We start from the raw sequence: 72,089 nt of genomic DNA on the forward strand, positions 1-72,089 counted from the left end.
TGCCAGCAGACAATGGGCCCCCTTGTGCAGGTGCTTTTTAAGTTATAATTCCTCATTTAACTCTGCTGAGATCACTGGAAAGTCAATGTCTGGAAATTCTAGATGTATTGAGACAATGGCGACCATTAAAGCCCATAAGATAAAAGTAATCCTATTTTAATATACAGATCGTTGGCATGTCTGTCCGTACGTGTGATATGAACTTAATCATGGTTTTTGTGAAAGAAAAATGGCAAGATGGATGAATATTATGTGACTGTGCCACAGTAGAGTAATTCACATGTATGTCGGCGACGCTTGTTGAACAATTTAATCAAGTCAGGAATGCGTGAATAGATGAATTGAGTGGTAACAAGGTTGTTTGTCTTTGAAGGCTAATTTTCTACAGTAGTGATTACCTCCGTGCCCCTAATCATGATTAAGTAGCAGAAATCTGATTGACATGCAAAATAGAACCACCAGACAGAATGATGTACAGTATGCACTCTGAGACACAGGTGAATTATGCAGCCATGTTTTCCCTGACTGCCACAGGCTTCTCTCATAGGGTCAAAAGCACAGACCCAATTGATGCCAAAACGTAAGGCAAGTCATTCCACACAGAGTAGCAGTGCTCTGTGGAGTGAGAGAATATTCTGCACTGTGGGCAATGGTATTTCTCTCGCTGGGGGAAGAGAGATATGCTACTGAAACTGTCAACCAGGCCTCAAGGACAAGGCATCCCCACTTGACCTCCCTGAGTAGGATCTGAGACAGGAGCTGAAGGAGTGTTTGGTCCTGTCTCAAACATGTGTTGTTGATGAAGAGGGTGAAAAGGCAAGGTTGGTGACGGTGGTTGGAGAGGAAAATGGAGCTTAGTGGTCTTGACAACAGGTCTGGGTTTCCTCACATGTGTCTAGGGTATTCCGATGTTCTACATAGAGACTAGCAACAAAAACATATCATATGTTTTAATTTAGGCTGTAAATCATAGAATTCCACCTAAAAACAAGATACATGATGATGGATTTATTTTTGCATGTTCAAATACATTTTCAGACTTTACCGTATCACACAACTCAACTGGCTTGTTTTGCCAAGCTGATATCCTCCACATCCACTCTGCTGACAGCTCACCTCCCAGGAAGCATGGCTTTGTAAAGAATGCTGGAGGTTTGCCTCTTATGACCTGGGGTCAACCCATTGATAGCTCAGTGTGGGCCTGTAGGAGGACACAAGCTTCTACTGTACTTATCCTTATTTGAGTTTGACTAAACCCTCATTGTAGAAGGCTTAGTTTTCCCTCCTAACCAGCCTACTCTGCTCTCAGTCTCTCTGAGAAAGGAGGCTTACTGCCGTTGGCGCCCTGTGCCAGTGGGACAGTGTGAGTGCCAGCTGCCTTTAGTGCAACAGGATAGAATAATGTTTTCACTCTTCACCGTTTGGACTTGCCGAAGCTAAGGCATAGACCTCCACCATAGGGCCTACAGGGCTGGCAACTCAGCAAGCTGATCTCATCTTTGGAACAGCCTCACTTGTGTGAGAGAGGGAAAAGTGGGTTTGGTGCTCGCCACCGTGCATGGCACGCTGTTTCCTGGTTCACAGACATTTTCTTCCCTTCAAAGCGGCATTGGTTTGGCCACGAGAAGTGTTAGCATTGCAAATTGTCAAGGTTTATTTGGCCATTTTGGTTTAGCCTAGTCTTTTAATGTTAAGTTAAAGAATTAATGTGATATGATATGCACTTTTTTGTCAAATGGAAAAAGTACTTTGCCTCCATCTTTGTGAAAGAAATAATAACAATGAACTAAAATCTATATTCAGATTTTTTTTAGGGTCTGAACAATATTCAGTACAGACTGAAGGAAAATCTTCCTGAACTCATGATAATAAATTCAAGCTTTTTGTTACAGTTTGACATCCTTTGAAGCTCCATGTGCTATCCAGGTTTTTTAAATTTACACATTATTTCCAAATTCTAATGTTTCCATTGCCAATCCTGTCAGTTACCTCAGATCTATGGTATTATGTTGGTAGAGAAATGGATGTGTGATGTGTATTTACTGCCTGTTAATTGATATTACAGTCTAGGCCGTCATGATTCAAGGACTGTGAGTACTACACTATAGCTATTTTTATTCAGAACACTCCATTTATCTACACACATTGGCATGTAGTAAGGTCTTGAATAAAAAACTAATGGTAATACTGTGTAGATAGTACAATTAACTGGACATCTGGGACATGGATGTTGAACACACAATAAACAGTCGTCTATATATCATTCTGGGGTCCGACCCAAACTCTTACTTCCAGTAGCTTAATCAGGATGACATCACCTCGGTCCCTGATGTATCCAGCAATGATGTTTAGATGTGGGAGCAGCTGGGAAGCGTGCGTCCTGACAGACCCTTGGCTTTGAGACATAACTGTCCCAGGAGGACTAACTGCATCTCTCTCTGAAACAAAAGCCATGGCCTTTCCACACATCCTCAGTGAGCTAGCCCACTGCTGACGATGACAGGCCATTGGCAGAGGCTGGGAGATGTAATCTAAATTGGGTCGGTTTAGGTGACCTGTTGGGATTAGCATGATGGAGTCACACAGGGCATGAGGAGTACTGACCATTGGCCACGACGGCTTTGTAGGTCTCATCCTCAATGAGGTCATTTTCTAAGAGGGATACTTGACTGCTCATCATGACACTGACAAACCAAATCTCTTCAATGAAAACCACTGGGTTCTCATTCCTTGACTCATCCTGTTGATTGATATAGTCAAATATAATGTATTTTTTGGGATTCTATTACTTCAGAAATCTAAGATAGTGAAACTTTATTTGAACTGGCATTGTGTAAATTCCTTGTAATGCAGTAGAATGGTAATACTTTACATTGAAGTGGTACAGTACCTCTACAAATGGTTTACATAGGGTTTATAAGCAACCAACTAACTATTGATGTTTTTCCATTGATGACAATTTGTAAAGACAATTTACTTTTCACCCAAGGTTTACTTAATGGAGTTTCAATGTATTATTACTTCACTTTGATATTCATACAATACTGTGCATCAGTGCAACAGTAGAGGAGGTATGAGTGCACCTCATGGAAGTGTGGTCATGTTTTCCGTTGGGCTCATCGGTGCATATCTCATACGCTGCTGTTTACTAACTGTCTGTTAACTTAGATTGTGATGTTTGTCTCTAAGAACACATTGCAGATGGCTTTACCCTACACTGGTAAATATTTGGATGCAACCAGTTTACTCCGGTAATTTCTTCCTTACCACACAGCGACATGCAAATGAAATCATGGGCAAAGTATGCACAAATATCTCTTATTCTGTAAACATGATAATTGTCTGGTAGTTTACCAACACATAGACACCAAACAGGGCTACAGGGTTTAGGTGTTGGAGGGTACGAAATAAAGAAGCTGACCTCATCTTTGGAACAGCGTCACTCGTGGGTTTGGTGCTCACCATCGCGCATGGCACGCTGTTTCCTGGTTCACAGACATTTTCTGTGCGGCATGGTTTGGCCACGAGAAGTGTTAGCATTGCAAATTGTCAAGGTTTATTTGGCCATTTTGGTCTTTTTGGTTTAGCCTAGTCTTTTAATGTTAAGTTAAAGAATGAATGTGATATGATATGCACTTTTGTCAAATGGAAAAAAGTACTTTTCCTCTGTCTTTGTAAAAAACAAAAAGAAGAAGAAGAATGAACTAAAATCTATGTTCAGATTTTTTTGAGGGTCTGATATATATTCAGTACAGACTGAAGGAAAATGATAATTGTCTGGTAGTTTACCAACACACAGCCACCAAACAGGGTTACAAGGTTTAGGTGTTGGAGGGTACAAAATAAAGAAGTCTGTGAAGAACTTTTAAGCATTTAAGATATTGACAAAGAACAAATTTCACAGGTCAAGCATAGTTACAGGAGGATGGAATTTTAAGCAGGATACATTTAGACAATAACGATTAAAACAGGGAATAGTATGCACCATTGCAAGTTAAATGGTGGTGTGATAATGACAATCTGTGCTGATTAAGACTTCGCCAGAGGCTTCCTGCAAGCAGAGTGCAGGGGCAGAGCCACTTATCTGGGACTGGAGAATAGGAAACTGTCTCAGTGTCATGTGTGGTAAATTGATATAATTGGATTGTCTACTGCAGTGACATAGTGTTGCATCAGCATGATAATGTGATTGAGAGTTTTAGCAATGGGGAAAGAAGCTTACTGCAGTCATGAATATGGCACATCCAGTTTGTCTACGATCGTTAACAAGAGAAAAATTGCCTGGCCTTAGAATGTATTGTCTTGAGGAAGGATGCAATGCAATTGCGGGTGTTGGATCTCTTGTGCAGGTGACAGATTATGTGTTGAGTGATGCCTTCTGCCTACTGCATCTGGACAGACCGCAGAGCCTTTCCTCCCCCCTACCGGCACGCAAGCTGTGCTGTTTCCTACCATTTAATGCTTACCACATTTGGACACAATCTTTCCTCCTCAAGTGTGATTATCACACATTCTGGTGAAACTTTACATAATTTACAGAATCTCTCCTCCTTCCTGTGTCAACCTTGAAAGGAACCAGAGAGAATAATGATCATGTGCAGACACCTAAGTCCACCCTGCAGTTTACGGAAACAATGTCCTCCCAACATTTCCACTGACAGCTAGAAATGTATGTACACCCTGTGTTGATCTTAGCTTGATATATGTCCTGTGACTAGGATTTATTCCGGTCCAAAGGACTGTGCCTTCTAAAAATCAGCCGGCACCAAAATGTTTTTGAATAAATGATCTGCCAAAGGCCATTCCCATCTGACCCTGTACAAATATGTCTGCCCTGTCATACATACTACCATTATGCATGTCACCACGGAGGGTCAGATAATTCACTCTAATCAATCACTCATGCAAAATAAATACCTTCTTTAACATTAAAAGCTGTTTCATCCGCTCTAGTTATTTTACAAATCTCAATGTGTTAGCATATGCCATTGGATGTTTATAGGAGAGTACTCATGTAAAGCCCCCTCTTCCTTCAATGACTGATTTTATATAAGCTATGTAAGTAGAGAGACTAACCTATAAAGACCTCCCACAGTGTTTCAATGCTGTCAGTACACCATTCTCTTAGCCGCTGCGGTACAGTAGACTACACTACAACCTATGTGCTTCGTAGTGAAAGACCTCTCGGCAGACCTCTCTGTCCCCTCTCTCCCACTCATTTTCCATATATCCAGACCCCGGAGAAGACCACACCGTTTCTGCAGCTGCGAGCATAAAGCGCTGAGTAGCTGCTAACCAAGGCCAGGCTGTGGAGCCTCTCTGAAGGCCAGCCATCTCTCTCTGTGGGAAAATGTCAGATGAGTGGTTTGAGGCAGCCTGGAGCGACCTGGAACACCATAGCTACAACACCAACAGAGCCATAGTAGACCTGTGGTTCCCAAACTGTTTTGTACTGTGATCTTTCAACCAACAAAGTAAACAAATCAAATTACCTGTAGCTAAGACCCGGTCTTAAGCCGCAACCCAAATGCAATCAAGTAGTGGGTCTGGACCCAGCATTTGGGAAACACTATCAACACATAATTCACACTTTCATCCATGTAGAGTATGTAAGATATTGTCACATCCTTCTCTGATAATCATGGAAATTGTGTCTGTGTGTGTGTGTGTGTGTGTGTGTGTGTGTGTGTGTGTGTGTGTGTACTCATTATGACCCCTGCAGACAGATTATTTTACTACTGTACTTCTGCACTTCAATATCTGAATAGAGTTTTCATATGTTTCTATTCATATGTTCATACAGTATGTTTTCAATCAGGGCACAATGCACATTTAAAAAGCTGACGAGTGCATGCTCTGGCACCCCACTGAGTAATACAGTATGTTTTGTTGTATGGTCATTTGAATTTGATTCCATGCCCCACTGTTAACAATGTATCCAATCTGTGGCTTTCTAAATGCCAGATGTGCCTGCTTACTAGCTGCAGATGTGGTTACAGGAAGGTCACATATGAAGGGCACACACAAAGAGACTGCTGAATGTTTGAAATGTCGGAATGTTCATTGTGGCAAAGCATACCACACAGATAAAAGTAGGACGTAAATGTCACCAACACCCAGGAGAGGATTATGGTCCCATGCAGCGATTTAAAGACGATAGCTTGGGGGAACCTTGGCACCAGTGCACTGTACCACATGACAGCCATGTTGACACATTCCTGTTTTTAACATGAGGGTGATTTCGTGTTGCAGGGGACTTAGTAAGACAGCCGTGTGGATGAGGAGGCTCCAAAGGACAATACCCATCCTCTGTCTTGTATAGAGCCCAGAAACCAGGATAAGTCCTCTAGCCAAATCCTCCTGTCTTCTTGGTACGACAAGGGATAAATGCAATGTTATTTTGACCGAAACATTGTCTTAATGCTTGGGGTAAGCTTGGATTCTGGTTGTCAGCCATAAGGCATCTAAGGGTACCCATAACAATGTTCAATAGTCAAGAGACTGGATATTTCAATGGATAGAACACTTGACTGTGATTATGTTGTGTCAATGTTATTCATTCTTTCCTTTTAGGCAATTCATATTTGGCAGAGAAGGATTTGGGATCACTGTAACCTACACTGGAATTACATGGAACAACCAAGTCTTAAAATACCCTTATATGCTGTGAATAGATCAAATAAAATCAATGATGTTTCCAGGGCCATATTGTACAGTATATCAATGGGAAAATGTGTTACATTCTGTCAACTTAAACCCTTTTGACTGAGACTGAGCAACTGTTGTTTAAAATACCCCAAAATTACAATTTACTTGGTAATGGAAAAAGAAACCGCTACAAAATCAATGGCCAAATCAAATGTTGTCATCCCCACTAACCCTCAGTGTCTGTCTGGCCATTTTTTTTTAACTTAATTGACTGGTGTCTGAGAGACCATGAATGAAGGGTAATTTATCTCTGCTCTCTTTTGGTTCGTAATTAAATGTTGCCTCTGGGAAGGCATGAAATAGTCTGCTTTTAATTAGCAGCACATTTGTTTTGCTATTCATTAGGCACAGATTTACAATCAGTTTGCCACGCCGAAATCCTAGCCTTAACCATTTGGAAGGAGAAATGTAAACTGACCTTAGAACAGTGTCTAGAAGCAACTCTATCCTATTTGAATGTGCTAACCTCCCACATAGAGAGCAGGCTTATTGTCTTGTATGTGGTCTCACCTCACTGTCAGAGTGGATCATAACATCATTTATAGCGACATATTCCATCATACCTGTTTGTATGTCTGTCTTTCTGTCTTGGTTTCTGTCTTCTGTCCCTTTGTTTGCTCTGAGGGTAGGGTCAAAAAAGTAAGGTCATAATTATAGTTTCAAAAGCGCCTTTGAGTAACAGTTTTGTCACTGCTAGTTTGTTACCTCACTACTTTATTCATGACAAACACTGATAGATGATGATACTGTACACTGTACATCATTCAAATATTAGGGGGACTGTGGGACCATATTGAATTCAAGCAGAAATTATTACGGAAAATAAAAGCTTTCTCATAGAATAAAGGCTATCCAAAGTACAGAGGAGCAGATGTGTGGGTGGGTTTCAAACATAAAATTACCACAATTCAAAGCGATTTTGCCAGGCATTCAGTGTGTGTGATGTAGTGCTATGGGAACCCTTGGCAGTTAGTAAGCTTGGGAATAGACTTGGTGCTACAGTAATTGAGGACCTTTTTGAAAGAAACTATGATCAAGCAGAGCACAACTCAGAGCACAATGACCTCAGTTAACTATCCATTTAATAAACTCAGAACTGAAACCTTATGTCATGTGTTATCAACAGTATATTCTAACATATCGTTTTATTAAGAGTACAATATTTAATCTAGAGTACAATCATTTCATTAAGAGGACAATCTGTTGTTTGGAATCCTGAGTTGTCATGGTCATTCCTCTTGGTCAGCTCAAATTCCTTCTCCTGCAGCAATGTGATTTCACTGAAACGCCAGCACAAGTGCATAGCTAGCGGATCTAAATGACCACATCAAGGCTCTTCTGAGAATCCGCCAGAAGGTTCTACCAGCCAGTGCAGTAGATTAGGGTGGAAATAATCACTCAAATGAACCTCTGAAGGGTTGCTTTAGAGACGCCTGCCAGTGTTATATGAAATAATATCATATGTGACACAGTGTCTCCGAATCCATTCATTTTCACAGTCTATTTCTGAAGGCCTCATGTTTTTGGTCAGAAAAAAGTAGTTAGTCTCATGCTGGTTTGATTAAGTTACTGTAAGAAACCACAGACCTTGTCTTGTATGAACTTGAACAGTGGTAACTATTTTGAGAGAGGATGGTCAGTTGTCTGGCTGACACTGGAATTCCTGCTGCCGGGAGCGTCTTGTCCTGTGAGAACCATGTGTTGTGCTTGTGATAAAACCACTGCGGCTGCCTTTGGCAAACATGGTTCATGGAAGCCAGACTGCAATAGTTGGGTCTTGTCAGCCATCTCTAATTAACGAGTGGTGACCAAGTCTGGACCTACAGTACTCCAGTATCTTTCACCTTTACACACGCAAGTGAAATGCACCAAATGTCATCTTAAAAGCACTTTCAGGTTATAAAGCTCTCTTGCACACTATTGAGTGATCCTTGAAATGGGAGCGCGCCATGTTGGATCACTGTTTTAATGTAAGCTGTGGGCTGGTGTCATAGTGACATCTGGAGACAACCACGGAAAAGCAATTACCTAGAGGCAACAACAAAATAAGCACAACAGCATTTTTCTTAGTAATAATCACAGGAATCTTCAATTTGGTTGTCTCACTGATTGCAGCAGATGTTTGTAATATAGGCCATTCAAAGAGCCAACTACCAACCGTTGCTGTGATCATTCTCTTGAGGAAATCAACAAACTCAATAAGGGATGAATCTCCTCATATCAGACTACATGTGAGACTGAGACAACAGAACCATAGGACCACTATAGCAGTGTAGTGGTCTCCTCCAAACTTCTTCTGATATTGTTGTTTTGGGATGTTGTTAAGTGTGACTGACTGCTGCTCTCTCTCTCGTCTCTGGCACCAGGGGCTCAGTGGAAAAGGGCAGTGTGTTGGCAGGTTCTGGGTATAACCCTGGAGGGGGGCTGATGACTTCAGACCCATATTAGTTCATGTTTATGCGGGCTTTGACAGCCCTGCTCTGCTAAGTGTCTGCGCACTACCTTCGGCTGAGTCAGACAGATGGACTGTTGAAATTGGAACGTCACATGCAAGGATGCTTCTCTCACTTTACCTCTCTTTCTCTATCTTTCACACTCTGTCTTGATCTCTCTCTCTCTCTCTCTCTCTCTCTCTCACCCTCTCTCTCTCTCCCTCTCTCTGTGTATACACCATTCCTCCACATTCCCCCACATGAATTTAAGGGACCTAATGTTACCCTGTCCAGAAAGCCCCTGATGTTTGTGTGTTCGCACGATGAAGCTCCCCTTAGGTATCCTTTCCGTCCCCTGTTTCCTGCTACATCTTTATGACCCACAGTAAACTTAGATAATGAGATTTACGTGGCGTGCTCATCGTGTATGATGTCATAACATGTTCTGGGAATGTGTGTCTGGGAATATTTCTATTCTCATGTGTGTGAGGATGACACACAGAACATATTTTGGACACAGATTGGAATTCCAAAATGCATTCCTGTTCAATTAAGTAATTTTGATTTCAGAATACCAACCCAAATTTACATTACACATTTTTAGATAAGTATGAAATATTCAGGTTGCTTTCAGACTTTGGTGACTTGCTGGTTGTTGTGATTTCTCATCCTGTAAATATGAGTATTTGTTTGTTTAAGAATAACCAGAAATGTGTTGGCTATTTACTGTCATTCCCCTCCTTGACAATAACTCAGTGGGTCTGGCAACACACTGTGTCTGCATACTTTTCCTGGCTCCCCATGTAAATCAGATTCAATAGGCTCTCGGTCACCGACCTGATAGTTTGGTCAACACTATGTTTGGTCATGTCACCCTTAACTTTGACACTATAAGTCTTATTGTTTAAAAAGGAAAATAACATGGTGTGGAATGTTAAAGTCATAGAGCTCCAGGAATTGTTCTAAAACTCGTAATTTATGGCTGATAAGCGACTTTGTCTTTAGATGCTTGAACATGCAGATTCTAATTAACCTGCAATTCTAAACCTCTTTCAACCTTTATCACTAATGGTCTTAAGTTCTGTACTGTAAATGAACCATGATGAACCACTTAAAACTGCATTAACCCTGATTTGACTTTTGACAGTCCTCTAGTTGTAGATATAGGCTACTGTATCTCCCTTACCAATGACAGGAGACGAAAATGAAAATACCTTGTATGACCCAAGCTACTTTGTAATTACAGCTCTGCTCCAGGGTCGAGGCCGAGACCTTTTGTTTTCATTCTGTTTTGATTAGAGAGCTGCACATGAGTTCCTTAGAAGTACGGGACTTCGCACTCTTTACTTAAAGCATCTGGATTTGCTTGATTGCCATTGGGTTAGCCTTTTGACCAAAACCTAGGGGTCAACAATAAACTTTCGAAAAGAATGCTACTGTCTAAACGGCCATCAAGTGTTTATGCTGAACAGAAGTGTATTAGAGCTGTGCCAGCTACATAGAAGACAACACTTAAAGTGATTGAATGGGATAATTTGTATAATTTCAGCCACGTTCTCCCTACGTGTCAGTTTCACGCAATAAGTCTATGCGCTACATGCACGCCGGGTGCACATAGAACGTTTAAACTAGTTACTAATAGATAAAAAAACCTCAACCAGGAAATTGCATCAGGAAAATTTATGCTTACAGCTGAAGATTTTGCGTATCGCTTATCACATATCGCTGGGTAGGTGAGAGATCAATATGATGTATTTTCCATGTACAGGCTATAGCTCAATTCCAGCCCAAAACGGGAGGTTTAAAAAATACAGACGATGGAGGATGTATATTCGTAAGGCCTACTTGAAACTCAGACACAAGAACACCTGTGTTGTTTTAGGTGACTCTAAGATTATGCATTTTTATGACTGTCATGGACTAGCTGAAGTCTACTTTAACAGCTGTTTGGCAGATTCTTTTCATGGATGTGGCAAGGTATTACACTAGTTTTGTGCTACATTATGCAGTTCTCCTTCATACTCTGTATACATTAGGAATCTGAGAGGAACAGTATTATTTGCTTGGAGGGATTGATATGAGGTATTGACCCCACCATGTTGAATTAATTTGCCTTGCATATAAATCAATGTTTGATGCTGTCAGGCTACTGTGATATTGGTATAAGGGTTTGTTTATGGCAACATAACACCTTATTCTGCTCTGGTTGTGTGATGGTCATACAGACAGTCATACAGACAGTCATACAGACTGTCATACAGACAGTCATACAGACAGTCATACAGACAGTCATACAGACAGTCATACAGACTGTCCCTCACCCTCTTGTGTACATTTGCATTTACACTTACAATAGCGATGACTTAAAAACTATGCACTGCTTGAACAAGACACGCTACCCTACAAAGGGGTCATGGCGTCCGTAACCTCCATTCAGTAAAAAGGGGCCACAGTATAACCTCCTCACCTCACCCTCCAAATAAACTCCCCATTTCCATAGGGACTGTCTCCATGTCCTGGGCTCTCCACAAAGACTGTGTCCCCATTGTATTCCTCCAGCTGAGTGAAAGATCATTTATGCGACAAGTCATTCAACAGTGTTTCTTTATCATATGTTTATGACAAGTAAATGTTTATCGCTCAATGTTAAATGGCCGACCCCTTCTTCTGTAATACTACAGTAATTCTAAATACCCAATGGACACAGAGAAAACACATGCACCCAGTGTCCAATATGCTTTACTGATACTGTATGACGTGCAGCATGCTCTGTGGTCCTGGGTAAAGCTTCTGCTTTGTTGTGTTTGTGTTTTGACTCATGCATCCAATGCTTTAACTTTGAGTAAGGAGTTCGTTGGAAATAAGCATTGTGTTTGATTTAGCTGTGTTTGTGTTTATGTAGTGACTGTGTTTATAGAACATCCATTAAAAGCCTGTGGATGAAGTCATTTACAAAGAGATGAAAAGCTTGTATATTTGTAAGAGAAAGGACATTTAAATGTGCTGATAGATTTTATGGTACATTTCCACAATGGGTCGACTGAAGGTCTATTTTGGTCATGAAAGTGTCCTCCTTTTTGGCAGTATTTGATAAGCAGTTTGCTCATGACGAATTAAAGTGTGTGCATTAATGCTGAATGTGTATAGGGAAAACTCCAATGTCGCAATACAATTCATTTGAACTCTCAAAACCTATTGGGCACAATCAAAAAAATACCAAACCTACCCAACTTGAGTAGATGGCCTCAGTTACAGTGCACGGTGATACTCCATTTACCCAGTAAAGAGTTGTTTGGCAATTTGGATCAAACTGTTTGTAATCAGACAGTGGCGCGTCGGAAGTCTAGATTGCTACAACGTGACACACATTACTGCTTAGCTGTTCCTTATGTGGATGATTGGATATGTTCTGAAGATGACTGATGACCTCTCTAGTACAGTACCCCCTACTGGGTGAAGGACAGCGTACCCTGGCAGCACTAGGGTGTTTGTATTTATCTTTTGAATACGAGCCCTCGTTGATCTGGCTTCCATTGTATTGCCTACATACTCTATATTATTTTACTGAGACCTAGTGCCCTGAATTAACACCTGACATTAGCATCTAGATCCCTGTTGCCTCTCTCTTACCTCTCAACCAGTCATGCTGATGGGGGAACAGGTTCATGTTGCAGGCATCCAGGTGTGAATGACTCAGTTGTGTTTGATGAGGAATCAGACAGGGGTGTACAGCTGTTGTTTGGAGCTTCTGACTGTGTCCATAGAAACGACCTGAACCTGTCCTTATTGCCATGTGATGTTGGTTATTTCTCCATGATGTGTGTATGCTACAGTATGACAGCGTGTGTCTCCCTCAAAGCACTGTACAGTACCATGGGCATTATTGATTGAATAACTGAATCGTTTGAAAGGTAGTTGGATTATACAGCATGCTTACTAGATGACCCACAGTAAAGTGAAAACATTCATTATTCCAAAAGTTAAATGAGAACACGAAAGAAAGAAATCCCACAGAAGTGTGCCTTTGCCGCTTCCCTCCCGGCCACGTTAGTAAGAGAAAGGAGGTGTACAGTGAGAGTGGAATTGGGATCCTCTTAGCCGAGCTTCCTTTAGCTTGGACTCCTCACACAGTGTGTCTGTTTAGGCAGTGTGCGTTCAGTTGTGCTGAAATTGCATAATTGAAACCAGTTGATGTGAGCGATTACAAACAGGTGGCAGCAACCAGTGTTTCCAGCTATCAGGGGTAGCAGGATTAGTTTAGAGCTCTCTTTCATCAAGCCTGTCAATTTAAGACATGTGTTTTCTTTGGGAGAAAAAAAATGAGTATTCCTGAGCATTCCGAATGAGATACAAGAGCAGTACATGACATAAGTTATGCAGATTACTGTAAGATTAAACAAGGAGCACACTTGAGATAAGATGAACGTCAGCAACTAGACCCCAACCTCCCTTTGTTCTCACAATTCCTCCTGATGCTTTTTTTTTTTTACTGAATTCACGAACAGCCTCCCCTTTCCCTGCTAAGCCTACAGTGACAGTCCTGCCCAGATAGTGTTGTGTAGCATGTGACTAGTACTGACGTATAATGTACATCTCTGACCAATTTGTCCACTAGAGGTTATTCAGAGTAAGGGGCTGTTGGGGTTACATTTTCATTGCTAATCTCTGACACCAACACCACATTTTCCAGTAAAACCGGCATTTGCCTGAGTCCCTGATGCCTCGACACAACTGCTAAAAATGTGTCTGTTTCCTGCTCTTCGGCCTCACCGCATCTGTTTTTTACGTATGAGTCTGTAACTCTGTCTGACTGAGAAAACTCCTCCATCACAATCAGAGAAGAGGCACAAACGTTCACAATAATTTCCAAAATGTATTTGAGTTAGCACCTTGTGCTAATGTCATTAGTCTTAGTGTGCAAAAATCCTCTGAATCATGCCCATCGGAAATGCCACTCAGTACTCCCCAATTTATCCAAAAATGTGTAAAATCAGCCAACAAGTTTATTCAACATACAGTTATTCAGATGGCTTCATTCAACCTTGAAGAAAAAACAAGGTTGTAACTGGGTCCCTTCAGCTCATTGGGGGCACCCTGCGATGTAAGAGTAGAGAGTTGACAAAGGAGGGAGGGAGTGAGGGATGAGCTCTGGCTATAATATCAGCTGGAGGATCAGCCCCGCCTGCCGTCTGGCGTGTGCCTGCCTGTGTGAGGATTTGCCTGAGTGTCAGTAGATAAGGGTAGTGATGGATGGCAGGGAGGCTGCCTCAACCCAGTCTGTTTCCTCATGAAACTGGTGAACAGATCATCAGGATCATTCAACTCTATAATATGGTCAGGGGAAAATTGTGGTCAGTGACCGACATCCCAGTTTGTGATTTTATGATTTTATTATTATGCCAGCTACCCATACCTTTACCCCAGCCATTTCTTTGGTAAGAACCCCGCCTTGTAAGAAGGCAATGGGTCATATGTAAAAGGTTGTCTTTTGACTGACCTCATTTTCACTGACCATCCACACAACCTACTTTCCTCATCCCTCCCTCCATCTCATTTTTGTGCGCAGCCACACACTCTTACCCTCTCTTTCAGTCTTTGTCATGAGTGCCAGTAGGAACAACGGCATCCCATTTCAAGGCAGCAGCCCAACTCTGCATCCAACAGTGAGAAGGAGGGAGGGAGGGCAAGAAGGAGGGAGAGAGACGGCTATGTAAGGGCTGTAGTTAAGGAATGGGGGTCTGACTAAAAGGCTCCTCTCAGTTTAAAAGACATTTTCTCCTCCTTTCTCTTTCTTTCACACTCACTCACTCTCTCTCTCTCTCTCTCAGCTCTGATCCTCTGCAGGCTGTAGGTGAGAGGAGCACAGCCTGAGCTGTCAGGGCGGTGGGAAAAGAGAGAACTGAGGGAAGGCAAATAGAACTATCACGCCTGAACACAGGGAGAGACACAGAGAACAGTCTTCAAGGTGGACATTGTTTCATCCGCTTTATTTAATGTGTTTGGCTCAACAGAAGCAATTATTTTGACCTGCAGTAGCAGCGGGCTTCTGTGAAAAAGCTCTACAATAGATTGTCTGCGTAACAGGTAAGAATAAGAGACACATTTTCTTTGATGTTTGAACTGATCTTGGATCTGTGAATGACTTACAGTATTACCTGTGGGATCAGAGTTAAATCATGATCCGTGTTTTCTAATAGGACATTTTTTAATTGCCATTCAAACAGGATTTTGAAATATGACACTCAATAGAATTGCAAATGTGGTTAATCATTAGTTCATATCAGTGTAGATATGTCATTTTACCATTGCCTTTTACCATACCCTTGACTTAGCCAGTTTAATTGTCTAATTCACTTTGATGTCATTAGGTGATGAATCAAAGTTCACGTACGGACAGTAAGATGTACTTTATCAATGAATGGACAGTGAATGGAAGCATTTAAATAGCCAAAAAACAGCAGTAAGATTCCTCTTCCTCTGCCAGTCTTTATTAAGCGACAGTCTCTTTGCTCAGCTTACAGAGTCGCCGAACGGCACCAATTATGGTTTGTAGGGAACAATATTAACATACTTTGTGCATGCTGCAACTTCTGGGTACCAGTTCTACTGTGGTCTGTGCTCGTATGATAGAGATGGAGGGTTGGGAGACTGAGTTGACAGGGGATTTTATGTGTTGACTGACTGCAAAGTGGTCAAACATGTGAGGGAGTTATCCACAGCTTTGATCACCTGGGGGAAAAGGCCTTAAGCCAAGATTTTCCAATTTTGTCAGACTGTAGATCATTGGAAAAAATGAAAGGGTAAAAATGTGTGTGTGTGTGGGTAATTGAGGAACTGTCTGTGGACGTTTTGTGGTCTGGTGAATAATTGTACAACCCTGGGCGATGCAATTACGGTCTGATTTTATATTAGCTTTCCATTATGGAGATTACACAGTGGGAGCAGAGAACATTAATGCAGTCTTCGCCAATATGGGTTAAGAGATAAAACAGCCCTCTTCTTATACACATTTCTTAATCCATTTGTTCTACTTAATTGAAATCTCACCCCATGCTGTGAATGGTTGATGTCATAAGCTTTACTGATCTTTTCCCCTCCTGTGGTTGTGACTGGCAATACCATTAGCCCTTGTAAAGCAATTGTGGTCATACAGTATTTTAATAGTATGCTAACTTAATTTCAAAGTCACTGTTGCTAAAGTGTTGAGTAAACTATTAACATAAGAGTTAAGAGCATCAGATTCTAGACCCTGGTGCTCGCCTACCGGGCGGCAAAGGGAACAGCCCCTCCCAACTTGCAAGCAATGGTCAGCCCCCAAACCCCTGCCCGATCACTCCGCTCTTCCACCTCGGCTGGCCGCCTGGCACCGCCGCCTCTACGTGGATGCAGCAGTCGTGCTACTCGGTCACGGCTTTTCACTGTCCTGGCGCCCCACTGGTGGAACGAGCTTCCCACTGCTGTCAGGACTGCAGAGTCACTACCTATCTTCTGCCGTAGATTGAAGACCCATCTCTTCAGGCTACATCTTAACTGTCCCTCCTAAAGTCCTCTTCATCCCCACTACCCCCCTGTACAAGTTTCTGTACTGTAAATAAATTAATAGATGACTGATGGATAGATGATTCACTTGAACAAATGTCTTTGTTGTAAGTCGCTTTGGATAAAGGTGTCTGCTAAATGCCACACATGTAAATGAGTTATACTACACAAGTCAGAGCTGTCAACCACCTCTCTGGCATGTAGTACATTTTGCAATTGACGCCCGTAGCTGTGCTCATCAACCCTGTTTGGGGGTGAAAGCACTGTCGTGATGGTTTATGGCTCCTCTAATACAGGTATGTGCAGGGAGTTGGGATGGCAGAGAGGAGGGTGTGGGGATTGACCGGCCTCTGTCAGAGAGACAGCTGGTTTACTGACCTGCCCCTGCCCCAGGGGCGAGTCCCGCACTTGGGGAAGGTATTTCCCTCCGCTTGACCTCCACAAAGAATACAAGTGGGGAAGCCAACGTGACACTTTACACACATACAGGCCCTTTTCAGCTACCTGTACTGATGCTGGCAGCCGGGAAATCTATCAGCTTTGTGAGGTAGCCTATAAATTAGCCTGTTACAGAACTTTGTATCAGTGCTTGAGTGATGGTGTGAAGATTTATGTGTGCAGTGACACCACTCCAAATGTGTTGTGTGTTCAATGAAGCTACTGTATATGGTTCAAGATCTAAATTAATATTCCCCATGTCTAGCTTGTCTTGTTTATTATCAATGAGGAATTCTATTGAATCACAGAATGTGTATTATTTATATATGAATTTGTAGCCTATTCAGTACTGTCGAAGTCAACTCCCACATTTAACATGAACATCACAAACATGGGAGAGGATTATTGCATACATATGCAGGATCTGTGTCAGATCTGTGTCTGTGTCACAGACTTTGATATCAGGGCTTTAAAACTATAAATCTGCCTGGATGTCTAGACGTGAATGTGTAACGAGTTGCGTGTGGGACCTGGGTGCAAATGGTTCTGTACAGTCTGTGCAATTTCCATTTTTTTTATACTCTCTCATTTTCTTGGTGATCGTCCAATGACAGAGTAGTAAATCTTCTCCGATATCCTGCCTGGCATAAAAATCTAGCTACTAAAAGAAAATAAATCGGCACGGCCATCTATATAATTCTGCAATGGAATCATCATTACTGTCAATTATCATACAGCTTGCATATTCATATGGCAATTTCCTTAAGCCCTTTATTGATTGCTTCAACTCCAAAGAATATGGAGAAAAAGGATTCAGCTCTTTGTGGTGCAGAAATTGAGAGCAAAACGTGACCTCACAGATCATATTGGAAACATATGACCTGCACTGCCTGCCACATCTCAAGCTCACCTCAGGGTGAGGTAGAGATGAGGTTTTACTGCAATTTACAAGCACTGCAATTATGTTTTTACGGCAGAAGCCCAGCTTTGACTGCTCAGTACCTAGGTGCGCTATTATACAGGGAGGAGATGTGGTCGTATGAAAATGAGGTGTGAGTGTATGTATGTTGTGTGAACTAACAAGACATCTCAGGTACTTACTTTCAGTGTAAATGCGTTCCAGCTGCTCCAGCTGCTATGAGAATCAGCCCTGTGGCCTCACATTAATGGAAAATAAAATTCCAAAAGAAACAAAGAAATGAGCAAACAAGCAGATGCATGGGATCGACGTCCGGGTCTGGCAATGACCAGGGAGCCCTGACACACTGTTTACGCCTCTGAGCAGCAACTGTTTTCCATAAGAAGTACATCCAGCGGAGCTGTGTTCTAACGGTTCCCATGGAAATGGTTGTTATTAATTACAGGGTGTGAACTGAAGACACCATAGACACCATATAAACATGGTTTTCTTTGTCACTGGAGTGAATCTTCAAAGCAGTTGACTGGATTGTGTGTGTAGGTGGTTGTGATGAGTAATGGCGGCAAGAACTTCCTCCTGTTTTCATTGGAATTCCATAGATAGAGCCACACATCACAGCTATGAAGTGAATCACCACAACAACATTTCCGTGGGTTCTGGAATATTTGTACTATACAACAGTATGTTGTAATGAGGATGAGGATGCTCTAAATTAAGAGCCAACATTTTTTTCAGAAAGGTGATACATGTAATATCAGGAGACCTAGAGAGAAAGCTTGTCCTAGCTCAGGGGTAATTTAGCTAATTGCTAAAGTGTCTGAGCACAAGGCTTCCCTAGTCTGGATATATGACGTGTACATCAATGCCTTAGTCTTGGACTAGGCAAAACAGATGTCCTGAACCCAGGGCCAACATTCCTCATCCCCCTTTTCCATGTGGGAAAGTTCCTTCTTCACTGCCAGCACGGGGGAAGAGTAATAAAGCTACAGTAATTCTGGATTATAGCTTAAAGAAAACACTGATATTCCTTTAAAAAAGAAAAAAATATCCAAAAATGTCTCCCGATGTCCCATTGTGGAATGGGAAGTCCTTGATCAACTCCATTCTGGATTTGAATTACGTGTGCCCTGAGATCATAGGTGTCAAATCTCCAAAGGATATGAGTTTGATATTACAGTTTGTTTTTAATGGTCATGAATATCAGCATTAACAAGACAAGACAACCCAACAAAATATCTGAATGCACAACTCACACAACTTCCAAGAGACAACTTACCAGGGAAACCTCATTTCTGCACTCTTCCAATTTTAAACACAAACACACAGAGGATATAGCTGAGACCCAAGCTTTAGATTGACAGATTCTGCTCTGAAATCAGATAATTTGAGTAGTACGATGTGTGTAAAGACTCAGACTAAATGAAATAAAAGTGGGGATTCTTTCGATCCTTTAGACTGCTGACTGTCACTCTTCTGCCCCACGTCACTCTTCTAAAGCGATATCAGAAACACGTTGAAAGCATAGTTTCCCTGACCCTTTTCAACTGAAACCATGACCTACCTTTATTTTACCTCTCACCATATGTGAGGGAAAAGCAGTGAAACCTAAACTCAGTTTTATATCGCAAAGGAGACGAAGCTGAGGATGTCCGAGAGAGGGATGGGGAGGAAGGAAGCATCGTTAGATCTTGCTGCTCTCGTCCTCTGGGGGCTGCAGAGGGCAGACTAGTAAAAACGAGGTCATGAAAGAGGGAGAGAAAAGTCTCCCAGAGTAGATGAGGAACAACATAATGAAAAGCTAGCTGCTAATGGGGCTTCCCTGTTCTGTCATTATTAGCCCTCATGAAATGGGAGGTAACCAGCTGTGTAGTAATTTACCCTTCCATGAGTGTTACAACTTGCATTACACCAACAGTGTCAATACATATAGCTACATATATGCAACCGACTTGAAATTCAATCAAAACTACCAGTTTTACACTTGATTGGCTTATAATATGCCCCTAACTAAGCAAACTTACCATTTCAAAATTGAGCTTCAAAAGAAAAAATATTATTTAAAAGCAACCATACAACTCTTTGGAATTTTGGGTTTGATTTGTAGAGCATAATGTAAAATACAAACAGTGTATTTAGGACATGCAAAATCTAATATGATATACATATACAGGGGCATAATTACTTTTTAAACAGAATATGAAAAAATATAAGTAAGTAATATAAGTATGTCTACATGAAGTTGAGGGGAGAAGAAGAGATGGGTAGCCTATTTCATGACATTGTGAGATGAGTGGAAAAGTGGAGAGTCAGGGAATGAAAACAAAGAGCTGGAATAGCTGTCACAGGTGAGCTGAGCCATGGTCCTGCTATTTCCCCTGAAACCAGATAGAGGGAAAGGTCTCTACAGGCCTGAGTGCGTGAGATGAATTGGCTCATCTCTGTTTGACTGGCGCTCTACCACTCCACTCAATGTGAACCCACTCTCTCTTTTCCCTCTCTGCCTGAGGTGTCAACTTAACCAAGTCTACTGCGTTACAGATGGTTATATAAGCAGAAGTTAAGGATATGTTTCCTTTTCAATTCCTTTGAACCTTGCAGGGATTTAACAGCCACCATATTGACTTATATCTAAATATCTTGTTAGATACAACATTCTTGGATCACAAAGTCATGAAGCATGTGCATTTTAAGGTTATATATTGCATCCATGTAACGTGCACATTTTCAAAACATTTTACTTTTTGGTTTCAGAATATGGTTGTAGGCCATAATAATTCAGCAGAATTACATGGCTTCTAAGTAAATATCAAAGCTATCTTTGCTGAATCGGAACTACTTAACCAAGGCCAGACATTATAAGTGCAAACAGACCTCCACCTAGGTCACTTTTTTGTGGACCTGTCACGGTCTTGCTACATTAGTGTTTTCCCTCATGCCCACCCATCCCCATTCAGGCCCTTCAGAAACCACAAGCTCAGACTCATCCCCGACTGCTTTCCCACGCTGAGGAAGAACAGTTTGCCGTTTGTTCCAATCTGTCTCCCACAAATTACAGTGCTTCAATGTCCAGCATATGAAGTCATCTGAGAAATTTGCAGTGGCCAGTGGGAGTACAGTGTTGTGTATGGGCCGGGATCCTCTCTTTCGTTCATGTCTCCCATTGACATGAATGCATGATTTACGCTACAGTGAAGTTAACATATGCTTTTCTCCAGTCACTGCAGTATCTGGCCCTATACGAGTGGGGCATTATTCATTTAATGCATAACACACGGCTAGAATTCAGTATGTAGAGATATGTATCGTATTACCGGACACAAATATGTGAACACATCCCTACAAATGCCAATCAATCCAGAACAAATGTGCAATTTCCCTTGCCACTGACTAGGAAGAACAACTGTGCTTTGAAGTATGGAGTGAGAGTGAGAGAGAAAGAGAGGAGAGAGAGAAAAATCACGCTATGGCTGAAACAGTTTCAGACATTTACTGTCTTGTCATTGATGCCTCTTACCATCACACTATAGCACTTTAGGTGGAACAAGTAGGGGGAAATACCTAGGGAGCCTCTTCATTGAATGCAGGGATGGGTTATTGAAAGGGAAAAAAGGAACCAGATGTACGATCCTACACCTCTCATCTTCAGTGCTATCCTGTTCTGTCCCGTCTTGTTTGCTTTGAAAGGCCTTGACCTGGGTGCCGAGGGAAAAACAATACAGCTGTGGCCAAAGACATTTTGTCAATCAAAAGATTTCTAGATAATTGCAGGCCTCTTCCATCCACCTCTATTGTAAGCACCAATAAAGATGGGAATGCTTGGCATGTTGACATTTTCTGACCACAAATATTGCACGACCATTTTTGAAAAGCAAGGGTCCTAAAGGTGAGAGTACCTCAGGTGTCAGGGAAGGTGATGCAATTCCTTGAGGCTACACTAGGCTACCTTTTTTTTTAAATGGCGGGAAAAGACACAGGGGATGGACATCAACCAGCCAATACATACATGGTTACTGGAGAAGCCAGGAGTAAGACAGGGAAGGGACGAATACTTTCACCTTTTTAATGTTTATTTATTGGGTGCAATTAAAGGGGGTGGTCATTATGAGGTAATTAGATTAGATTAGATTCAACTTTATTGTCATTGCACAGAGTACAAGTACTGAGACAACGAAATGTAGTTTGGCATCTAACCAGATAGTGGCATTGTGCAAAAGACTTGATATTGTAGACAGTGGTATTACAGTATAAGGTATTACAGTGAGTATAAATAAATAAATATAATAAATGAATATACATATAGAGATGAATATCAATATGATATGTACAGTTGAACAAGGGCAATAGGTCTTGAGGTATGTTAATGTATATGTAAGACGTATAATTAGATATAATAAATATGGTATGTGCAAACAATCAGGAGTGCAAAAATGTAATTGAAGTCCTGAGTGTGCAGCCAGTAGAGGTATGGGGGGAGGGTACTCTGATAATGGGAGTTAATGTTCCTCTTGTTGGGGGGTGGAGGGGGGCAGCTGGGAGGGAGGGGGCTGGGCTACCGCCCGAATTCTGAGTTCAGCAGAGTAACAGCTGCAGGGAAGAAGCTGTTCCTGAGCCTGTTGGTGTGGGAACATAGACTCCTGTACCGCCTCCCGGATGGGAAGAGGGCAAACAGTCTGTGGCTGGGGTGAGAAGTGTCCCTACTGATGCCTCGCGCCCTCTGCAGACACCGCCTGCGCTGGAGGACCTCGATGGCAGGGAGTTGGGCACCGATGATGTATTGGGCGGTTTTCACCACCCGTTGCAGGGCCTTTCGGTCGGAGACAGAGCAGCTGCCATACCCTACTGTGATGCAGTTTGTCAGAATGCTCTTGATGGTGCACCGATAGAAGTTGACCAACATCCTAGGAGACAGATGGGCTTTCTTCCGTCTCCTCAGGAAGTATAGACGCTGCTGCACCTTTTTGACCAGGGTGGAGAAGTTGAGGGTCCAAGAGAGGTCCGGAGATGTGGACACCCAGGAACTTGAAACTAGAGACATGTTCCACCTTCATCCCATTGATGTAGATGGGGGTGTGTCTGCAGCCCCCAGCTTTTCTGTAGTCCACAATGAGCTCCTTGGTCTTCTTGGTGTTGAGGGCCAGGTTGTTGTCGGCACACCAAAACCACCAGGTGCTGGACCTCCTCCCTGTAGGCCGACTCATTAATGTTACTGATCAAGCCTACCACCATGGTGTCGTCTGTGAACTTGATGGTGTTAGAGCCATGCACAGGCACGCAGTCGTGGGTGAAGAGGGAGTAGAGGAGAGGGCTCTCGTTTTACCTGAGGCCTCTGCTGTCCTGTCCGCCCTGAAGACGTTGCGCCCTGAAGACACCTTGAATACTTTTACTCCTCCCTCCTTCTGGAATGTCTTGGTCTTTAGTGTCTGCATGTTGAACTGTCAGCTTTATGGGTGCTCAAGTTACATAGGCTATAACAGAAATAATGGAGCTGGACTGTTTGCAGGTGTTCACGTCTAACTATATTCATTAGGGTAGACACTTGTAATAAAGGTCTGTTGACTTTTTTTGTTTGCTGCCCTCTTTGTTCACCTACTTTAGATTCAAGGGTGCAATACATGTCTATTTTTTGTCTGGAGAAAAAACATATAAATAAACATTAAGTTTTAACATATACAGATTTAATACAGTTGATATATCTCCCTCTTTACATTATCATATTTGTCTTTGACTTGATGTATTTTTGTTTACCTTCCAGGACACTCCCACCATTATCAGGATTGGCCTGAACTCAAAGATTTAGTCTGATATTCACATACTTTGTCCAAGAGACAGTGCCAATAATGGGTACCAAAAGCTTTCTAGTGTGCCTCCTCTTGACTGCTCTTCTTAGCCTAACCCATGCTGGACTGGTGAAGAAAATGCTTCGGCATCGGCGAGAGACTCTGACACCCCCTGGGGGAGACAACATCACCCTCCCCAGTGCCGACCAGCCAGTAGTTTTCAACCACGTATATAACATCAACGTTCCCGCCGGCTCCTTGTGCTCTGTAGACCTGGATTCCCCAGGTGGGACAGAGCTTGAGGCCCAGGATGCAGCTCCGTCTTCAGGCTTTCGCACCACTGAGCACACCCTGGACGGGGAGAACCAGATCGTCTTCACCCACCGCATCAACATCCCCAGGCAGGCTTGCTCCTGTACTGATGGGCTCCCAGACCTGAAGGATCTTCTGAGCAGGCTGGAGATGCTGGAAGGAGAGGTGTCAACGCTGAGGGATCAGTGTGCTACTGGAGACGCTGGCTGCTGCAGTGCTCATCAGGTCACAGGTATTGTACCCATTAGTTAAGCCACTGGAGCAAGCCAGGAGAAAAACATGTTTTATTTTTTCCATATATAGTATAGTGTCACAACCATCTACATACACTATTATATCTATATGTATCATGATAGTGGCCTGTGCACAAGATGATTACGGGGGTCAAAAGATATTTTGGTCTGGTAGGGAACATTAGGGATTCTGTATCACCCCATTAACTCTCTTTCCATGAAATGCACATTTGTTTTGTAAAAGTGGGGTGGATTTATTTAGAAGTAGGCACTACACTGATAGAGGCTTTGTATACAGGAAGCAATGCTGATTCCACAACACATTCCAAAATGTGCTGACCTCAAACTCTTACATTCTCAAAAGGTGAGGTGGGGACCAAGCCTTACTGCAACGGTCATGGTAACTACAGCGCTGATGTCTGTGGCTGTTTATGCGAGCCTGGCTGGAAGGGACCCAACTGCACCGAGTCTGAATGCCCTAATGACTGTCAGGATCAAGGCCGCTGTGTGGATGGCAAATGTGTCTGCTTCGAGGGCTTCTCTGGGGAAGACTGTTCTCTCTATGTCTGCCCTGTGGACTGTGGTGAGAACGGGCAATGCCTCAACGGCATCTGTGTCTGTGCTGAAGGTTTCACCGGTGAGGACTGCTCTCAGACAAACTGCCTGAATAACTGCCTGGGCCGTGGGAAGTGTGTGGATGAAGAGTGTAGGTGTGACGAGCCTTGGACTGGCTTCGACTGCTCTGAGCTCATCTGCCCTAATGATTGCTACGACCGCGGCCGCTGCATCAATGGTACCTGCTACTGTGACGAGGGGTTCACCGGGGAGGACTGTGGGGAACAGACCTGTCCCAATGACTGCCTGGGTAATGGTTTCTGTGTGGACGGCCAGTGTGTCTGCAGTGCAGGCTACACTGGAGAAGACTGCTCCAAGCTCACCTGCCCCAATGACTGCAATGACAGAGGCACATGCTTCAATGGCATGTGTATCTGTGACACTGGCTACCAAGGAGAGGACTGCAGTCAGCTGGCTTGCCCCAACAACTGCCATAACAGAGGACAATGCGTCAATGGACAGTGCGTCTGTGACGTAGGCTTCCAGGGAGAGGACTGCTCTGAGCTCTCCTGCCCCAACAATTGTCTGAACCGGGGCCAGTGTGTCAATGGGCAATGTGTGTGTGAGGAAGGGTTCGCAGGTGAGGACTGCAGCATCAAGACCTGCCCCTCTGACTGCTATGGCCGTGGAGACTGTGTGAATGGCCAGTGTGTGTGCTACGCTGGTTTCACCGGTGAGGACTGCAGTGTGCTGAGTTGTCCTAACAACTGCTTGAACCGCGGCCAGTGTGTCGATGGCCTGTGTGTCTGTGACGAAGGCTTCACAGAGGAAGACTGCAGTCAAAAAGCCTGTCCCAATGACTGTCTGGGCAGAGGATACTGCGTGGATGGCAAATGTGTCTGCCAGGAGGGCTACTCAGGTGAGGACTGCTCTGAGCTCACCTGCCCTGATAACTGCAACAACAGAGGCCTTTGTGTCAACGGGAAGTGCATGTGCGAGGAAGCCTATGTGGGAGACAACTGCGGAGAGCTGGGCTGCCTAAACAACTGCCAGGACAGTGGCCGCTGTGTGAATGGACAGTGTGTCTGTGATGAGGGATACATCGGACAGGACTGCTCAGAAGGTAAGCCATAAACGTCATAAACCAACTGTTTGAAAAGCATTTGACAAGCATTTGACAAGCATTTTTTGTCAAATGCTTGATATTTCCATGTGTTTGCTTGCTAGAGCAAATCCAATTACACATTTTCCACATGCTGTTTCTTTCCTTATACTCAAACCATAATCAAATCCCCAAATAATAGACGCTGTTTAAATTAATTTGAAAGGGATTTTGTGAAACGGATTAAAATGTCAATCTACTGTAACTTTCACTTAAACGGCAAGCGTTGTGCATTTAAGTTGTCTGTACTTTAGTCTCAAAGTTTTTTGTTGGTCCTTACCCACTGCCAGATGTGGGTCTGTAGAAAGCATTAGCTTTGTATTGAAGATTGTTAGTGTGCTGAGGGCATGAGAAACCGTCTGAGTCAGCCAATAAAAAGGTCAGACAAACTGTTTTTCTCGTCTCTAGTCTCTCCTCCAAAGGACCTGACTGTAACAGAGGTCACCACCGAGACAGTGGACCTGACCTGGAACAATGAGATGTTGGTGACAGAGTATCTGGTCACCTACTCCCCCACCTCCCCTGGAGGCCTGCTTGTGGAGTTCACAGTGCCCGGAGACAAGACTGCTGCCACAGTCAAGGAGCTGGAGCCAGGCATCGAGTACCAGATCAACGTTTATGCCATCCTAAGCAACAAGAAGAGCATCCCTGTCAGTGCCAGAGTGGCCACATGTAAGGCTCTCCATACTTATCTGAACCTGTATCAACCTGAGAACCTGTTCTTACATAATGATTTTGTAATTAAGTAACAGTTTTTATTCCAATTGTGTAAAAAACTAATTCATATGCAGTTACAAAGCAATTGCTAAAGAATGTTTAGAAAGGTTGAATTCACACAATGTCTTGATGCAACATTTAGAGCAGGCACTGAGTATCCCTTTGTCTCTGTTCTGCCAGATCTCCCACAGCCAGAGGGCTTAAAGTTCAAAACCGTGAGGGAGACCTCAGTGGAGGTACAGTGGGACCAGCTGGACATTTCCTTTGATGGCTGGGAGCTGTACTTCCGCAACACGGTCAGTCTAGCCATCTCTCCACAAGACACTCTGCTGAATCTTGACTAGGATTTTACAAACCAGCAAGGATTTAAGAATTCTGAAGAGCAAAGATTTTAGAATTCTGGGCAAAACAAGCTGGGTTTGAACTCGCTAAAGAGATCTTGGCATGTTTTGCTGCTGCTTATTGTCTGCAGTGAAGTCGTACTAACTACTGTAACTAACTACTAACTAAGGAATCGATTTGGTTAGAGGGAGGATTCCGAGATGCCTGAATCTGAGATGTAGTACAAAGGGGACAAATACTACACTGTACTTTAAGATGGTGTTGTAATGTGATGAGAAAAACTGCATTGTGTCAGAAGTCGGGGTGAGTGCTGGGGTGGGGGGGGGGGGGGATTATTGTCACAGGCCTCTGGCTGCCAGGACATGCTCAGCAGTGTTTATTGGTTTCACAGTCCTTTCTTCCCGTGCACTTTAGCTTTATTGCCCTCATGCATAACACTGAAGGAGCTGTTATCCATTATCAACATTTCATATTACCATGTGCTCAAGGTGCATTTTTTGCAGTATTGTTGAAGGCAGTAAAATATTATTTATGTCAGAAACCTACAATATAAAAAGGTACCCTTGCATACAGTAATTGGAACAATTCTCCTCCCCACCACCCCCTGTATAGAGTTGGTGCTGTATAGAGTTGGCTTTAAACTGTACATATTTTTTCACATATTAGAAAGAGACGAACGGAAAAATCCTGAGCACCCTTCCGTCTTCTCAGACCACCTCTGAACAGCAAGGGCTTGGTCCAGGTCAAGAATACGAGGTCTCTTTGGGCATCATCAAGAACAACACAAGAGGACCTCAGACAACTAAAACCATCATGACCAGTGAGTTTACACCACACCGCACCACATTGCACAGCACAGACAGCACAGACACAGCACAGCAGACAACACAGCACAGCACAGCACAGACACAGCACACCTCCTTTTGGCTACTCCTAGTGGTGTATCATAAGTTAAAACAGTCTTCCATTGGTTGTCTTTTTCAAATTATTGTGAAATGGGTGGAGTGAGTAAGATTTTAAAAGTATACAGTACAGTTAATCCAATATATAATACAATAAAGGAACTGTAAATGACTTCCTTGATATTGTACATGGTATTGACCATGCAGTGAAGGGGTCTGGATGAGAGGTGAACATTATTCTATAAATGTCCTCTTCCTATTGCCTACCCGCATCTCCTGGGGTGGATAAGAAACAAATCTGTACACCTCACAAATCACAAGAGCAGACAGAAAAACGTTTGTGTAGAGTCCAATTGTTCCGTCATACAGTCATACAATAACATGGAAACAATTGCTTAACCCCCATTGCCGTTTCACAGTTCAATTTAACAGTATTTTTACCAAAGGGAACAACTGTCAACCACAGCCCAGCATGCGTATATACAATAACAAATCTTAAGTTTTTCAATGAGCCCTGCAATAAGCTCTTCACTGGAGTATACCTCAGCTTTTATTACCCACCGCTCTTCCATACATTACATAGTCAAATGCTCCTCTATGTTTATAGAATAAGAATAACTTGCTAGGCTAAATAACCTCCTGCATGCATGGAAAACCCATTTAATTTACAATTCCTTGTTGATGGACTTCCATTTATGACCCCGACAGTAGGTAATGTATTTATACAGGCTGAAATGAATCACAGCTTTCAGGAATGAAGAATGATAGGAAAGATATATGATTTAAATGAACCTTTGTACTATTTCATCCATTGTGGTCCCCATAACACTAAACCTAGGAACAGCTACTCTACACTTTTTTCAATTTAAGGTCCTATAAGAACAAAAAGGACGATATACTGTAACATCATCTTCATTGTGTCTCATCTCCAGGGATTGATGGACCACGTCAAGTGGAGGTGGACGACGTGACGGACTCCTCTGCTCTGGTCACATGGTTGCAGCCAGTGGCCCAGGTGGATGGAGTGACCGTGTCCTACGGACCAAGCTCAGACTCCTCAGACAAGACCAACGTGGAAATCTCCTCCTTAGACAAACAGTACAGCATCGACGGCCTGAGCCCAGACACAGAGTACCAGATCTCCCTGGTCTCCAGAAGGGGAGACATGACTAGCATGCCAGTCTCTGAGACATTCACCACAGGTAAAAGTGGAAATGGCATGGTAGAATGGTAATAACATGATAATTACCAAATGATCCCTCCTTTAGCTCTTTGAAATTCTTTAAAACGAGCACCAAGTGCACATTAATAGTGGTCCCCTTTTAGAATATAAGCTTGCTAATGCAGAGTCCTTGTCATACTTCCCATCTTGCATTGTCCCAGACCTAGATGCCCCCAGGGATCTGCAGATCCTGACCCAGACAGTAGACGGTTTCACCCTGGAGTGGAGGAACAGTAAAGCAGATGTTGACAGTTACCGGATCAAGTACAGCCCCATATCCGGGGGTTCCCATGGCGAGGAGCTGTTTCCCTGCAGGTCAGGAGCTACCACCCAGGCCACCATCACTGGTGAGGACAACAGAAGAGCACATCCTAACTGGATAAACTGGATGGGCACAATTGGTGTTTTCATGTAATTGATAAATGTCAGGAAACAGTTGAATTGAAAATGTGCAGGTTAAATTCCTTCTGATCTTCTGTATTGTAGGACTGAAGCCGGGCACAGAATATGGGATTGGAGTGACCGCCGTGAAGAGCGAGAGAGAGAGCTTGCCCGCCACTACAAATGCAGCGACTGGTGAGAGCCACTGTTCAACAGCTGTCCAAATATCCATCCATCAAACCCAAACACAAATACATACATGTCATTGACCATCTGTAGCTGTTAATACATCTTCCAACACAACACAATTTCAGGCAACAGAATGAGGTAAATGAGCTCACATGATTTACGAGGTGTCTAGAATATGCCTAGAAGTGAATTGGGAATTGAAACCCTGAAAGGACAGACCTCACAACCAGAAAATAAAAACCACACCACTTAACATTGAAGCAAATATCATAGTTAAATCACCCGAGGTGTGATAATCTGATTATCACTGATTGAAAACTATACCCGCCACAGACCTCGATGCACCCAAGGATCTGGAAGTGAGTGAATCCACAGAGACCAGCATGACCCTGGTGTGGAGAAGACCCCGGGCCAAAATCACCATCTACAGGCTTGTGTTCATCTCCAGAGACGGTAGAAGGGAGGAGGTGGAGGTACCTGCAACAGCTACTACTTACATCCTTCCTAACCTGATCCCTGGCATGCTGTACACGATCACTCTGACCGCAGAGAGAGGACAGAAGAAGAGTGCACCTACTACCCTGTCTGCATCCACAGGTGAGTGTTCAACAGCAGGAACAAGGTCTTCACAACTGACACAGATGTCTTACTCTGATCTGTGTGGTTGATCCTATTGGAAAAACGTTCTGCTGCACTTAATATGTTAGTATTTTATATAAACTCAGATTTGGTTTCAAGCTTGGTTAAAATAATAGCTTCTGATGAGAATGATTGCACCATTTTACTGATCTTATTGCTCATCAATTATTTGAAGTGTACTGTATTTCATAGGAAGAGAGAGAAAAACATGAAGGAAGACATCTGCTCCATTGGCTTGGGTGCAGCTTTCCCAAACCAAATATATTTCATAGGACATGTTGTTGGAAGTGAAGTCATTTCCTCCAATATATTTCAATAGAGGAATCTGGAATTACCCAGGCCAGGATTCCAGTAGTTGGATAGTTTACTGCTGAGCGGAAGATTTGATCAGTAACAGTGCCATAACATGCACACACAATCTCTGTCTCCCCTATTTTGATTTGTGCCTTTGTGTTTTTCTTGTAGCGTCTTTCACGTTTTATTTAGCTGACTCGGTCCCTGAGCTTACGACTCCCACAGGCTCGGAGGACAATATCATTAGCTTTGTGTCTTTAGATGCCTCTGATTTCCAGTTCTCTGGGATGGGGCCTGAGGATGAGCTGCGAGCCTTGACTGTCTCAGGCATTACGTCTGATGGATTTCACCTCTTGTGGGAACCAAAGGCAAATGTTGTCTATGATAGTTATACTGTAGAATGTAGAGACACTCTGGGATTATGGGATATAAAAGAGGTCCATCTCCATGGAGATGCCACAAGTTCTATAATCCGAGGCCTGAAAGCATCTACAAAATATCAAATAGCGCTTTACGGAGTAACCAATAGCCAAAGATCCTCGCCGCTTGAAGCAGTTGCAGTTACAGGTATATGCTTTTCTTTTGGGCTGCATGCCTACCAAAAACAGCCTCTACTGTTGTTGAAAGATCTCTCTTTTTAGGCCTACTTGGATAAACATTCTGTAATTTCACAATTGAAAAAAAATATGTTTAGGCTCAAAACTTAGCATGACTGCTATTATGATGATCAATATCTTGATATCTGCAGAAGAGCAATGAGCATGGCATGACAACCATGTCGATTACTGTAAGACAATCGACAACTCCATCTTCACAGAATGGCCATTTGGCTTCATCCCATCCAGGCACTTTTTGCATGCTTAGGAAGCCGGCCCTGTAATATAGCGAGTGTTGCTCTCAAAATACAAGGAGGAGTCCATGTCTTTGTAGCAACGGAAATTTAGATAAAAGACATGACTAAATCAGCGAAGTGTCAATGTTGTTTTATAGGACATAGTTATTGACAATGTACTATGCTATGGTACCTATGTGTTGATGAAAAAATGCTTTTGTAGAGCTCATGTTATCTGTGAAGTTAGTGCCTTAAAGCTGGAGAGATAAAGCAGTATGCCTCTTCCTCAGAATTGGCACTTCTAATTGGGCACAATGTCTCCAATGTGAGACATAATAACATTCAGCAACGGAAATGAGAGTATCTGCTACACCGATTTCCTCCTTCATTTGAGCTTTTAAAAGCAACAATTTGCTCGCTGCAGATCTGTGCAAAAAATCCATCCAATTCACTCATTGCCTGCGATCCCATTCATTGCATCTTTGTTCTCAGAAGTGAATACATATCAACGTCAGAGTCGTCTACGCATCTTGAAATTATAGAACTGTACCTAAGCTCTCCAAAAGAACCAAGGGGTGTTTGACCAGGTTCTCAAGAGAATGTTGGCAGTGCATGGCTTTTTCATCCGTTTGAAGTGTACTTTGTACTTCCACTCAGGTGGACTACTCAGAACCTTCAAAAATTAATGGTACTCATTCAGGTGCCATTAATACATCAGCTGCTCAGCGTAAATGTACAGTGTGTCTCCAATGCATGTACAGTGTGTCACCTGCTGTATTGTCCTTGATAACCAGGGACAATAAATAGCGCCTTGAGAGATGATGGTGACAAAGGAAAAACACACAATAACACACCTTAAATCCTCAATGGGTAGAAGTCAGAAAATGATGATGAACATGATACCATTTGTTACTATTATCTATAATCATGTTTATGTGTACATTTGTTCCATCTGTTGCTTCACCAGTAATTTATTTTTTTATAATTTTATACAAATCTTCTCCCCGCAGGTTAAACATATCTCTTTTGTTTCTATTTTGCACCTCAGAGGTAACAATCACACATTTAATCCTTTTGAATGTACTTTCATTTAGCACCCAAGTCTACCTCTCCTGACGTAATTGCTCTGAGTGTCAAAAATACTCCAACGTCACAGTCAGCTCTCGCGACAGCAGCTGTTCATCCAACAGTCGTTCCACTCATCCCTCTAAACACAGAGGGGCCTTCATCCTTCTCTCCCACGGGGGTTCTGGCCTCTGGGGCCGAACCAGAGGGCTCCAGCCTGGATTTACAGAGGGACCTCAGTGTTACGGATGTGACCTCTACTAGCGTGAAGCTAGCCTGGTCAGCACCTGAGGAGGCCTTTGATAGCTTTTTGGTGGAGCTGAATGCTCTGTCAGGGATGGCACAAGCTCATGTGACCGCAGTGCCAGGAAGTGCCAGGAAGGCCCAAATAGCAGGCTTGTCCCCTGGGATACGTTATGAGGTGTCTTTGTATGGGATGGTGGAGAGGGAACAGTCTCTACCTCTCCGTGCTTTTGTCAATACAGGTATATGGAGCAGACCTTATCATAGCCATCCATAGCCATCAGTCATCTCTGTCTCCATCCTTTGTCCATGTTCACCGGTTTCACCTATTCCATTTTTCCATTTGTAATTATATTCCCATATCCCATTAATGGATGAACATAGGAATAGAGTTTCTCATAAAAGACAATTCCATACTACCCTGCTGCAACGTCAGCCAAATTAGTCACAGTTCTAAAGCTCAATGCAAAATATCAAATTACCAACTCTGTGAAGGATGAGGGAAAAAAAATTATTAATCGTAGAGCCGCAAATATATATGTCTGTCCCTTCACACAGAAAATACTATTCCTCATGTCATCCTCATTCATTTCATACTTCTTCCGATTCATCCATGTGTTTTCATCTGTTCTGTGTCTTGATGACCAACTGAGAATAATGTGTCTCAGAAACACACCACAGTATAATCTTGGAAAGCATTGTGCATACAGTAGGTAGCTGATGTGAAACATGATTATATTGTGAGGTATAGCTTACTACGTTATGTGAAATATCAATATACAAAACTTTTTTATTTTCACATGTACAGTATCTTATCGACTCCACTTTAATCTGTTTGTCTGCCAGAGGAGCTGAGGCCTCAGGTGGTGAACCTCACAGTCTCTGACATAACATGGGACAGCTTCAATGTGTCCTGGAGCACGGAGAACGGAGACTTTGAGAGCTTTGTCATTGAGGTGACAAACCTAGAGGGCGGTCTGGAGAGCCAAAACCTCACGCTGTCTGGGGATGCCCTGAGTCTGGGCATCTCTGGGCTGAGTGACAACAGCACCTACATGATTGCTCTGTACGGGGTGCACCAGGGCTCCTTCCAGGAGCCTGTGTATACCGAAGCCAGCACAGGTACCTGCCAATGGCTGTGTTCAAGGGTTCTGTCCCCATCTTATATTCTTCTTGCTTCTTCCTATTTCCCTGTGTGACTATTGACCAGGTTTCTTTCTATTCCAGTTGGGATCTACGTATGTCGAACCTCACACACGCACATGCATCTGTTACTCCTAACACACTCCACAGACACAACTACTAGCACCTCTGCCTTCGAGCATCTACACTACACTACACCACTCAAACATTCACACTGCACGGGCAAGCAAGAATAATGACATAACCCTATTAGCCTTTGATCAAGAAACAGCAATGTAATGTTCCATTATAACAAAACATGCCATTTATCATTCTCACCCTCCAGCCACTGTGTCAGTCTTGCCGAGAAATGGCAGGGTGCTGGGTCTCCTCTGCCCATGCCCCTTTATTGAAACAAGCAGCCTGCCTGCCAGTGACCAACCTCATCTTGTTCCGCTCGCTCCTCCCATTTCATACCATTACCCAAGTGCATGACGCCCCTTCCCAACATTACCTGCATCGTGGTGAGTTTTGATGTGATGTGCTGCAATGACTGCAAAAGAAAACCAACCCCCTCCAAACCCACAATATACAGTGTGTCAATTCATCCTCATCCCCCCCCCCCCCCCCCATCTCACAGACTGAGTCATTGATTAACTAATAGTGCTTGTTGACAGTCATGCTTGAACTAAGTGATCACAGAACGCCTGAGTGATATTTGAGGTCTGACAGTTTGAGCACGAGAGAGACAGTATACAAAATGACAGTATACAGGCGATGATCAGTCTGAATGTTTGTCTGTTTATGATAACTCCTCTTTTAATAGAATGGGGGTAAATCCCTATTTCTATTGGAATATCCAGGTTGTAGAAAATTCCATGATAACCTGTAGTCTACATGTTCTAATATCCAAATATTCCAATCATATACAGTACGATTCCACAAGTTATTAGTGTCTAAAATGTTTTGTCCACCTGGTATTCCAACTACAGTGTAACCGAATGCCCCCCTTTCATCATACTCTATGCATCTATGCATGATCATGAATGTAGCCACAGCATGATTGCCAAATAACATTCCTCTCCCCTTGTTATCAACCTTTAATTGCAATAGATTTAGTCCAAAGGCATGCATGTCTTGTCTTCTAACATCATCAGTCATCCATGTTGTTAACATGGTAAGTGCCAGGCTCTCTTGTATGGGCTTGGCAGTGTGCTACAGTACGTCACTAATACCTCCTCCAGTAGTAGGAGTGCTCACACTAAAGTCAACTACAGTATATACTTGTTTCATCAAGGATACTTGTCAGTCCTCCGATGCAGCCTACTGTCATGAGGCTCTTTCCTCTCTCTATCACTGTCTGGCACTTTAGCTCACTGTCTGTCACGTTCCCTATTTGTGTTTATGTCAATGTCTTTCAGTCTTTTGTCTGTGCACTGAATCCAAGGTATATTCTTTTTGACCAGCTGCATACTTATAAAAAAAACACATGACGCCGGTTTATTGTTGCCTTTTGATGTTTCCATCTAAGGCCAAAATTGGAATACTTTATATATTATATTGAATCACAAGATCTAGATCAAAATAGACCATAATAAATCACTTTCATGCCTCATAGTATATTAAAACTATGTACATATGTGGTATTTTCCACATTATGATTAGTTCCTAACTTCCTATTGTATTAGTTACAGTGAAACACATTTCTCTTTTACTCTTGACTAAACATCCAACACTTCACTGTTGTATTGTCTGTATGAAAATGTGCACGTCATTCATTTTTCAATTAAGTGCTATCAAAGACTATCCAGAATGGCAAGTGGGAGGTGAGTGCCATGTAAAATTGCACTTACTGTTCTCATATATTACAAATCAATAAGGCAATTATGATCCATTATCACCACCTTTGAAATAAGTATTTGGTAGATAAATTAGAATATTTTAGAGCAAAATATACTGTATATACTTGAATACAATTCATTTTAGGCATATGTGTTGCACACTTTAGCTTAAGTGAAAATCCAATAACTGTTTCTTCCTTTAGTGAGCGAGCCAGTGGTTGGCAATCTGTATGTGTCTAACTTAACGTCAGAGAGCTTCTCAATCTCCTGGAATGGCACTGAGGGAGACTTTGATGCTTACATCCTGGAGATTATTGATTCTGATTGGCAGAGGGAGCCAGAGGAATATAACATATCCCACAATGCAATGTCTCATGACATTGCAGGGCTACGGCCCAGCACTGACTATATAGCCTACCTCTATGGGATTGTCAAAGGATCACGAACACATGCTGTCAGTACTGTTGCGTCAACAGGTATTTTATTCTTACATTTAATAAAATACCTGTTAATTATCTTCCTCCCTATTTCAATAATTGTTGGTTTATTTTTATGACATAACATTTGCACACTAGATAACATCATTATATGAGGATAATAAGAATGAAGTACCTCAAAAAATGAACGCTGACTTTTCTCTCCCCTGTAGCTGCAGAGCCTGACCTGTCCAGGCTAGTTGTTTCTAACATTACCTCAGACAGATTCTCACTGTCTTGGAGGACAGGAGAGAAGGCTTTTGATAATTTTGTAGTAGAAGTCAGAGAGTCTGCTATGCCCTCGCACGCAATGGGGCGCACTCTGTCTGGAGGGGCGCGCTCCACAGTTATGGCCGGGCTCAAAGGGAGCACAAGCTACAACATCAAACTGTACACCAGCTCCGGTGGACAAAATACACCGCCCCTATTCGCTGTAGCCACCACAGGTATTGCATTGCATGCATTTCTTTAGATTTAATTATTTTTCGTTTAAATCAAAGCTAGGTGGCCAAAATGGCTTAATGTGTAACATTACCCAAATCCAAATGTTCTGTGACTCATAGTTCCTAATGAGCAATCGAAGCTCTGAAAGCCCTTACATCCCCTAATTGAAAATCAATATTCTCTTTTGTGCAGAGGCTGTCCCACAATTAGGCCCTATAGCTGTGTCTGACATAAGACAAGATAACTTCACCCTGTCCTGGAGCACATCGGCAGGCCACTTTGATGGCTTTGTCATACGGGTCACTGACTCTGAACAGCTGTTTGATACACTGGAGTTCAGGCCATCTGGCGAAGTATCTAACATTACTGTCCCTGGCCTGGCAGATGCCACTGCCTATGCCATTGAACTGTACGGTATTTCTCATGGGCGCCGCACTCCCTCCCTCTTAGCCCATACTGTCACAGGTACTATGTAATTTACTCTTTAAACTGTAATTTAATCTTAAACTCTTATCACAGCTCTGAAATGACTGATTATATCCAAATAATTGTGCATGAAGCATGATTCTCTACTTGGTTAGGTATTGTTTAGAATGAAAAAATGACAAATTAGTCTTAGAATGGCCTGACTTTGTTGAGATGTTTGGGAACAAGCTTACATGTCCTTGCACAGATTGAGATAATTTGGCTTTTTCTTAATTTTGACTCCAAGATCTTGCAGGTTTTGATACAAGTGTGCATTTCAAAAGATGTATCTCCTCTTATGGACATAATGGACAAGGATTGGTTGAACTACTAGTTTATACTTCGGCTTGTACAGTATCTGCATGTAATTCCAGTATCTGCATGTAAGTCCAGTATCTGCATGTAATTCCAGGAGATGGAGACCCATACTTTATGATTATAAATGTGTCACTTGAAGTTGATCTATGCATGTGCATGCCAAGAGTTTTTTCATTTGACTGAGGTAGGCATCACAGGTCAAGCTACAGTATATTAAAATAGAGAAAAAGTTTAATTAACTGCACAGAAATTTTGCAATCATTGCACACATCAATCACCATATGTATTCTCACTACAACTTATCCCTTCCTCCCTCACCTAATCCCCCTCCCTTTATGAAAAAAACAAACATAAACCGACCATTCCTTCCAGCTCCACTGCCCAGAGTGGAAAAATTGACAATTTTGGACATAACCCCGTATGGCTTCCGTGTGTCCTGGGAGGTGCATCAGCAGCAGGAAGGGGCTCCCCCTGGTGGTGGTTTCAGCCATTTTCAGATAGTGGTGTCAGATTCAGGCTGGCTGCTGGAGCCCCAGGAGTTCTCTGTCCCTGGCAACCAGAGCCACCTGGACATCTGGGGCCTGATCACTGGCATAGGCTATGAGGTCAGGCTGACCGGGGTGTCCAGGTCTGGGCTGCACTCTCGGTCGCTGACCACAGTGGCTGTGACAGGTACCACCCACACTGCACAATGAGGGCTGAATCCTAACTTAGACAAGATGTGGGTGCAGAGAAATCTGCATATTAGCGGTTAGGATTCGGCCCTGTGCCAAGAGGCCTCTCTATCACAGCAAGGGTCGGTCAGAATCTCTTATGTATAGGTCCATAGGTGTTATGATGCTGGGTGACATTTTGGCAATATTTAATGTTATTTGCCTTCACCTTTCACAAGAACTGCCATTGTAGCTGAAAACAAGTTGTCTATTGATCTCAAACCTAATCATAAAAAAAAGAAGAAATATTGATACCCATACTTTGATGGGGAAGCCTCTACACAACCCAACTACCTCCTACAACATTGCTTTTTTCCAGAACAATCTGTTTACACTTCATCTCTTCTTCCTCCTGTTTTCAAACTTCCAGATCTTGCCTGTGTTCTCAGTATGCATCTTAGTTACAGCGAAGAAGTGTGTGGTGCTCGGCTGTTTCCTCTATCTCCTAAATATGAGCAAGCACATGTCTGTTTGTGTTCATATTTTAAGCTGTGTTTTCCCTCAGATTTCTCATTATAACACTGCAAAAGGATGCGTTTCTCAGTGGACCCTTATCACTGTCACTCCATTGTCACCACTAAATGTTGGTCTGGGTGATAAAAGCCATATCTAAGTTTCTCCAATCATTTATTAATTAACATAACCAGTCTGTGTTTGTTTTCAGTTGAAAACTACAGAGGATGGTTACGGGCCAATGAATACAGTTAATTAATCAACTTTGCAAATGTTAGCATAAGCTGGAAAACACAGATGAATCAATATGGCATTTTGAGCATGGAATGTCAGTTGATTCAACCTCTCATCTAATTTGTTTCTTGATCTTTGAATGCACTGAATGCACCAAGGCTGGCCTTGAGGATGCATGGAGGATCTGGTTTAACCAGATTGTCTGCCAAAAACCCTTGCAAAAGAGGGTGTATGGATGTCAACTTTATAAACTGACTTCAATAAATGTATCTACAACAATCAATGTGTCTATTCCTCAATACACTCACAAAGTCGTATAATGCATTGTGCCCTTTTATAACTTCGTGCAGTGTTTTGAACTAATGGTGTGATAGCATGGCATATTGGCGGTGGCAAAGAAGGCCTAACCTCATATACTCGGTAACTCACCTTTCCCGCCTGATTGTCGACCGTCTCCGACCCCGCCGTTCGCCTTCTCTACTTTGAATGGTGCTCGCAAAACGAAGAAAATAGTTGCGTTATTATATTTCCTTTCCAACCAGAGGCTGAGCCAGAAGTGGAGCACATGTTCATCTCGGACATCACGCCTGAAAGTTTCCGTCTGTCATGGACAGCAGATGAGGACATGTTTGATAGATTTGTTATCAAAATTAGGGACTCCAAGAAGGTAGCTCATCCGCAAGAATTCAACGTCCTCGGTGACGAGCGAACCAAGGTCTTAACTGGGCTAACTGGCGGTACCGAATACGAAATCGAGCTGTATGGTGTCACGTTGGAACGGCGCTCCCAATCAATTACTGGTGTTGCCAGAACAGGTATTTTCAGAAAAATCAAGAAAGCACAATTTTGGCTGCATCTCATACAACTCTAAACTCTGTTTTTGGTCTGGTGAATGTTTAGACATTTCGTTTTGAATGGGTTGTCTTTCTTCTCAGTGGTGGTTGTACTGATGAGGTTCAACATCATTTAACTCTGGGTATTGCATGCTTTCTATGTTTGATTCCTGGGGCTAATACAGGTCAGATTCAGTGAGGTTTTATGCATCTCTCATTATCTTAATTTACTGTAGTTGCTTCAAAACCACACAACTGAATGAAGGACTTGATCATTTGGCCTTAGCATGTTTGACAAAAGTGTCATGTGTTGCTGTTCATTTCTATGTGTTCATGGGGGTAAAAAAAAAAAAAAAACGAATGTGTTCTACCGATGTCTTTAGTTATTGGTTATGGGACATCTTATTAAGTCTTCCAAGCAATCTATTTCTATGATTTTCGCCTTGGTGACAGTCTTTTCTCAGCAACTCTGTTTTCTCAGCTGGTTATCCTTTATGTTGTTGGCACCAAATTGACCAACACGATTTCTCAGAAGTATTGATTCCCAATCAAATGTCAAATTAGCTAGTACAGATGGACCTAATCTATATTCTGTGTTGTGCTTGTCCTTTTTGCCCTCACCCCATCATACTGTGCCAGGCTTGGGCTCTCCAAAGGGCATTCACTTCTCAGATGTGACTGACACCTCAGCCATTCTTCACTGGACCTTGCCTCGTGGCCAAGTGGACAGCTACCGCATCATCTATTCGGCCCACCAGGGAGGTGAGTTCTCAGGCTCTTTCAGTGGTCAGACACAACAGTACCCTTCTACCCAGGCAAATAAGTAGAGATTCACGTCCTTCATATTTGCTCATGCACATAAAGCCTTTCTCCATGATAACTTTCCTTAGTTCAAACTGTGTACACCAGCACTTCATGGCTTACATCAAAGTATCCCTGCAACAATGTTTAACATTTTAAGAGGAATTCTGTCTCCTCAATTGACATACACACTGTAATATACCGGGTCTCCTCACACATTGAGGAGTGCGCCCTCTGGTGGAGTGTAGCATAGAAACTGTTTTTCATACATTAGTTTTAAGAATGTTTCAAGTTGCTACTTAGTTAGAGAAAAGAAACTAGCTCATGGAAATGAACTGTTACGGCATTTATTAATCTTTCACAGCATTTGCTTTTATAGATCTCCAAAAATTGTATCACAATTCGGTTTGATATAATGTTAATGTAACCTGTTTTCCCCATCCATAGGTAGTCCCATGACAGTGACAGTGGATGGGACTGAGTCCCAGGCTTTGCTGCCCAACATGGTTCCAGGGTTGACATACCAGGCGACTGTCATAGCTGTGAAAGGCCTGGAAGAAAGTGACCCAGGGACAGCCACTGTTACCACAGGTCTGTTACGACATATAGTTCAGATTTGCATTACATAACATGACCCAACATGCATTAACAATACATGTATGTTACATTATATCAAACTGTGTTATGGGACATCTTATTAAGTCTTCCAAGCAATCTATTTCTATGAATTTCGCCTTGATGACAGTCTTTTCTCAGCAATTGTGTTTTCTCAGCTGGTTATCTTTTATGTTGTTGGCACCAAATTGACCAACACGATGTCTCAGAAGTATTGATTCCCAATCAAATGTCAAATTAGCTAGTACAGATGGACCTAATCTATGTTCTGTGTTGTGCTTGTCCTTTTTGCCCTCACCCCATCATACTGTGCCAGACTTGGGCTCTCCAAAGGACATTCACTTCTCAGATGTGACTGACACCTCAGCCATTCTTCACTGGACCTTGCCTCGTGGCCAAGTGGACAGCTACCGCATCATCTATTCGGCCCACCAGGGAGGTGAGTTCTCAGGCTCTTTCAGTGGTCAGACACAACAGTACCCTTCCACCCAGGCAAATAAGTGGAGATTCACTTCATATTTGCTCATGCACATAAAGCCTTTCTCCATGATAACTTCCCTTAGTTCAAACTGTGTACACCAGCACTTCATGGCTTACATCAAAATATCCCTGCAACAATGTTTAACATTTTAAGAGGAATTCTGTCTCCTCAATTGACATACACACTGTAATATACCGGGTCTCCTCACACATTGAGGAGTGCGCCCTCTGGTGGAGTGTAGCATAGAAACTGTTTTTCATACATTTGTTTTAAGAACGTTTCAAGTTGCTACTTAGTTAGAGAAAAGAAACTAGCTCATGGAAATGAACTGTTACGGCATTTATTAATCTTTCACAGCATTTGCTTTTATAGATCTCCAAAAATTGTATCACAATTCGGTTTGATATAATGTTAATGTAACCTGTTTTCCCCATCCATAGGTAGTCCCATGACAGTGACAGTGGATGGGACTGAGTCCCAGGCTTTGCTGCCCAACATGGTTCCAGGGTTGACATACCAGGCGACTGTCATAGCTGTGAAAGGCCTGGAAGAAAGTGACCCAGGGACAGCCACTGTTACCACAGGTCTGTTACGACATATAGTTCAGATTTGCATTACATAACATGACCCAACATGCATTAACAATACATGTATGTTACATTATATCAAACTGTGTTATGGGACATCTTATTAAGTCTTCCAAGCAATCTATTTCTATGATTTTCGCCTTGATGACAGTCTTTTCTCAGCAATTGTGTTTTCTCAGCTGGTTATCTTTTATGTTGTTGGCACCAAATTGACCAACACGATGTCTCAGAAGTATTGATTCCCAATCAAATGTCAAATTAGCTAGTACAGATGGACCTAATCTATGTTCTGTGTTGTGCTTGTCCTTTTTGCCCTCACCCCATCATACTGTGCCAGACTTGGGCTCTCCAAAGGACATTCACTTCTCAGATGTGACTGACACCTCAGCCATTCTTCACTGGACCTTGCCTCGTGGCCAAGTGGACAGCTACCGCATCATCTATTCGGCCCACCAGGGAGGTGAGTTCTCAGGCTCTTTCAGTGGTCAGACACAACAGTACCCTTCCACCCAGGCAAATAAGTGGAGATTCACTTCATATTTGCTCATGCACATAAAGCCTTTCTCCATGATAACTTCCCTTAGTTCAAACTGTGTACACCAGCACTTCATGGCTTACATCAAAATATCCCTACAACAATGTTTAACATTTTAAGAGGAATTCTGTCTCCTCAATTGACATACACACTGTAATATACCGGGTCTCCTCACACATTGAGGAGTGCGCCCTCTGGTGGAGTGTAGCATAGAAAATGTTTTTCATACATTTGTTTTAAGAACGTTTCAAGTTGCTACTTAGTTAGAGAAAAGAAACTAGCTCATGGAAATGAACTGTTACGGCATTTATTAATCTTTCACAGCATTTGCTTTTATAGATCTCCAAAAATTGTATCACAATTCGGTTTGATATAATGTTAATGTAACCTGTTTTCCCCATCCATAGGTAGTCCCATGACAGTGACAGTGGATGGGACTGAGTCCCAGGCTTTGCTGCCCAACATGGTTCCAGGGTTGACATACCAGGCGACTGTCATAGCTGTGAAAGGCCTGGAAGAAAGTGACCCAGGGACAGCCACTGTTACCACAGGTCTGTTACGACATATAGTTCAGATTTGCATTACATAACATGACCCAACATGCATTAACAATACATGTATGTTACATTATATCAAACTGTGTTATGGGACATCTTATTAAGTCTTCCAAGCAATCTATTTCTATGATTTTCGCCTTGGTGACAGTCTTTTCTCAGCAACTCTGTTTTCTCAGCTGGTTATCCTTTATGTTGTTGGCACCAAATTGGCCAACGCGATTTCTCAGAAGTATTGATTCCCAATCAAATGTCAAATTAGCTAGTACAGATGGACCTAATCTATGTTCTGTGTTGTGCTTGTCCTTTTTGCCCTCACCCCATCATACTGTGCCAGACTTGGGCTCTCCAAAGGGCATTCACTTCTCAGATGTGACTGACACCTCAGCCATTCTTCACTGGACCTTGCCTCGTGGCCAAGTGGACAGCTACCGCATCATCTATTCGGCCCACCAGGGAGGTGAGTTCTCAGGCTCTTTCAGTGGTCAGACACAACAGTACCCTTCTACCCAGGCAAATAAGTGGAGATTCACGTCCTTCATATTTGCTCATGCACATAAAGCCTTTCTCCATGATAACTTTCCTTAGTTCAAACTGTGTACACCAGCACTTCATGGCTTACATCAAAGTATCCCTGCAACAATGTTTAACATTTTAAGAGGAATTCTGTCTCCTCAATTGACATACACACTGTAATATACCGGGTCTCCTCACACATTGAGGAGTGCGCCCTCTGGTGGAGTGTAGCATAGAAACTGTTTTTCATACATTAGTTTTAAGAATGTTTCAAGTTGCTACTTAGTTAGAGAAAAGAAACTAGCTCATGGAAATGAACTGTTACGGCATTTATTAATCTTTCACAGTATTTGCTTTTATAGATCTCCAAAAATTTTATCACAATTCGGTTTGATATAATGTTAATGTAACCTGTTTTCCCCATCCATAGGTAGTCCCATGACAGTGACAGTGGATGGGACTGAGTCCCAGGCTTTGCTGCCCAACATGGTTCCAGGGTTGACATACCAGGCGACTGTCATAGCTGTGAAAGGCCTGGAAGAAAGTGACCCAGGGACAGCCACTGTTACCACAGGTCTGTTACGACATATAGTTCAGATTTGCATTACATAACATTACTAACCCTAACCCTAACCCAACATGCATTAACAATACATGTATGTTACATTATATCAAACTGTGTTATGAAGAGACTTTATTGTGCAACTATCCATGTCATTTCTATCCATTATTTACAGATACAGTATTATGAGCATTTCCGTAATCAATAGCATACATTTCCAGTCAATACAGTCTTCATGCTAAATTACTCTTCTCTCTCTGCACTCAATCACCCCTGTCAGTTATTCTTGGAAAACATGTGCAGATGTCATCTACAGGTCACTATCCTCCACACATTCATTCTTGATTGACCTGTTATGGCTGCTGTAAACCTGTATCTCACATTAGCATTTTATGATATATAATCTATCTAATCAATTTTGTGTGCTCCAAGGCTATGTACTCAGAATTGATCAGACTGTGGTTGTGTATCATGGATAACAGTGTCTGCCTGTGTTGTCCTCAGCTCTGGACAAGCCTCAGGGTCTGACTGCAGTCAACATCACGGACACAACAGCCCTGCTGCTATGGCAACCCGCTAGGGCCACGGTCGATGGCTACGTCATCACCTACAGTGCAGATTCAGGTGTGTGCATGTGTGTGTCGCTCTTTCTTTCTCTTTTTTATTTGTCAATGTTAAATTTGATCACTTGTCATCAAACAATACAATACACAGTGTATTTGCCTTGTTGGTGGTTTAACATGGCTTCTGCCCTCTGTTCCCTACAGTGTCCCCAGTAGTAGAGCATGTGTCTGGGAACACAGTGGAGATGGAGATGGGCTCCCTGGTTCCTGCCACCCACTACACAGTCGGGGTGTACGCCATGAGGGAGGACCAGAAGAGTGCCTCTGCCACCACTGAATTCACCACCGGTGGGTCTCTAGTGAGATAATACTAGCATATCATCTGGTCTACAAACAATCAAGCACATATTGTTTCGTATAATGCTTTTCGCACAAATCAAAACTTGAGATTTGCATCCAACACAAAAAGGTTTGTGTAATTCTTCTCTATGTGTCTATGAGGTAGCACAAATTCCTCATGCAGTCTAATTCCTTGCTGTATTTTCAGATGTGGATGCCCCTCGTGACCTGGCAGCCATTAACGTTCAGACTGACAGTGCCACCCTCACCTGGACGCCCCCGCGTGCCGTTATCACCGGCTACGTCCTGACTTTCTCATCACCCGATGGCACAATCAGGGTGTGTGGGTCTCTACAGCAATCTGTACAATGTGTGTGTGTGTGTGTGTGTGTGTGTGTGTGTTTGTGTGTGTGTGTGTGTGTGTGTGTGTGTGTGTGTGTTTCTATATTAATGTGTGTGTTGGGTGGTGGGGTGTGTGTGTGTGCGTGTGCGTTCGCGAGTATGTTTCTATAGTAATGTGTGTTTGTGTTTCTTAACACAGGAAGTGGTGTTGAGTCCCACTGCCACCTCGTACAGCATGAGCCAGCTGAGTGGGTCCACAGAGTACAGCGTCAGGCTGCAGGCCATGGCTGGCGCCCAGAGGAGCCATCGTGTCACCACCGTCTTCACCACCAGTAACCACTTCCTCTCACTGCTCACACTAGTTTCCTCTGTCACTGCTTCTTTTTCTTCTTTTTCTTGCTCTTCTTTTCATTTCACAGAGTAGGCGATCTTGTCTAGTTTGTCATCTCCTGCCAGTGTAAAAGGAACATTTACATTATGCTGATTGTTTCCTTTATGTTTCTTACATTACACAACTTGACTGATTTGAATTAATTCCATGGAAATGTGTCATATGATATAGAAATGTGATTAGCCATCATCCATCCTTACGTATGTTTGTGTGTGTGTGTGTGTGTGTGTGTGTGTGTGTGTGTGTGTGTGTGTGTGTAGTCGGTGTGTTGTACAGACACGCCAAGGACTGCGCCCAGGCCTTCTTGAATGGGGAGACCACCTCTGGGCTGTACACCATTTACCTGGGTGGAGATGCCAACCAGCCCATACAGGTGTACTGTGACATGACCACCGATGGTGGAGGATGGACGGTGAGGAACACTCTGGCCTTTTTGCAGTCACACACACCTCACAGTATGATCATGGATGGCATACAATGCTTTTCACTGGGCCTCAAACACCTTATCCACTATCAATATGGATCACCCACATGGATGTTTATACTGTTTTCTACTGTGTGTTTGACTGACCTGTTGTACATGCCCTATTATATGTGTTGATGATACTCAGCTGAACCCCACTCTGTCCACTCCCACCAGGTATTCCTTCGACGCCAGAGTGGAAAGCTTGAGTTCTTCAGGAACTGGAAGAACTACACTGGTGGCTTCGGTGACATGAATGATGAGTTCTGGTGGGGTAAGTCCTTTCAGCTTTAATCATCTCTCTCTCTCTCTCTCTCTCTCTCTCTCTCTCTCTCTCTCTCTCTCTAGTCAAACGTTTCCCTCATCCTTTCTTTGTGTTGCAGGTCTTTCTAACCTTCACAAGATCACGGCTGCTGGCGAGTATGAGCTGCGTGTGGATCTGAGGGACAACGGGGAAGAGGCTTTCGCTCAGTATGACAAGTTCAGTATCGCAGAGCCACGCACCCGCTACAAGATCTACATAGGAGCTTACAGTGGCACAGCAGGTAGGTCTCACTCTCCTTGTAAATGACTGGAGGTGTAGAGAAACTGAAAGCGTGAAACTTATTTTGAACTTGGTGTATACACTGTATAGTATATTAATTATTGCAGATCAATCTTTGAATTTTCAAATCTTTACTAAACCCATCTATGTTTCTTGTTTTTCTCTCCCCACTCACACAGGTGACTCCATGACCTATCACCAGGGCCGGCCCTTCTCCACATACGACAATGACAACGACATCGCCGTCACCAACTGTGCCTTGTCCTATAATGGTGCCTTCTGGTACAAGAACTGTCATCGTGTCAACCTCATGGGGAGATATGGAGATATTAGTCACAGCAAGGTACGGATGTGTGACCTACAAAGTCAGGCGCTCACAATCAGCCACAACAGTCCTAACAAGATTATCAAAGGCTGAGCTCTAGCTGTAATCTTGCAATTCTACCCAGTTATTGGGTTATATTGATTTAACAGCTATACTAGTGTGTCAGACAATGTAACAAAGGTTTCTGTCTTCTCTCTCTCATAGGGCATCAACTGGTTCCATTGGAAGGGGCATGAGTATTCAATCCAGTTTGCAGAGATGAAGTTTAGGCCTATCAACTTCAGAAATTTTGAAAGCAGGCGGAAAAGATCATAGATCTGTCTAACCCCTTACCCAACTCTCTCCAGACCCCCGCCCCTCCCCCTTACTTTTCTAGCCATTATGAACAATACATCCAGATGCATCTCCTATTTGCCCCCTCCCCCCATCCAGTCCCTCTTTGACTCTCAATCCCCAGTTCATAAATTAACACAACACAACAAGCCCAAGCCAGCAGGACAATCATTTGTTTGAATCTAACTGACTGTGAATAATGTGATGGATACATTATTATACCAAAGATAGCACAGACTGATTGATGGAAAAGGTCAAGGTATTCTTTTCTATGAACATAGAGGATTTTTATTGTGCAGATGTTTGGTGGAGGGTTTCACATAGTCTGAATTGGCACTTTTCTATATTGTATTCCATTTTCCTTTTTTGCATCTGGAGTTCCCTGGAAAGTTATCGATTCAAAATTGGGCCCCAATATTTATCTCTTTACTTAAGTCAGTCCAAAGATATGAGGATATGCAATGTTGACATTGCTTACTAAATGTGAAAGAATGGAGAGACTTCACTGTAGTTTTATTATACTTTCTCTCTCTGTTTCATTCCATTCCTTCATATTCTCTCCCTGACAGTTGAAACAAATCATTGAAAAGGTGAGGTGGAGAGATGATTCAAGACAACCGCCACTGTCTGAACATTTAGACTCCATTGTGCATTACTGTAGTGTATTCCATTAAACAGCAACATGTCAAAGGCACATGGTAACGTGGCTTGATGCCATTTGCATCCCTTTCAGTCTCTGCACAGACATTAAGGGACAAGGGAGAAGTCAAACTATAGGGTTATTTCTCAGTTCCTCTATCTTCAACAGTCTAGGGCAGGATTAACCTGTGTACATATAATTTGTTTGATTCTGGATGATAGATATACAGAATGAACATTTTCTATTATTTCCAACCCATTGAGATGTTCTCATACTGTATGCTTACTGTACAACAAAGAGGGAGAACTGTCGCTGTCTCAAGCTACTAATGTGATTGAATACCTGTTTAAATTATGCTTTACATATTTTTAAAATAATGAAAAACAGATGTTTCTTTGTAACCCTCAATACATTAAAATATACTTTGTTTACGGTAAGTGTCAGCACATTGTTTACCATTTGCATCAAAAGTACAAGTCCCTCTCCAGCAACAGCAGATGGCAGTATGTTCATGCTTTCTTCATTATTTATTTTTTTACAGTAATTGAAAGCCCACCATGCAATGTCAGACATGGAATTGATTTCAAATAAAATATTAGAACATAGTAACAGATAAAAATGAATAGCATTTCATACAGTCACAAACTAACCTACTTCTGACAAAGCGCTCCCATTGCATTCAACTGTTTTTAGATTAGATTTACTGAGGTAATTCTCCTCTATCTGAGTAGAAAACATTCTTAATTAATCAACAAGACCAATCAAAGAATCATAGAATATATCTATGTTAGTGATCTGTCATCACAAATGTCTCAAACAAGGACCAACACAAAGAGCAATGAAGTTTACTGCCTAAGTCCACCACTATACATTGTGAACAGGTAAGCACTCTTGCTGTGTGACTAACCACCTCTATGTCACACTTTGTTCTACTTGCTGACACACTCAAGCCTCAGCCCATGGTGTCTCTATTTATTTATTTTTCTGCTGCCTGATCCTCACCATCATGTCTGCTTTGTAATCTGCGTGAAGCTGCACCCTGACCTGATTTCTGTCATACCCCAATCTAGGCCACGATACACGCTAGCTCGTCCACACAGACCAGTCAGCTACTGTGGATATACCCCTGCAGAGAGAGAGAGAGGGAAAGAGTGAGAGAGAGACAGACAGAACAGTCACATCCCATCTCTCAAATCCTCAGATCAAAGACAAAGGGACATTTTAAGCCACAACATCCATGTCTCCCCCCTGGGAATTGAGAGGTGTGCCATTCGCACAGCCTTGGCGTGTTCTAACCGACATGTTGTGCTATATGTCGTTGGCAACAGCCACTGGTAAGCACTAGGCGGTGTCTGAAACAAGAGGCATTTTCATCCTGATAAAAGGCAGGAATGTGGACCAGGAGACAGAGATAGAGGAGACATTCTGTGTCAAGATTCCGCCTGAGCAAGCTGGTTTGGGTTCATTTGGCGATCGATGACAAGTCAGGAGATTCACAGATATCAGTAAAAATCCTTAATGTTGAAGATATGTCTGCGAAAGTCAAAATGAGATTATGGTGTCTGAATCAAAATTAGGTTGAGGTAAAGCAAAAAAACTAATTTTGTTTGTTTTAGAAATCTTTCAGCTGAAAGATTTTCTATTGGATGAGTCCATTCCTATATACTAAAATCATGTGGCTAAAATGTAGCTAAAATCATGATTTATTTGTCTTATATGCTAAACTAGCAAGTAATTTTGATTCAATAGGCCCCCATTTTTAATATTGCATACATCCATCACATATTCATCACATAAACAGACCACAGCAGTAATGGAGCTTTGTAAACAACATGGTTGGATGATGATATTGTATTCACAAAGGCTACGGCTGAGCATCTGCACAAATATATGTAGTGTTGTACAACAGTTACAAATCGAAACTTAGTGGGAGGTCTATTTGTATATCTGTAACACCTAAAGTTAATATAAGCTGCGTGTTGGATGACGTCTGTGAGGTTGTTCTCTTTTCAAGTGAAGTTTGTCTGCATATTACATTTTGATTGATGAATTCAAATCCTATCTATGGGGCTTAAAGATATGAACCATAAATTCCACTCACAACCTATATTAACTTTCGTTGTTTCAGGAGATTGCATTAAGATCTTGCAAAAAGACATTACATGATTGCATTTACCATGTACAGTACTTTTAATGTATTTAAATTGCATTGGGTAAAGTATATTGTTCCCAATATAGAATATAATAGAATATTGTCCTACAAAGGGAAATTATTTGCATAGTATTGCACATATTACACAGAATTAATTTTACCCATTGGCAGTAAAATGGTAGGTGGTTACATATGGGTTCATGTCCTATTTCAAGTCCAGATTCTGGGTACGAGATTCCCTTCACAGTGCCATGGCTCAGAAGGTCATGTCACTTCTTTTAAACTTGCAATGTAATTTTTTGCCAAACTTTCTAGAACATTTCACTTCTCTCACACTGAAACAGGTTCCAACTCCTTCTATTTGTCCTGAGAGCAGCTGGGTTCAAGCCTATGGACAGCCCTTACATTGTGCCTTGAGGCCAATTTAAAATTATTTTGATACTTTGATCTCTACTTAGTTTGTGTAAAGGTTTTCCATGTACATGTACTGTCTCCTCAAACCAATATAAACAATCCAGTATATGCTTGGTACCTGGCGATCTCATGCTGTGTCATGAGGTCATCCTCAGGTCTCTCTCGGAGGCCCTGAAAAGGCCCTGAAAAAGTGGGCCTCATCCTGAACGTTCAAAGGCCCCTTGTGTTATAAAACATGATATGACAGGGCTGTATATGGGCTCCTCCTAATAGATGTGCTCCAAAATTATACAACATTTCTTAGAACCGTCATGGCGTTGCTGCGCATTGTAGCAGTCAATGTTTGCTCAGTGTTATGTCATTATTTGCTCAAAGAGTTGCCACGATTTTGCACAATTTGTCCAATAGACAAGCTGTTCCTATGGATGTAATTTGGCATGACCTAGTGGAGAGCTTTTTAAGAAAGCCTCGTTTCCATGTCTACTCATTTTGCTCCCAGTATTCTATGAGTGGATGTTAAGTAATGCGTTATTCCATAAAGATGGAAAAATACAGTTTCTGTAATGGGCATACATGAAATAAGGAAAGGAAGGAAATGCATTCCTTTTTGTGAAATATTCTGGATGCAGACGAATGTGTTGCGTTTGTATAACTACTATACTACTTTTCTCTTAATTCAGTTATTGAATCATATGGGATATGAAGACATATGTGAGTTCCGTATGGATTAGTTTACTTTTGCAAAGGTCACTGTGAGGCTGGAGGAGACCTGTTTGTATTGGTCATGTGGCTTCAGTGGAACCCATTGGATTGCCATTAAACGTGTTTTTCGAAGAAACTTTTTCCCAAGAGCTTGTTGTAATGTCTGTGTTATATTTGAGTTGGCTGTTCTCTCATAGTCCAGAGTCCCTGACACTGTGGCACTACGCATTTAAATCAACTCACACCACCTTGTCAGAGTGTTCCACACTTTCCACACTGCTGTAAGACATTTGTAATTGAAAAACGGGATTTCATGCTCCATCTCATCATTTAGACACAAGTCGTTCAGCCATGCTACAGCTGCATTGCATTTTGCAGTTCCCATTTGGGCCTGTGAATGTAATTTGAATAAAAAATAAACCATTTCCTAAACTTCTTTCATGTCCGTTCAAGTTAAAAAGTTGAAATTGACGCAAATAAATGTCCCAGTTTTAAAAGCTATATTCATCACCCCAAAACAAGATATAAGGCAAATAGAATACAGTTTTCTGGGTGCAGACTGTTCTCTCCAGAGAGGAGCAGAGAGAAAAGCAGAGGAATCGAGTTGGAGATGGTTGTCATGTAACTTACTTGCAGCTACTTTCTTTGTCTTGTGTGTATCACTGGTGCAGGACTCAGGGAGCTGCATAATCAAGGTCATCTGTGATAGTATGAGTGTGTTACAACCCATTAGTGTAGTACAGTATGATGCGGTGAATAGGCCAATATAGGTGAAAGATGATCAGGACACATGGTAGGAAATGACATCATTTGACATGATTACTATCTTTTTACTCATTTAGAATCTGTTGTCATATACTCTACTTTGGAATCAATAACAGAGAACATGAAACAAATTGCAATCTTGATACCAAAGGCTTGCTTTGGAATATATTGCATGATTGTAATTGCAAATGTATGCCCTGATCACCTCTCTTGGCATCTGTGGGATTGAAGATGGATGTGACTTACCAATGTGAGGTTGTAATTATGGGTAAGAAAATGGGAGTAGGCCTGCAGTGATCAGGGTGGTTGAGAGTGTCAGTGACCCCCCCACGTGCACGCATCACGCATGGAGGTTATTGCCTATCAACAGGGTGAATTATCCTCTCTAATGGCTCCATGGGTGTCATACCAGATAAACGACACAGCTCATTTAGTTAATTGCTCAGGATTTGATCACATTTATGGATTTGTGTGCTATTGTTCCCTTTGGAGAAGCGGAGCAATTTGTGCAGATGCACTATGAGGCCAGATGTTCGGCATTTGATTAAAGGGAGAGAGAGGTGGGACAGGAGCAGAATTAAATGGTATATGAATCATCCCATTACGTTTCTAAGTCATGCTAGTTGGTGTACCATGTGAAATATGATGGCTGATAGACCCTCTGTTGTCTTGGTAATTAGGTTTGTTGCGCGTCACCAATACTAATGAGGTGGTAGAGAGGAACAGAGGGTGTACTTTCATTGCTCCTTGGTTAAATACGTTTTCTTCCTTTTGTTCAAGTTGAATTGGTATTCATCCTTTTGTTCTGGTTGCACTGGTATTCATCCTTATGTTATGAGTGTGAACACCAAGACTGCTACTCTTGTCATTGTCCTTTTATACAGTAAGTGTATGTTGTTTAAGAGCAGGTTAGGGTTAGGGCATGACAAAACCCTATCTTTAGATCCAATGTTCTAAGGCAGTGCCAGTATGGTACATGCAAGGCACACAGACTTTATTCAAATCCATATACTGTAGAGTACAGTATATGTACATGAATATGACATGTATGAGAAGTTAAGCCACATTTAGAGTTACATCCATGTTGTAGTCCACCAATGATAAGACATTTTATTGTAGGGTCACAACCCCAATTTTCTTATGCCCCACAGTTGGCATCTGGGCATTTTTAACCCCATACTGTAGGTCCAAACTCATTGACTCTGTATTATAGCATTATCCAATATTCCATCCAGCAATAATAAATAAATAATAATAAAGGTTGACATACAGTACATACAGTATAATGCAGATTTAATTTGTACTGAACTGTACATGCAGGCTAAGGGGCTTTCACCTGTATTGATGTACATGCAATAATTGTACATGTTGCCAGGTTGTCATTGTAGGTAAAAGGATGATTTTTTCATTGACATACTAGGTAAGATAAAGTTTACATTAGTAAACATGTTAGGAAACCAGTTCATTGCAGGGCCACAGGCCCAATTAGTTTCTGTACAGTACTCAGTACAGTTGGCATCTGGGAGGGTATAGTGACCCAATGTCAGTGCCACAACATTTTCTTGATCAGAAGCTCACTGATTCTATAAAAAGTATTTACATATTTACATCACACATGTTGCCTGATCTATCTAAGTAAGTAACTGCACTCTACTCTGAATTGGTATACAGTGCCCTGCGTAAGTAATGGGACAGGGAAGCATTTCTTCTTCTTTTGGCTCTACACTCCAAAAGTTTGGATTTGAAATCAATTACTATGAGGTTAAAGTAGAGGTTCTCAGCTTTTATTTGATGATATTTGTGTACATATTGGTTTCACCGTTCAGAAATGACAACACTTTTTATGTATTTCAGGGTACCCAAAAATGATAGGACAGATTTATCAATTCTCAAATGTCCCAAATGAAGCACTCATGTTTTAGTATTTGGTCAACAAATCCGTCTTGCATGCAATAACTGCCTAAAGTTTGCGACCCATTGACCTCCAAACTAACTAATGCTTCACTGTCCCATTACTTATGGGATACTGTGTGTGTGTGTGTGTGTGTGTGTGTGTGTGTGTGTGTGTGTGTGTGTGTGTGTGTGTGTGTGTGTGTGTGTGTGTGTGTGTGTGTGTGTGTGTGTGTACCTGACTGCGTGTGTATGTGTGTGTGGGTGTGTGCATGCATGCATGAGTTACAAAATAGAACATTTACAGTAAATTATTTTGAAAATGAGAACCCTTTTAAGGTATTTTGTGCTAATTTCTCTCTGTCTTTTTCCATCTCCCTCATTTTTTCATGGCTTTAGCTGTATAGCTTTATATATGACATAACGGGGTCACTCAAAGCTGAAACATGGGCTTGGAGACAGGGATTAAAGCTCATTCAGAGGAGTGGGTTTATTTTAGGGTCCTGCTGGATAAAACAGGATTAGCTTCACAATGAATCTCTGGGCACTCGAACCCAGAGGTCAGGTCCTCTGAGGCCTGCTGCATTTGAAATGTTTTTAAATCTCCATCTGTGTTGTGATTGCTAAATATAGATTTGATCAGCTGTCATACCGGTGATGGTTCCGTTTTTGACGAGTGTCTGGGAAATGGTACAGGCTACTCACGTTTGTAAAAGGGGAGTCAGAAACCTTTACATGGCTGATCTGTTAGACAACATCAAACATCAGCTGTCTGAGGTACTAGGATTGATGTGACACAGACATAAATAATAAATTATATTATCATTTTTGAGGTATCATCTGTACGCCCAAAAGAATAATACAGAGATGCTACCAAGGTGGCATCCTTTTGTGTATAGACACCTCAGATAGTCAGTTTATTTACCCATGTTTTCCCATGTATTGTGCACTGGAACATAGGCTTACAATCTGAACAGAACTTTGCATAGGAGGGGAGAAAAACAACTTAATCTACAGCACTCATCTACAAGTCATGTTTAATATGCTAACTACAGCATTTGTTGATAATTGTTTATGACAACATCTACATCCTGCCACAGTGTCCATGTTCTTCCTGTCCTGTTTCATGGTTGCACTTGATTGTTTTTTTTATCACAGACCCTATTGCTGGACTTCCTGTTACCTTTTCAGGGACTGAGTGGCATTGAACTCATCTAATGATGGGTCATGACTTTACATCGGTAAAGAAAATGCAATTCTATATTTCACCTTTTACTAGTTTTAGATGGAATAATAAACATTTCCTTTGCACCCGAGTAATGGAGTGTACTGGTCAGGATATGAGGACTGACCAGTGAGCACTCTCGAAAGGGGGGCTTGCTCCTTTAGAAACCAATCATCTCACTCTGATCCTGGTGACCTTTTGGGAAGAAAGGGAATAGGGAAGTAACATGTTATTCAGAACTGTGCCTATGCTCCCGTTTCAAGAGAGAACAAAGCATAGTACGAGTAATGTTGAAATGTGCATGAATACTAATGGTTGTGTACACATTTAAAATGGAGTAGAATAGCTTTCAGCAAAGATCTCTTGCCATGTTATTTTTTATTCTCTTCTAGATGCAATGGAATAAATATCTTTCACATTCAACCTCTTGGTTATCAGTATTTGCCCTATGATTTATGCTTACTGTATGCCCATGTATCAACTTTATTGCTTATGAAATATAAGTGTGATATCAAACAACTGCAATAAAGTCCTTTATAAAAGCTATTCATCATCTCCATCAGCGTAACATAAAATAAATTGTCAATGAAATGTATCACTGTAAAAATGGTTTTCTGAGAGGACTGGCCATTCAAGTCATGAAATATTTATATCATTTATATCTCAGCCGTGTTGCCTTTAAGCACAGTATAAGGTTAGAACGTTCCCATTGGCAAACTCAAGATCTCAAAGGCACTGTATCCTCTGACAGAAATAGGTCTTTATTTTATCATAACTTGTAACGGGTATAAGCTTACAGTAATTGAGAGAGGCTACAATGGGCAACAGTACTTGCTGTTGCATCATCAATAGAGCCAAGCATTTTTTCTTTTTAAATACATGCTGTTGTTGAAATCCCACCTGATTATCTGCTGGAAGAAAGCAGTATCTACCAAACTGAGAATTGTTGCAAAGGTGACCCTACATGATGCACATGATCACAGAAAGTGATTCTAGCAAAGGCATTTTTTATGTTATATTATAAAGGATATTTTTATTAGACATAAAAATGCCATCAGTTTATATTGCTGGCAACTCTCTTTATGTCTCTACTCTGATTGTGTTTCAGATTAGAGGGCACATTCATTTAAGCACCTGTGAGTTGGGGGCTCTGAAATCTAGGGAAATGTTAGAGAGTCTGTTGTCTGGGGCGCGTTCAGTGGCATAGCACACTAAGGTGCATACCATGTCATCGCAGGGTCCCTGGTTCAATTCCAGCCATCAACATGTCCTGCATGTCATCCCTCCTCTCTCTCACCCATCCTTCCTTTCAGTCTTTACTGTCTCTATCCCAATAAAGCAGAAATGCCCTAAAAACATATTTTTAAAAAAGAGAGTCTGTTGTCTGTTGTCTTGACAAAATTTCCAACAAATGTTACTGCAGGTGATCTTTAATGCAGATCATGTCCGCTGGTTTCTCAAAGTCATCTTGGCTAAGTACTGTCCAGAACCCCATGGAATAAAAAATGTAGAGCAAACAGCGAATACAGGAAATAGTCATTCATGGTGCAGATCTAGCCTACAGTACAGAATTAAATGGCAAAAGAAGAGCCAATAGAATCAGCTTCCCCCAAAAGCATTCCCTATCTTTGACCCTCTTCCACCTGTCTGTCTATATACAGTTCTGCACAGATAATACAGCAGAACAAATATAAGACTATCTATATTGGACTTTGAGTTGCTCAAATGTTTGTGACTGATATTTCCGGTGCTGATATGGTGGTCTGAGCTTATTGGCATATGGATTCTGGATATTCTTCTACTTCTACTGTTATCCTTCAATTCAATCATAACTGTACAATCCTACACATTGTTTGTCCCTCATCCAACCATTCTGATCATACTAACACTGTAGTGCAATCTGCTGCAACCCCAAAGCTGGCCCCATCCCTTGGTTGAAGGAGGGGAGTTAGTGGTCCGGAACCACCTTTTGATTGGGAAAACAGATTTACAGTGGCAGTTGAATACAAAACTGTCAGTTTTAAAATAACCTTAGAGAGTCAGCTTATTGTGGATGAGGCAGCAACAATTCACCCATGATCCCAATTTAACCTTTGCCTGTACCCATTTTATGACGCTAGCTGGGGCCAAAATCCAAAAGTTGAAGATAAAATCATAACATCGTTTTTTACATTTAAAGTATCTATATCCTGAAGTTATTATTTCTAAAACCGCCAGATCATTTACAAATGAAAATCTTTAGCTATTTGGTTCAGAAATTGCATTTACAGTATTTAGTGGCTCTTAAAATAGGTGTGATATAGTATGAAGCTCCTCATAGACCAACAGCATAGCTTCTATTCTGTTCACAATGCATACATTGATGCCAGAAAGCAATGCTGTAAAATTCCTTACACTAGGCCATTATGGAAACATAATTGATGGCGTTGTCTGTGCTCCACTCTGGTCCATACTATCACTAATCAGAGCTGACGCCATCACTGTTGATTCAACACTGCCTCTTTAATTACTCTGAGACCACCGCTATAATGCACATCAGTCATTTGCAATTAGATGTTTAAGCTTCCATGCAGGGTGTAATCTTTCAGTGTAAGTGAATTAAAAACACCCAAAGATCCATCTCTTTATGAGGATTTACATGTTTTATCCCTCAAAAAGCATGGTGTTAGTCCCCATAGCATAATCTCTAATTAAAATGTGGCATCAATTATTCCTGGATACATATCTCATTATTTTGTTCCACTATCACAGACCTCTTCTCAACATTGTGATAGGCTGGTGTGGTCATGACAATGAAATATGCATATATTCTAGAAGTACCTGAAACCGGTTAACCATTAGAAGTATTTTATTACAGACAGCCAACATTTTCATTCTTTTTTTTTTTCTAAATATATCCAACCTAGATGTTGGTACACTTCATCAACAATATTTCACATTCAAGAAACTCCAATAACCTTCACTACAATATGAAATGATCATTAAAGACAGGGTGTGTCCTATCAGCCAGACACTACATATTGCTCAGAGGCACCATGTCAGCACAATATACTTGATTATTGATTAACTATCTAAATGAGCATTTACAACGTGCATGCTATTACAGGTCAGACTCAGTCTGTGTATGATGCATTCAACAGCATGTGACTTTGTTCTTAAGTCCTCTCATTTTCATGTAATGATCCATTATCACAGGTGACACTGAACAGCTGGCCATCTGAGCACCACAGCACGCTCTGCGTGAAGTCTAGCTGAGGTATACAGCATTTAACTCTGTTCCTTATAGGGTCTTATTATAGTATCAACATTCAAGAGGTTGTTTCACCTAGTCAAACATTGAGCCATCTACCGGTATCTAACAAAACATGGGCTTGACTTGACCTCTCCAGTGTCCTACTAAAACTCAGAGTCTGAGATAAGAGGATGGATCATGTGGTTTATAGGCTGACTGGTGTAAATACCGATAGACACTATGAATGTCTATGAGGGCTTGGACCATGGTGACAGGAGAGGTGAGGAGATTAGCTGCTTCCTTTGACTGGAAGTGATACCAGAGCCTAATAATCAATTTCTTAGAAGAAGACAAGACAGTTGGAGGCTGTGACATGGAACAATTTCATTAATTGTTTAAGAAAGGCTGTCTGTCAAGGCGATTGTGTTTCACCTGAGCATGCGACTTATCTTGGAATGCACTCAGTTGATTTGACCAAAGACTGAAATGGATGATACTGGCAGCGACACAAAGTACAGCTTCAGAAACTATGACCTTGTCCTGCCTCAACACTCAAAGCTGACTTTATTGAGATTAAGTATGAAATGTATGTCACTTGGCATAGCAGGCTTGCAGCTATATACAGTACATTACAGGCCAAAGATAGGAGGGACTTACTTCCTTAGTAACTTCCCAGAGAGCTGATTCTGAGAGTTGCTCTGCAATCCCACAAATATATCTGGTGAATATTAACAGAGTATTGTGCAATACCAAACCCTACCCTCCCTCTATCAGGGCTCTCAGAGATAAGCAGTCTGAAACTGTCTTTAATGCTCAACTAATCACTTTTTTTACTTCTGTGACTACATTAAAGTATACTTTTATGTAACACTGTCTCTGCAGTGTTTTCTGGCAATATGTATGTGACTCTTGACTCTTAAATAAACTTAACACAACTTTTTGTATGTAAAATAAAAGACCAACCTCTGAAATGCCTTCCATTATGTTACAATGAAATCACCAGACATGGAGCAATCAGTGGTGACATGGACACTTCCTCTAGCCTTTCACGGGGATAAGTCTGCCTGAGAAAGTGCCTGCCTTTATCTTTATAAAGTTGTATGCATACAACAAAGTCTTTACTTATAGGTGTGTTTATATTTCTTGTATGTGTAGACTTGGGGACAATGATAAACTTAAACATTGCATCCTTATCTTGAAATTAATATATTCAGCATTTTCTTTTAAATATTGTCACAAAGTCAACTTTCCCTTGATAGATGAAACACCAGAATATGTTTTGTAACATCTGAATACTTGCGCTCCATTTTGTCTTTGGTCTATTACACGTTTAGCAATAGACATTGGTAACCCTCAAACCATTACTAAGGAGGAACTGCCTTAAGACTTGAAGCTTGTGCCTCTCATAATCAAAACTTAAACAATGGAGTAACTGTAGTTGGTCCATAGATTTTAGGTCATGTTTTGGTAAGACTGTGTACTAATTAAGACATTATTAAAGTAATTTTAAGTAATTCTTCAAAAATGTATGGGTATATCACTATTGAAATGACCAATGAACAACACGAAATCTTACAACAAATCAGCTGTGGCATCATCATCCTCTGAGATCTCTGACAGGATAGTGAGAAGACGGTCTTCATTTTCAACAATGCACCTTGTCACATCATAATGGCTTGTCCAGCGAATTTCAAGCAGTCTTTTGAGACGAGCATCATACTTTTCTGTAAGTAAGTGTCATGTGAACTGAACAAAGTCGCTATTGTGACTAAAATGACTATAAAGTGACTACAAAGTGTATTTATAACTGTTTTAATAGGGCTATATTACATTTTCAGTTTGAGTAGTGTGCCATTTCGGCAATTTTTGACAGATTGCTTCGATTTTCGAGGAGGGGGACCAGTGTACTAACTTTCATAACTTGAAGTTAATCTTTAAGTGCTCATTATAGTGCTACTTAAAGGCCAATGGATACCATTTGTGATTCCTGAGTAGCGGCTGACATGGACTACGATATTGCAGAAATATAACATTAATCATAAGTCGGTGGGGAGGGGACGAGAGGAAGACCTTTTTATAGAATTTGATCGCTTTAGTAATCTCTGTGCACGCTTTATGTCAATTTGTGCACGCTTTATATTTCCTGCGCACACTTTATATCAATTCTTGTGCATGCTTTAGTAATTTGTGTGCACAATTAAAAAGAAAACTCAGTCCATGTCACCTCCCAGGCTCCATAGGAATGTAACAATATGGGGATTTACTACCATACTGACTACTGAATGGCCTCAAAAGCATGTACTATAGTCTACAGGATGCCTGCATAGCAACCACAAGAAATAAATGAACAGTCGCTTATCATGAGAGCTAAGTACATCAAAAATATTTCACATGGGCACTACTGTCTTTTTGTGTCATAAAACAAATCATTGAATGCAGCTAGCTAACCTTTCCTGGCATTATTTATAAGCTTAACCATCGTAAATCTCATCATAAATATGTGGGAGCTGCAGAGACCATTAATGTCATCATTTGTGATCTTACACTATGAGAATCCATCTATAGCAGTATTATTACCAAGGGGCCAGCTGGGCGATAGTGCCACTTTCCCCCACTGTAATTTCCTGATCTACATTTATGATATAGTGTATATATGACTCCTTTTTACAGGTGTTTTAATGTCAACCTAAAGAGCTTTCCTATTTACTTGAGGTTTTTTGAAAAACCATAAACAAGGATGTAGCTGTCTCTACTTGGTTGCAATGCTGCTAAAATGCTAATGTGTTTGATCATTACATAGAACTTGGTTTGAACAGTAAGCAATGCTTAGAGGACATCAATGTTTAGCTATACACATTAGCTTTACAGAGAACTCCATTGAAAATGGCCCACTGTAATAATATTCACTAAATGGAGTATATGCCAATAATATGGAACTGTGTGCATTTTGTCTTCTGCTCTATGCTATGTACCAGAGTGACAGAGTGATTGCAAGATGAACGTTTGGAGAAAAAAGGATCTGCCCAAAATGTACAGCATACTACCTCATTTGTGAAACATGGTGGTGGGGGTGCTATGGTTTGGGCATGTATAGCTGCCACAAGAACCGGCTAACTTGCCTTAATTGATGATGTTACTGCTGACAGCAGCAACATAATGTTTCTGAAATTTCCAGAAACATCTTGTCTGCTCAAGACACCAGCACTAAGGCTGGTGTATTGATTTTCAAGGTTGATCCTCATACGTATTTGGGTATATCAACACAGCTAGGGAGTATCTGCGAATGTAGTAATGTAATGTCTCACAACAGCTTTACCCAAGACCCTGTCCAGAATACACCTTGTCAAATAAATGGTGGCATAACCTTTATAAACATTGAATCTATGACATCTATTTTAATTCAAGAACTCTAATGTGCTCAAGCTGTGCATAAATACATGCATTTTCCCCAATAGTGTTTAAATGGAAGGTGCCTTAAGATAAGCAAATCTTTAGTCAATGGAAATTACAGATGTATTTTGATATGTTCTTTTTTCATCAGTGTAGTCTTATGAGGTGTGGTTTGTCTGAGAGCTGAAAGGTTAAGGTCATGTGCTCTGTGGTTTACATTTTCCGTTCCAGATGCTGACGCAAAGAGCAGACACAGTGGTTGTTGAAGAAGATACGCTTGATCAACCCAATCTACTCACATAGAAAATCTACATATACATGAAGATAGTTTTACTGCACACAAGTGGAATTCCAACTAAATACTATTCAGCATGGTACTCACATGCAACTCGTTGATGTTACCAAAAAGTACATGGAAACTAGACATACATAGAATTCTTGAACCTGAGCATTCTAAATCAGGCATAAGAACATTCAAGGGGGGTTGCAGGGTGGGGGCGTGGTTATTGTTTTGAAGGAACTACAATGAGAAGAATCCAGTCTATATATACACCAAGTCCACATTTCTCGAATGGTCACTCACTCTGCAGATGATCAATCACGTTTTCTGGTATGGCAATAACCTCCAGTGAACTTGTACCTTTCGAGCTGGAGAGATATTACATAATCCAGGGCAAAGACTCATTTTTAGACAAACTTGCTGGCATTTCAATGGAACCCTTTGTACACTTGTGTGGAACAGTGTGATAGACCAGTTTCACAAAATGGTGGGTCACAGCAATTCCTATTCCTAGGTTGCGTATTAAGCTTAAAATGTAGCTGTAAAGAGCACTTTGTTCATCTGAAGGGTTGCAAGAACATTTAGCTGGATCAAGGTACAACATGTTTGGTAATCAGTGTGTTAGGACAGGCGGAGAACAGTGTGTATAGAGCAACAAAACAGCATATCAAAGCACCATCCCATGAACAGATTAAATCAAGTAAAATGATAAGACGGAATTTGTTTAATAGAATACTGTATATGACAACAGTACAGTATGTTCTATGTCTGCAGACAGATGTGTTGGTGATAATCTTTCAGAGGACATTCTTAAAATAGTGACAAATGTGTTAAAACAGCCAAAACCTAATCTATCAGTTAAGTTACACAAAACATTTTCATTGAGGGAACAGAGTTTTTTGCTACTTCTCTTATTACTGGTGACATCACTGGGAGTGCCATAAAGCCTTACCACTGCATTTGCATAACCTCAAAAGACAGCCAACTGTACAGTACACTTCTCTAACTGAAAATACTTTCCTTTTTTTTCCTTTTTTCTGTCAACGGTTCATTTTGGATAGCATGTATTTGTTACACATTACAGTGGCAACACAAAAAAAGTGATTAAGACTAAGTCATTTATTTCTTAAAAACAAATGTTTTATTTTATTTTAACAAAGCCCAATACAGTTTGAAGCAAAACTGGGGAACACTGGTAAATCTCAATCTCAACATTTCTGTGACAGTCACCTTACAAATTAATGTTAAACTGAAGTCATACAGCCGAGGAGGGAGGAAAGAAAAATCAAACCCTCAAAATTGTGCAGGTTTTCCAAGGACACTGAGTATAGAGAGACAACACGTTGACAATGTGAATCAAAAAAGGAGCCAAGGAGACCAAGGAGCCTGGAGATCAAGCTACAATTATACAACAAACTTCAGAAGGTATAGCACAATGGGTATTTGTCGGAGGTCAGATGCGACCTACAGTAGGATCCATACTTTATTTAAATTGGCTTGTTCTGTCACGAGTGGCCTAGTGAACCAATGAGATCACAGCAAAGAGAAACAAAACATAAAATGTGCTAGAAGACGATTAATCTTAATATGTTAAAATAAATGTCCAACACAATGATAATTCAGTCTGATGCAAAACTGAAACAGTGTGAATTTCTTCTACACCGCACAACAAATGTGTGTTAGGTTTGTTGAGGTCTACCCATTACCCTTCAAACTCTATTCTCATGGGGGCTCACAAAGATTAATGGGTCATAAATGTAGGAAAATACATTTTATTACGATTCAACGTCAAAACGCAATGCTTCCATTGTCCCATTTAACTTGCATACATCCTATTTCCCCAAAAAAGAGAAGATATACAAGTTTACTGAACATTGGTAGCTTTACTTTAGACTGAATGAAACATGCATTCTATGCCTCTCTTACTTGCTCCTCTACCCAACCTTAGAATAGACTATAGAGAGAGATGTGTGTAAAATTACACCCTGCAAATATAGACTGTAATAATAATGTTGGCGCCAAAAATTGAAACAACAGAAAATTAATATTTGCCATTTATGTTGAGGGAAATTGGGAGGGGGGAATTAGAAATAAAATGTAATAGGTTAATCCTCATAATACTAATTTATTTAGGCTAATGTTTCTAATATAGATAGATGATGTAAAGGGTTAAACTTGCCAACAGTGCCGGCCACTGTAGATAAAAAAAAAAAAAAAAAACTATGTATAAACATCTAAATGCTTTTAAGGCGAGTAGGCCTACCTCGAACAAAATTCTTAAAATCTAAAATGTATATTTTTTTATTCCTTTCAAATTGGTTTGAATGGTAGTGTAGGTAATTTGATCATAGTCTAATTCATAAAATTTAACATAACATTTAATAATGACAATAAAATCTATGCATTGACACAAAATGTGTATAATCCTGGGGACAAAACTGACTGAAATTTCTCAAAATGATGTCCTATTACAGAACCGTAGGTAATGAAATATTTCTATCAATGTGAAATTTCACTGATGTCTTCTCTGTGAGAGTACGAGCATAGATGCTCTTTACAATATCCAATCAATTTACACTCATGGACATTTGAAAACTGGAATAAGGGAGAAGGGGCAAGAATATCAGGATGCACCAGTGACATCAATGTTTACGAGAGGGTTGGCAGCTAAATGTTGGTATTTTATTGAAGTAACAGAGGCTATTTATTGGCATACACCATCTGGAAATAAGCAATTGCAAACTATCAGTTTGAAATCAGTTGATCCACCCATGTAACACTCAAATATTTTCTGATACAGAAAAAATACTATGTGGACAGTGTATATGGGAAGATAAAATGTCTCCCAATGATCTTTTAATAACAATTTCCATCATTTCAAAACATCGATTTGCTTTGATATCCTCATGTGGGGAAAGGTTTTATAACAAAATAAATCTATACTGTTGTTTCCATGGAGATGGTTGAAAAGGTGTGTACAACATGCATCATTATGATGGCAGTAATCAACAAACACTCCCATCATTCCATGCTCTGAGCGCTCAACCGTAAGTCTTTGTATGTTTCAATGAAGAACTAGAACATGTGGCTCTGTAAGAAATATGTCTTATGACTGAAGCAGCTCTCAAATACTCAAAAGGCTCTGCCTGAGAACATGTTTGAAGCAAAAAAGACTAATAAAATATTCCATCTTTATACCAGTTGCTGATAAAGTAATTTGTAATAAAGTATATGTTACTATTATTTACTACTTAAAAATCTGAAGCAGTTTTTATCTTGGCATTTTTACACAAAATATCCTCTTGGATATTTACATGAGAAAATAAACGTTTTCAAGCAATAAAAACAAGCTTATGTTATCGGTTGCAACAGAATAAAAACACAACTTTGCAGAAATAAGGGAGATACAGAATTGCATAGCAGATTAGAATATAACTGAACAGGAACTGAGCTTTTTTGGTATGGTGCGGTAAGTTTCATCACTTTGCACTGACGTTCTCCTCTGTCTATGTACATAAAGAAGTATTTCCATTTCAAGTTCATTCATAGTTTTACATGTCCACAGTAGAGAACAGGTTAGAGTCTGCACTGTAATGCTCATCATGGGAAAAGCCGGAATCTTGCCTTCTTGTCCTCTTTGCTCCTTTGATTCAACAAGTCCATAGGAGTCTTTTCAAGAAAACGATTATACTTTGTCAAAAGTGCCATTTTGCTACATTTATCAGCTGATCCATGGTCTGTTACTGAACACTTAACACTCACATGTGTTAGACACCCCCAACACCAAATAGCTTTTAGATTTTGTGATTTTTGGTCACACACACACACACACACACACACACACACACACACACACACACACACACACACACACACACACACAGAGATAGACATGAAAGTAAAAACAAAGGAGGGGAGGGGCATAAGGGAACGGTAGAAAAAAAAAACGATGCACTCGCGAGTTATCTGCTGCGTTTTGACATTCCAGCTGGTAAAGCCTTGAAAAGCACAAGCACCATTAGGAAAAGGCCTCCATGTCCTCCACTGGGGGAGAGTTCAGCAGTTTCCGCTTGATTCTGTGCTCCCACAAAAAGCACGAGAGAAACAAAACTACATTCAGGCTCAGCACTCCTCACAGTCAGTCACAGTTGCTGAAATGTTTCAGGCTTTGTTTGCGTTCGTCAAGTCACTTCCTCTTCCTATGCGTACAAGTCTGTTAGTAGGCAAGACACAGCCTTTCTCAAATCCTCGAGTCTGAGCACAAGTTACACCTCCATTTTTAGGAGGGAGGCCATTTCTTTTTTTTGTCCAACTGAATGCGTGGAGAGGGTCCTCACCGCCTCTGCTGTGCGTAGACGGGGTGTGCTAGCGTGACATTCAGAGAGTCATTGTGCTGGACCAGCGACGTGTGCTGGTAGTGAAGGACCAATTCTTTCAGCGAGCTGTACAGGTTGTAAGGCTCGGCAAAGCCAAAACCTGAGGGTGTTTTGTTGATGACACAGTGCTTCACCTCACCTTCCACACTGCAGGGAGAGAAACAAAGAGAAAGACAAAGGTCAGTCTACACCAAGGGCTACATAGGTACCCAAGCAGTCTCTAAAGCATGTTTGCAGTGCAAACGTTAGCAGTATAGAAAGCAGATGAAAACATATTCTTTACTTTAAGTCAGTAAGACTATGAGTACAGGTATGAGGTAGATGGTTACGTACACAACACTGCAGGCGTAGCACCCAGCTTTGCTGCTGTCTCGGACCAGGAATGTTCCATCTCTCTTCGCCCGGAGGAGAGCCTCTGCCTGAAGCCGGTTAATGTTGCCCAACTTCCAGGCGCGCTCGTCGTGGTGAGGAAGGTCCTCATCGTCTTCCACCATAGAGTATTGACTGGATAGAATAGAGGAAGGAGAAGGATATCAAAGTCAGATCAATGGATTGTAAGTGCATTTTATAAAGCACAGCAGCTTGTTGTGAAAACACTTAGTATGACGGAGGGAGCAGCTGAAGTGTGGTAAGCCTAGGACACTCACTCTTCTGTGTTTTCATTCTTGATTTCAAGCCACTCGTTAAGCTTCTTCTGCCTCACTCCCTTCTGTGTTAACCACCTGAAACACAGCACCACGGCAACCACCCATTAGAGACAGGAATCAAATGGATAATAACAATACGACAATACTGATTTGTATCCGTTTTCTCATGATCTTTATAGGGCTAGAGTACTCCTATTTCATATTTAATCCAAGAGTAATCAAAAGATGGCTGTTTATTGGTGAGGAATCTGGTTAGGAGGAGGGGGTGAAGCACTTACATGAGGTACTGATCCCTGGTCTTGCGGAGTTGGATGAGGTCAGGCTTGATGCTGTTCATCCTCTTGTCAATCTCTCTGTAGTCTGCCGCCTGCTTCTTCAGATCCTCCTCCAGGCGACGCTTGCTGTCTACTATTTCACTGATACGAGACTTCAGCTTCTCGTAGTTGCCCATGATCCTGGAGGAAACACAAAGATTGACAAATGTAAAGGAATTGGATATTTTCTTAATGTTTTTGATGTCTTCTTAATGTCTTCTTCTAAGGCCTAAATCATGCCGCCCGCCCCCCCACCCTCGAATGATGCGTAGCAGTCAGTTATGTGCTTACCTCTGGATTTCCTTGTCGTTGCCTTCCCTCCTGAACTTCTCTATGTACTCCTTGCTGTACCGTTCTTGCGTTTGGCACTGTTCCTCAAATATTTTGATGGTTTCATTGAATGCTTCGATCGCTGTCCTTTTCATTTGGATTTCCTGGAGAGAAAAAACAACAGCCACAAGTGTCAATGTGTGATAATGCACTAGTACTGCATTAGTAAACGACACGGTCACCGTGGACGATGTGCTTCACCTGTGACGTCCTGGTGTACTCTTCGTACAGTCGGTCGTACTCGCGGTTCTTCTCCTGGTACTGCTGGTGGTACTCGTGCAGCTTCTTCCCAACAGCTTCGATGTTGTCCTCCTTAACCACCTGATCCTGAGAAACAGAAGCAATCACGTGTGTTTAGAAAGTTGTGCTCTGCATGTTATAAAAGGTAAGTTTGTGATCAACTTCTACAGCATACAGCATAGGCTGAAAATGGCAGCTTACCTGCTGGTGTTTGGACACTGGGAACTGCAGTTTGACATCTAGTTTTGGGTTGTACTGTGCCAGAGACTCGTTGCGGTAGTGGTTGATGAGCTCCACCACAGAGTTGAAGGTCAGTGGGTCTGAGAAGCCATACTTCCCATCCCGGTGGAATATCTTGATGAGCTTATTGTTGCCTCCTTTCCTGTAGAAGACCAGATCAAAAGGACGCATTTAATAAACAAAATATATGAATGTGTATAAGGGACATCAAGCTGGGATGGTTTAGAGAGGGAGGTGAGGCGCTTACCTCAAAGTAAGAGTGTAGTCTCCATGCATCTTCGTGGAGGCGTCTCTGACCAAAAACGTACCATCGGCGGTGTCTCTTAGCTTTTCGTTGACCTCCTCCCTTGAGATATCCCCCCAGTACCATTCAGCGTCTTGCAGAGCCATGTTGTTGTTCATACCGTTGTTAGTAGCAGACGTGGGCTTGGGTGGCTTCGGAGGTAGGGCTGTATGGAAAACAGGGAAGAAAATGGCTCTTTAGTTCATGTGAAAATGAAATGTGACCATTTGTTGCGACACAGGGCACCATGTTCAGTTACATTAGAGAATTAAATTGGCCCACAAATCTAGATCTTCAAATGGGCATACCACAGCACTGTAAGCAGGACAGCCATTTGAATCAACGATTGCCCCCCCCCCCCCCCGCCCACAATTGTATTTTCTCTGTCTCTCTCTCTCCAATCTTTTCCACTTGATTAGATTGGGCTGAAAGAATGTTGCTGCTCTCCAACAATGAAGCGAGATAGATAGATAGATAGATAGATAGATAGATAGATAGATAGATAGATAGAGGGAGAAGTGAGTCAGTCACACATACTTTTTACTATACTATATCCAGTCCCCGGTGGTGGGATGCCATCATAAATCAAAATGAGAAATTAACCCCATCTGTTGCCCCGATGACAACACGCAGATTATCTCTGCCTTTCTGAGGCTTAAAGGAAAAAAATTACACAGCACAATTTCTGACCTAAATGTAATACAGCTGTAGCACTAAACTCAAATATAGCCTAAACCACTCAGGGTCCTATATAAGTCACTGTATCAATTAACACAAATAACCATCTCAGAATGAACCATGTTCTATTGACAGAAACATATAAATGACATTATCTTCATGTTTAGCACATACACAATCCCCATTGTGCTGATATGCAGATTCTCTCAGGGTCAGGTGTTCATTGTCTTCATGCTCGCCCGCGAAAGGGGGGGGGGGGGGATGTCAATGAAGATGGCCTCATCAAAAAGCCCTAATAGCTGCATTGGATTGGCTAATCACATGAGTGACATTAACCTGCGGGGGCCAGCTGACTGGCTGCTGGTCTCAGGAGTGCAGGAGGGAGCATGGAAGAAATTGCAGGCTATTTTTAACCCCCAGATCTGCACTCTCTTTGTTCCTTCTCTCTGCATTAGCACCATGCCGGTGCCTGCTGCAGTGGACCTTGCAGGCTTTAGCATAGCTTGAGGAAAAGCTAGTTAGCCACATACTAATCATGCCATTGAACACAGATGGATATAGGCTACAGTACTTAGACTGCCACTTCAGCTTTGTTTAGTGAAGCTTCAACACAAACTTCCTGCAGCACTGCTTAAAAACCCACTTAATACAAACTGGACAAAAGGAGAGCTCTGAGGAAAAAGGCTCTCAGAAATCTCAAAGAAAGCAGGTAGTTTGGCTGACAGCCAGATGATGTTTCACAAGAAACACATTGCCCTCAGAACTTCCCCTGCTGCTACAGAACCTCTAGCTCTGTCTCTCAGTCATCCTGAGACCAATGCCTCAGCCAAGACTAACTTCTCATGCAACAATGTGTTAGCCTACCTGGAGGGTCCATTTCTATGTTAAACAACAATTCAGTCCCAGCTCCAAACTCCAAATCCTCCATTTTCACAGAGCCTTGTTGCACATTTGAGTGATAATAAAATAAAATGCCTCCATCATGTCCATCAAGGGGGACAAGGATCCCTGTTGTCTTTGTATGACCGCCTCAAAATCCATTTAAAAAAGCCATAAAGGGTAGCTTGCTCAGTAACGTGTTACATCACTTACCACAGCCAATCGCGCGTGGGGACTGTCACCGACCACTCCTGCATCTTTCATTTCCTGAGCGCGATGATGTCATTTTAAATGCTTACTGCCTTTTTTTTTTTTTTTGCTGTCTGTCCCTATACCTCATAAAACTGCATGTGCACACAGCTTAGACCGTGCCGATATAGACTAGAACACACAAGCTAAAACAGCATCCTGGCCAAAAATACATCCAACTAGATGAGAAACCAAACACTCAACATCTTCTTTTCACTAGCGCAGAGGAAAAAAAGGACCTGCAGCCTCCTTCTTTCCCTTCCTCTCTCGCTCTGTCGCTCTCTCTCCCTCCCTCGCTCGCTCTCTCCCCTCATGCAGGTTGCTCAACCCCTCCTCCCTGCATGTACTGTGCGCTGGTTTAGTCCGTCCCACTGCTGGCACACAGACAAAAGCCAGCTCTGCTGCAGCAGCACGTAGGCAGCTAGGTTTTAATGCCTGGCGGTTAGAGCCACCAGTGGCTCCAAAATACGCCTGTAATCCCAGAGTGTGACACTCTGCACGGCTGAGAGGCACTAAAATAGCCCCAGTTCTTGGTAAGTTTAAAAAAGACGGCTGGAAAGCGGTCATTGTCATCCTAGGCTCGACTATGGGGGGGGGGGGGGGGGGGGGGGGGTTATGGGGGTGGGGGGTCTTTCCAAAGGCAGCTTGGGAATGATGAAATAGGCCATATTGACTGAAAGTCAATAAACCTGATAAACCTTATCTGAGTGATAAAGAGGGCCACTCTGCCAGTGCGGCCTTTAATTTAAGTATATCATCAAGTCCTTAAGATATAGACTATGCAATAAATCCACTGTAAATACATTTTTATCAAGAAATATAATTTTAATTTTAACATTCAATGAAACAGTTTGAGGCCTCTTTAAAAAGGGCCCCTTTGAACAGAACAGTCTTAATGGAAAATTCTGCACTGTACTGTACTCCAAAGATAAATCAGCATGACTGTTTGACCACACAGAAAGGCAGAGTGATATATGAGGCCTGTAAGAACAGCATTCGAAAAGTACAGCAGCAGAGAGAGAGATAGAGAGAGAAAGAAAGAAAGAAAGAAAGAAAGAAAGAAAGAAAGAAAGAGAGAAAAAATGCCCTGCGGAGAACCTGTTCCCTTACAGCTCCAGAGAATGGTCATCAAAAAACCCAAAACCCGTCCGTCTTGTTCCTGTCCTGTAGCCAGCCTCACTAAAGATTTACAGATATGTTACATTTCTTATCTACTCATCTCTGCCTCACGCTGAAACCCTTTGATTAGAATACATCTTTAAGCTAAACAGTGTGTTAAGAGATCTCTCATGAGAGAGCTCCAACTTACGTTGCAAGTTGTGCATGTTCTGGTGAAACACCAATCTCTCCACTAAAACCTTTGTTTTGTGCCCAAAGTGTATAAATCCAACCGAAAGAGCAACTCTCAAGCC

At 41.7% G+C, this 72,089-nt stretch overlaps 2 protein-coding genes across 3 annotated transcripts in view; one reads left to right on the forward strand and one right to left on the reverse strand.

Annotated features, from left to right (window-relative positions):
• Positions 1–23,873: 23,873 nt before the first annotated feature.
• LOC310804994 (tenascin-like) lies at positions 23,874–48,789 on the forward strand (the record flags this gene model as incomplete). The annotated part of the gene is made up of 28 exons (XM_083670471.1): positions 23,874–24,357; positions 24,723–26,036; positions 26,484–26,747; positions 26,973–27,088; positions 27,801–27,954; positions 28,969–29,238; positions 29,420–29,605; positions 29,745–29,834; positions 30,162–30,425; positions 30,933–31,328; positions 32,688–33,143; positions 33,748–34,023; positions 36,068–36,340; positions 36,514–36,786; positions 36,977–37,249; positions 37,940–38,239; positions 39,510–39,782; positions 43,711–43,833; positions 44,320–44,463; positions 44,956–45,075; positions 45,219–45,362; positions 45,562–45,692; positions 45,895–46,027; positions 46,347–46,498; positions 46,727–46,823; positions 46,933–47,094; positions 47,273–47,436; positions 47,623–48,789. 28 exons carry the CDS (start codon positions 23,874–23,876, stop codon positions 47,731–47,733), a joined length of 7,143 nt encoding a protein of 2,380 aa, XP_083526597.1. The 3' UTR covers positions 47,734–48,789.
• A 14,943-nt stretch (positions 48,790–63,732) lies between these two features.
• Positions 63,733–72,089, reverse strand: part of pik3r1 (phosphoinositide-3-kinase, regulatory subunit 1 (alpha)) — a 24,337-nt gene continuing 15,980 nt past the window's right edge. Inside the window, exons 1-9 of one of the 2 annotated variants that reach the window (XM_083670474.1) lie at positions 71,987–72,089; positions 68,836–69,037; positions 68,550–68,730; positions 68,310–68,435; positions 68,070–68,212; positions 67,743–67,919; positions 67,465–67,539; positions 67,151–67,321; positions 63,733–66,964 (exon numbers count right to left, since the gene is read on the reverse strand). The exon at positions 71,987–72,089 is cut by the window's right edge and continues 168 nt beyond it. In XM_083670474.1, the coding sequence (XP_083526600.1) occupies positions 66,775–66,964; positions 67,151–67,321; positions 67,465–67,539; positions 67,743–67,919; positions 68,070–68,212; positions 68,310–68,435; positions 68,550–68,730; positions 68,836–69,037; positions 71,987–72,089 (1,368 nt within the window). In that variant the 3' untranslated portion in view covers positions 63,733–66,774. The remainder of the gene's footprint in view (positions 66,965–67,150; positions 67,322–67,464; positions 67,540–67,742; positions 67,920–68,069; positions 68,213–68,309; positions 68,436–68,549; positions 68,731–68,835; positions 69,038–71,986) is intronic. The other variant, XM_083670473.1, reaches the window with a different exon arrangement.

The sequence above is a fragment of the Argentina silus genome (assembly GCF_951799395.1).
Source record: "Argentina silus genome assembly, chromosome: 5".
NCBI lineage: Eukaryota > Metazoa > Chordata > Actinopteri > Argentiniformes > Argentinidae > Argentina > Argentina silus.